At 40.9% G+C, this 72,089-nt stretch overlaps 2 protein-coding genes across 3 annotated transcripts; both read left to right on the forward strand.

The window, feature by feature from the left end:
- The first annotated feature begins 916 nt into the window (after positions 1 to 916).
- Positions 917 to 4,057, forward strand: LOC138209003 (beta-1,3-galactosyltransferase 5-like). Of its 2 annotated transcripts, none has more exons than XM_069167303.1 (2): positions 917 to 1,597; positions 2,468 to 4,057. In XM_069167303.1, exon 2 carries the CDS (start codon positions 2,473 to 2,475, stop codon positions 3,505 to 3,507), a length of 1,035 nt encoding a protein of 344 aa, XP_069023404.1. In that variant the 5' UTR covers positions 917 to 1,597; positions 2,468 to 2,472; the 3' UTR covers positions 3,508 to 4,057. The 2 variants fall into 2 exon arrangements, with proteins under 2 accessions (XP_069023404.1, XP_069023407.1); XM_069167306.1 differs by having other exon boundaries at positions 917 to 1,066.
- Positions 4,058 to 18,924: 14,867 nt separating this feature from the next.
- Positions 18,925 to 56,184, forward strand: LOC138209531 (vasorin-like). The gene is made up of 2 exons (XM_069168183.1): positions 18,925 to 19,163; positions 51,516 to 56,184. Exon 2 carries the CDS (start codon positions 51,537 to 51,539, stop codon positions 53,661 to 53,663), a length of 2,127 nt encoding a protein of 708 aa, XP_069024284.1. The 5' UTR covers positions 18,925 to 19,163; positions 51,516 to 51,536; the 3' UTR covers positions 53,664 to 56,184.
- Positions 56,185 to 72,089: the final 15,905 nt, after the last annotated feature.

Below are 72,089 nucleotides of genomic sequence, written 5' to 3' on the forward strand. Positions count from 1 at the left end.
TGCATTTTTCTTACAATGGAATGATTTATTTCAAATAATTTTAAATAATTGTTTTAAAAACGCACACAGACATTCTCAAAAAAAAAAAAAAAAATTCTGAAGGACCTAGTGAGGTCTTTGGGTCTTGGCATGATGATACCACACACTTCAATAGCAGAGAGGACAAATACGTTGAAAATAATCAACACTTTCCGTGATGGACTTACTTTTTCACATCATCGCAGATGCCTTTAAGTATTGGTAAATTATTAATAGTGTGTAAACTACAAACTATGCAAACAAACATTAATGAAAAGTAATTATTAATTACAAAGGTATTTCACTCAGAGCAGTACACGTGGAAAAAGGGGAAATTGCTACAGGAAGGAATACAAAATTACAATAAACTTTTAATAGGACTAACGTTCTTTGAAACAATAGGGATTGACAAAATTGAGCATTCCTGAATACTTAAATTAGTTCTATTTAGTGAAGTGCAGGATTTGTACATCAGCAAACAATATTTTTTAATTCCTCTGATGTCTATATTTACAGCCATTTATACAAATTTCTTGCATAACTGAGCTCTGTAGTTAAGGGTCTAACTTTGATTGATCAGCAGTTAAAATGTTTGGTAGCTGTATACAAAAGTTACTTTTAACAGATTTAATATTCAATATGAGTGGATGCACTGCAACTAATAGCTATTCCTCTTTCTTTCTATTTGTTGCGTGAAATTCAGAATTTTCGTTTTGTTTTGGCTCTTATTAAATTGATTGATTCATTTGTCAATCAAATGTGACTGTATTCGGGGTCGTGAGAGTTTCATGAAGGAAGTGTGGGCAGGTTTGTGTACCTGTGTTCGGGTGACGCTGTGACAGGCATGGCAACAAGGAAGTGGTTCTCGTGGGCGGTGCTTAGTCTCAGGTGAGCTGACGGTCTCAGCAGGGTACCTGCAGGGTCCGTTGTGGATCGGACTTGTTGTTAATAAGCTCACTGGTCTCCCGGAAGTTGATCAATAGGAGAGAAAAGACAACGGAGAAAAGAAACGTTTTTAAAAGATCGACGTGAACAAGCCGATTGTGGGGTGAGTGTCTGTTTCCCCGTGCGGAGGTCAGAGCTCCGTCCCACCGACGCTCCGTGAATCGCTCTTCATTTAGCAAACACCGGGGCGAAGAGACAAAACTTGATCACACAAGTTTGACTTTTTTTTTTTTTTTTTTTTTCACAACACAAGGTTGAATGCGAAGAAACAAACACTTGAATAACTTCCGTAGACTGGAAGAAGCTGTTCTTGTAAGCGGATCGCGTTTACTTTGGCTTGTTGATACAGACTTTCCTATTGGACTTACACGGAAGTTTCACGACAGAGTAACCTCGGCTGCTAGAAATTATGGAGATAATATGTGTTAGATATTTGAAAATCGACAACACCGTGGGCACGGATTCATCTTTTTTTTTTTTTTTTTAATGACAACGCCGAATTTTCTTCTTTTGGTGGCCGGTTCACTGTCTTTTTTGTCTTGTTATTATTTTTATTTTTTTTGATTCAGACGTTTATTCGCATGATTTTTGCTGGCTGGAGTAACATAAGCTACACTGTCATCCATATTTACAGGTATGTATTGCTTATGTATATATGCACAGTACGCAGTTTAACACACGTTTGTACCGGTACAAGTAATCAAAGGAAATGCCAATATGGAGCAGGGAAGCTTTTACTACAACTATAGGTGTCTGCTGCTGGCACGCACTGGAATGACGTCCCGCCTCCTTTTGATCTCCAAATGAGGAAATGACATGTTTACAGTACTCTTGATTCAGTTGAATTTGATATCATTTTTTTAAGTGCTTGCAAATCGAATCATCCCTATCAGGCAAAAGTGCCAATAAAACAAATGGAATGGTCAAAGAGATCATATTGACAGTTATGGTTTATTGATTGATTCACAACTCAATGCCCTGTTTTGATCCGCTGCCATCTACCCTCTTAACATGATGGCGTTACACGTAAATACAAACCCGGCACTTCCTGTATATTTTATCAAATTAAAAGCCCTATTTAGTTTCACGAGACAGAACCCCTTTATTTCTTCCTCTGCTTTTATTGTGAAACATTTACAGGAACCTGCTGTGAGTGAAATCAGACAATCACACTTCAGATGAGTAGTCCAGAACAACTGTTTAAAGAAGCAGGATTACACTTTTGATTTTAGGCTACTTTATTGACTGTTGTATGCAAGTTTTCCTCCACACTGGTTCCACATCCTTAGAAACAAGCCACAACTTAAGCCACCTACACACGCCTGCGTGTAGACTTGTGAGTGCGTCTCAGCCGCTCTCCGATACTTCAACAAATAGCGCTGCACCCCTGGTTACAATGTTTCTACAATTTTTGTTGAATTGTGAGTTGCTGTTTTTATAATAATTATATGGGCTGAGAATGTTCTCCTATTATGAGATGACATGAGTTTCTTTTTTTGTGCAGTTTTAATGGACACCAGGAGGAAACACCTGAAACACATCTTTATCTGCATCCTGGCAGCTGCGACAGTCGTACTCATCTACCTCGGTGTTGATGTAGATGTCTTCAACATCTACCTCGGTGTTGAAAGGGATGCTTTAGTTAACCCAAAATCCCAAACATCATCATTATCACCATTAGCAGAACCACATTGGGAGGATCCTGGACCGTACCATGTGGCCTACCCACGAAACTACAAATTCATCATGGATGACACGCCAACGTGTAAGAGCACGACTCCTTTCCTGATCCTGATGGTTCCTATTGCACCCAGTGACGCCGCAACTCGGGACGCCATCAGGAAGACGTGGGGAAATGAGAAACTGGTTCTGGGTAAACTGGTAGAGACCATCTTTATAGTGGGACTACCTGGAGGAGCTGATGCTGAGCAGCAGCAGGAGAAGCTCAAACGGGAGAATCAGCAGCACCACGACCTGATTCAGAGTAACTTTCAGGACAGCTACCACAATCTGACCATCAAGACCATGGTCATGCTGGAGTGGCTGGCAGAGCACTGTGTCAAGGCTTCCTTTGTCATGAAGATTGACTCGGATGTCTTGCTCCATGTCCAGAATTTGGTAAAACTATTAGTGGATCCGAGCACAGCAAAACAAAACTATATGACCGGTTTGGTTTGGTGGCACAGCCCGGTTCTAAGAAACCCTTTTATCAAGTTCTACATGCCGAGAAACGTGATCGCTGAGCCAGAGTACCCTCCATATCCTCTGGGCATGGCCTACGTCATGTCTCTGGACCTGCCTGGGAAGATCTTGGGAGTCTCGCCTCAGATCAAGCCCATCTACATCGAAGACGCCTACCTGGGCATGTGTCTGAAACGCCTGGGCATTTCTCCCACTGATCCTCCTGAGACAACCATGTTTATTGTCACCCCCGCACATCCTCTGAGCAGCTGCAGCCTTTCAAAAGGGATCGCCGTGATGACAACGGGCATCTCGCAGATGACGAGTTACTGGGAGACGATCAGACAGGGAGCTCAGTGCTGAACTACCAAGACGGCATTCAGACTTTTTGGTGTTGGGATGAACCTTTTATTTACATTTGGATCGTGGAAGCGAAACTGAATCTGACAAATTGTGAAAACAATGTAAATTTGAACATATTTTGTATTTGTTTGCCGGCAAAATGTAAGCACCTGGTTGGATAAAGAATGTTACAAGTTGTCAAAATAAGAGCAGGAAGTTGTACCACTTCCTGTCAACACCAGTCTGTATGCACCTGTTCTTCTGAAGGCCGCTAGTCTGCACCAACACATGTTGAACATAATCGTATTCTGCATGCTGGAATATTTAGGTTCAAATGTCAGTTTTGCATGAGAGTCCGAAACATATTTGGAAGTCAAAATGAATAATGTACATTTCAAACAAGTTTTCAAAAGACTGTTACACTTTTTATCACAGGTAAAACAATCCAGCGAATTTACTGTACACTTAATAGAACAAGGTAAAACAAGTTTGGACTGTTTATTGTACTGCTTTAATGAATAAAGGAATATGTGAATGTATTCTCACTAGCCACTGTATTAGGTACACTATTTCTCCCCCCTGGTTGAACCCCCTTTTTCCTTCAGAACTGCTTTAATTCTTCGTGGCAGAGATTCAACAAGGTGCTGGAAACATTCCTCTGAGATTTTGGTCCACACTGACACGATAGCATCACATAGTTGCTGCAGATTTGGAGGCAACTTCCTGTTCAACCACATTCTAAAGGTGCTCCATCGGATTGAGCTCTGGTGACTGTGGAAGTAGCTGAACTTTGGGACATGACATGTTATCCTGTTGAAAGTAGCCTTTAGAGGATGGGGGCACTGTGGACGTAGAGGAACGGACGTCGTCAGCAGCAATGTTCAGGTAGAATCAGGTGTTTAAATGATGGTACCAAGGGGCCCAAGTGTGCCAAGAAAGCATCCTCCATATTGTTACACCACCAGGAGCCTGTGTTGTTGATACAGGGCAGGATGGATCCACGATTTTGTCTTGTTTAGGCCAAACTCTGACCTTACCATCGAATGTCACAGCAGAAATCCAGACTCATCAGTCAAGGCAACATTGTTCCAATCTTCCATTGTAAAAGTTTCCTGTTCCCGAACCCGTCGCAGACTTACTTTCCTCCTCTTAGCTGACTAGAGTGTCACTTGGTGTAATCTTCTGCTGCTGTAGCCCGTCTGCTTTTAGGGTTGACGTGTTGTCCATTCAGAGATGCATCTTCTGCAGGGGGGGCACGGTGGTGCAGTGGTTAGCATTGTCGCCTCACAGCAAAAAGGTTCCGGGTTTGAATCCGGTCCTGGGCCTTTCTGTGCGGAGCTTGCATGTTCTCCCTGTGCTTGCGTGGGTTCTCTCCGGGTTCTCCGGCTTCCTCCCATCACCCAAAAACATGCACCTCAGGTCAGTTGGCACCGCGGTCGTGGCAGCCTGTTGCAGCAGCTCCCCCTCGGGATGCTGCTGTAGCAAAAGAATTTCCCCTCGGGGATTAATAGAGTACAATAAAATAAAAAAAATACCTTGGATGTAACCAGTCTATATTTGAGTTCCTGTCGCCTTTCGGTCAGCTTGAACCAGTTGGGCCATTCTTCTCTGACCTCCGCCATCATTTCTCTGAAATGAGGAAGACTGATCTCTGAAGCTATCCGCCTCACTGCTGAGATGATTGGCAGAACTACTTTAAAGGACTGTTGGAAGGTTGACACCCGGTTTTAAAGTTAGAACTGGGTTTACTTTGAGTCCGGTTATGTAATTATGATTGTAAATGTAAGCTGTGATGGACTGTAATATAACTAAATATATTTTCAAAATGTTCTATGGAGAGTACTGTAGCATCATTGACAGCATCAAGATATAAATTCATTGGCCGGGATCGCAAGTAAGTGCTTTTAATTTGTAAAATTAAGCTCTTTTATGCTGAAATCAAGTTTCTGTACAGTTGTAGTTTGCCGTGCTTCCAGAAGAGGGCAGGCTAACATAGAGAACATTTACAAGCTGCTGATGCAGCTCCCACCAGCAATGACTAATTTCAGCGAAATTAGGAAATAATAATTTTCTGTTTGCAGTATGGTAAAACACTTTTGAAGAGCATTTAGTCATGTTGTATGAATAACGTTCATCACACTGGCACAGATACTTTAACATATTTACTCTGTATTTCAGTTTTGACAATTTTAGCTGAGAAAACTTGCTTTGAAAAAAAAAAATCCTAAATGTAAATGTTTTCTTCTATTAACTGTACTTATTCAGTAGTTTTACAACCATCATAGTCAGATTTAGCACAGCTCAGTAGAGGCAGTAAAGGAAAACAGGGTTGTGAGGGGAAAAAAAAAAAAGAGCACCTTTTGCCCACACTGGCAAAATCCAGCATGAAATAATGTTATACAGAATGACTGAGGTGACGGTTCTTGACTGACTGTGAGTCCACACCTCCGAGTGCACACTGCATGAAATGTCAAAAAGAAGTAGAATTACCCACTTGTGTTTGTATGTCCCACCAACCAGTCAAGTTGCAGTTTACACCCATGTCTGTCTAGACTCTTATATTTCATGAAGACTGAAGCTGACCTTTGACCTTTGCTGGATATAAAAAGTCATCCCTCATTCACTTTATTCTATTAGAAATTTGTGGGAAATTTTGGGATAACCAGCATATGAATTCTTTAATTATGGCCACAAGTGTGTTTTGTGAGGTCACAGTGACCTTTGACCTTCAACTAAATTCAAATCAGTTATCCTTGAGTCAAAGTGAAAGTTTGTGCCAGGTTTGAAGCAGTCGACTATATCAGTCAGAGGGACCAAACTGGTACTTTTACTACATTACTTCCACAACCTTTTGCTGCTCACTTTTACTTAAAGGAGCAGTGTGTAGGATTTAGTGGCATAAGATGGGGTTTCAGATTACAACAACCTAAACACCTCCCCTTTCACCCTTCCTTTCCAAGCATGCGGAGAATCTACAGTAGCCACAAAAGTCACAAAAAAAAACAAAGTACCCTCTCTAAAGTCAGTTTCTGTTTCGTCAGTTTTGAGCAACTGTACAAACATTACGGTGCAACATGGCGCTCAGGAGAACAGGACCACTCTTCCACTCAGAAATTTCCCCTATAATGGAGTACAGGATCTGAATATTTCTTTCACCACTGCCACTCCTTGAACTTTTCTCTCTGTCAAGGCCCTGCTGGCCTTGATCTGCCAAAATCACAAGGCTGAAAACTCAAGCCCTGGGTACCATACAGATGATTTATTGGTTTCATCTAACGGCTAAATTCCAGCTCAGTGGTTGGCTTTGTGGCAAAATCACTGTTGGCTCGATCTATTGTACAAAAGAAACATTTTAAACCTGGTAAATAAATGTCTTGTATGAATGCCGTTAATGCAGTTCAGTGTGTATTTCATGGACAGTCTGGAGTTTAGCATGTTGCTTTTGTACCCTTTTATAGTGAAGCACTTCGGACTGTGTTGAGCCCACACTTCTAAAGAGTTGCCCCTTGCTCAACCAGCAGGTCGTTCTTTCTTTCTTTTTACAGACGTATATATTTCTTCATCTACTTCCTGTCTCTACCCACTAGACATTTTGTTTGGGTGTGCGTCTGCTGCAAGTGTGTTACCAGGCCCATTTATTGTCTCGCTGTTTCAGGTATAAACACAAACCCTCACGGAGACTACCCAGACTTTCCAATTTGTACACACACCCAGCAGAGGAAATTGCTTATCTTCTTCCCTTCCTTTGATGCTGTCACAGAGGATGGAGTTGATGGATTCCTGTATTATTTATTGTATGGAATATACGTGTATGTGTGTGCGCGCATGTCTGTGTCTGTGCAGCCAGTAAAGGAGGGCATGTTATGTTCCTTTCCCTGTCTTAAAAGAAAGACTTGTATGGTTTTTCATAAAGTGAAAACATTTCTTAGCAGATTTAAAGGTTTAGGTTGGTAGAAAGTCAAACTCAAAGATGACAATCGTGGCCCCGATGTACATTTTAATTTAAACTTCTGCCCCAGTCAGCGTTACACACAGGTTAATTGTCACACCAGCTCACAAACAATTTAAAGCGCAACATGTATACAAATACTCTCCAGTTTTGCTCACAGACCAGGTGCTGCTGTAATGTAACCCCTCCCCTCCGCTGCCCCCTGCAGACCGGCTGTCCTCTCTGTCACCCTGAACAAACAGGCTGCACTACAGGGTCGTAAACTTCAGCTGGTCCTGGTTTGTCCACACACACACACACACACACACACACACACACACACACACACACACACACACACACACACACACACACACACACACACACACACACACACACACAGCACCTCAAACATCCATCCCTATATGTACCCTGAAGGCGTGGACACCACCATTGCGTCGAGGCCCAAAAGGATGCAGGTTTCTATGAGAATTAAACACGAGAACAGCTTAACAACAAGTGCATCTTCATCATTGGTGAAATGCAGATTGACAATCTTAAAAGTGCTTCACGCTACTTCATGATCAAAAACAGTCGCAGTGGTCAAGCGAAGTAAAGCACATTTGTTTGGCTACACAACTTTAAAGCTGTTATGAGAGATAGTTTCAAAATAAAGATGTGAGATGACAATGTGAAAAAAATGTGACAGAATAAAAATCTGAATCTGCTGCTGACGTAGCTCACTGTTCACTCTCAACTCCATCATGGCATGGAGTCTTAAAACAGCAGCCTGACAAAAATGTAATACAGTCATTTGTCCACGAGGGGAGACCGCGTCAGTGTTACGATCTGCTTCGCTTAGGCATGAAAAGTAACATGTATGACCAGAGTTGAAGAAAAGGTCAAGTGATGAAGTACAAAGGGTGACACGTCCAAGTGGGGAATAGACTGGGGGGCATTAGATGGAACAAACACCGAGACCAGTGAATGAATCTGTGAAGAAATCAAAAGTAAAAGTGGATTTCTTTTACTTAAAGTGACATATTTAACTTCCTAAACGTACATTAAGTCACTTACATACATCATATGTAACGCTACTTACGTAAAATCCCGTATTCTAACTCAAATCATGATCGTTCTCCAAACGTAACCAGATGATTTTTGGTATCGAAACCTAAAGGCACATAACTTTTCAGGTGAAACACACAACACTGACACAGCACCCCCTAGTGGACTGATGGGTGTATTACATGCTTTGGCTTTTTGATACCAGGTTAAAAACAGAGTTAACAGTAGAGAGAATACTGGCCTTATCATTTGTCAGGAGGCCATAAACAAAACTCCTAACGAATGCTAATGTTGCTGCGTGTCCGCTGGATGTATAAATACTGTTGGTAAATGTTCACGTATCACTACAACAATTTTATCGGCTGACGTAATGTTGTGTTTACAGTTTATTCCAATGCCTCTAAGTGGCCCAAAAAAACGTAGTAGTATTTCTACTGATCTAAAAGTAATATATTTATTTGTATAAACATTTCAGGTAGTTTCAATCATAAAGTTTAGAATCAAGATAGCTACCAGGTACAGGTGTACCACTGACAAACCATCAGTGGGCAATGCCGGCAAACTTGATGACACAGGTCTTAAGTTCACATACATTCTTATAATGAAATATTATCAAGTTTAGTGTCTGAATTGGGTTACAATCTATCATTTGATGTAGCTACTTGTGCAGGTACTATAACACCAGCAAAGCACATCTGAAGTCGAAACATAAGAAATACACAATGCTTTGTTCTTTGTTCACTCCCTCAAACGCAAGCACACACACACAAATGCGCGCGCACACACACACACACACACACACACACACACACACACACACACACACACACACACACACACACACACACACACACACACACACACAAGTAAGCCAGACTTTGTAGTGATTTAGTGCTAGCAGACAGTGGGAGGGTAAAGGCCAAGCTCTGGGTCTCGTACTATCTCTCTCCATTCACCAGCCCATAAATAATCTCACAGACTGACATGAGGGACTTGCCAGTTTGAGATGAAGGACAGAGGGGACGAGACAGTGAGGAGTTAGTGTCTTTTGATGACCAGAGAGATACAAACAAGAGCAGCGAAGAGAAAGACGACAGGTGTGGGAACGTAGAGAAATTCAGCTGGTTCCAGTCGTGGGTCAAGAAGAGAGGAGGGACCCGGAGCAACAAGACGGTTCACATGTTGTTTAGAAAACTCAAGGAGAACGTAAATCTGTCCAGCAGTGATTAGCTGACTATGACTAAGTTTAGCATCACTATCAATCAATTTGTTGCCGTCTTTGATTGCAAATGAATTATGTCATCTCTAAAATATGAGATAATAAATGCACACCAAGAGCTCAAACAGCTCGTTTTATCAGACCAACAGCTCTACTCAATGATGCTCATATTGGAAAAATGATGCAACAGCAGCTCAAACTCACATTTCGGAAAAGTTCCTGCAAAAGTTGAACATTTTTGCTGGCAAAACAATGTAATGTATCTAAATGATGGAAAATTATTGTTGATTATTTATTGTCATTTTGTTGATTAGCTAATTTTGGGGCCGTCAAATCAAAGTGGATATTTGACATCTTCATTGCTGCAGTGAGAAGACTGATTTACACATGTACTTTATGTACGGAGAAATAATCCTGAAAAAAACTGAAGATGCCCAACTGGCGGTGAGTATGATAGGAAGGAGTCATAAAAATGTGTTCAGATTTGAGCTGCCTGGTCAAATGCCTCCCTCGCATTACATCATGCTGTCGACTTTGATGAACACTGCTGTTTTTCTGCTCTTTACATTTTGCCAAATCCCTCCTCACCACGAGGACCCCTGCCACTCAGGTTCTCACGATCCCTGTCAAAGAGTCACTCTGTGGGCTGTGAGAACCACCGGCTGCCGGAGGCCTCCCGCCGCGGCCCGCTCCCCTGACGCAACGCATGCAGACACAAACAAAAACACACACAGACATGTCACAAGTGGACGTATATGTTGTATGTACACCGAATCAAACAAGCTTGCATAACGGCACACATGGCCCGACGTCCTGATGTTTTCTCCAGCATTCTCTCGTTTTACAAACAGCAAACAGCTGTTCGGGCTGCTCCGCTGCAGATGTTGCGGGAGTGATAACCTCACAATGATAGTAGCTACTGCAATGACTGACAATTAGCACTCGCAATATAATGGTAGTGACTTTAGTAGCTGGAGCTTCGCAGCATGCACAGAGTCAGTTAGAGTCACGAGGCCCTTTCTGTCCCACACTTCATAATGGAGGCAGGGTTCATTCATTCATTGCATGCTCTGTGCTCACCACATTGCTCCTATACTCCTACATCTCCTCCACCTCCCCAACCTCCCCAACCTCCCCCTTCAATCGCAAAACCTGTTTTATTTGTTCCAGTTGTGTTCATTCATTCAAATGTTGTGAACCTGAGGCTTTGATTGTTCCAGGGCATCACTCGAGCAGACTGCCAAAAGCATATCTTTCTAAAATAATGGGTAAATATGCACCAGAAAAACAATAATTGTGATATTCTTTACAGCATCAACAGAGAAAAAGTTACATCAGAAGAGTTATTAGGAATAGCATTAGTTGCAGTGGTAGTACGAGCAGATAAAGGTGGATTTATGCTTGTGCGTTCCCACCATTAGTGCCTCCAGTTGATTCATAGCTGACTGTATTTTCACCATGGAAACATTTGCCTTGTCTGTTGTCAGGCAGTTATGAACAGGACATTGTGAGCAGAGCTGTAAAATGGTATCAAGGAAAAGGAGAGTAAAGTATTTCTCTAACTTTCTTATGTGTTTTTACTGTCAACAGTCTCCACCTGATGTCTTTATGCATGCCGTTTTCAGGGGGTCCTTAAAGCTTGAGCTTATGTGCAGCAGCTTCAGTATGTCCGGTGGCTCTGCTGCTCAGCCATAACACCGAACACAAGACTAAATGATGAATGATCTGCCTTTATAATGTGCCTTTTTACTTTAGCAGTCTACAATCTGCTTTACAATTTATTCCATCTATTCATGCACTCACACACCAATAGCAGCAGAGCGGCCATACTGGGTGCTCGTCCACCATTGGAAACAATTTGGGATTAGACTGATTTCTCACATAAACCAAAATCTGTGCTGTCAGAACAGACATGTCACCTATACATCATTGGATCTGACAAGTGATACCTTCATGTCTGCTCTTTAACTCCAAGCCAGATTTATTGTATTCACTTTTCATTAGTTCTTATCGTTAATAACGATATCGTTTTTTTTCCTGCTTGTGTTATTTTTTTTCTTTTGGTAACGATTTTGGTTTTATACAAAAGGGAAGAATTGGATAAAAAGAGAGGAAAATCATAATCACTTCACAGTCACAGATCTTATGTCACCTATGGGAAAACCTAGAGTGACATATTAGACTGTGCTCTCCACCTCCATCATCTAAACACCAAATAAAGGACCATCTTTAAGAAAGTGCTCCTGCCCTCCACTCTACAGCAGTGAACTTCCACATACTTGCAGAATAAAATGATAATCACAGCTCATTTCAACCTGTCATATTTCCCATGAATGTGGCACTACGGGTCACGGTAACTTTCCCCTTTAATATCAGGTCAGACTGAAAATACAACCATTAATAATAAACGCCAGGTTGAAATAAACCGGAATCATCCTTTAAGGGAATCAAAGCTAAGGAGCAGTGAAGCTGTCGTATCTCGTGGTGATAACCCAACACCTCACTGAGACAGATGTATCTGGCTTGTCTTTAATATTTCACCCATTTATTATTATAATGCACTAGACTATTTAAGAACTGTTGAATATTATGTTTTGTATGATGATTGTGACCATAAGCAGGATGAATGGAACTGAACTCCCCCTGTTACCAAACAGACTCTCAGCTCTGACTTTTATATGGGTGGTAGACTGGAACTGGTGTTCAGACGTAAATATTGACATACACGGGACTTCTATTCAATCTTTGCTGTAATACACACTGATTTATTTAATCTGTTGGTCAGTTTGAAAGTGAATCATCTGTGGATCATTTTTCCTGAATGTTTTTGTGTTTCAATTTTGTTTCTTCTACAATGGCGTCCGTCCTCACAAACCGTCCCACCACAGTCCATTACCAGCTGATTACTCTGAGTAGTAACGGCCGGGAGAAACGTCATTAACATCTGTTTGTGGTCCGAAGCAGCGAGGTTGAGGGCCATGTGAAAACAAAACAACAACACTGACAAGACTAACAACTGCAGAGTCTGGAGAGGCGACCAAAAACGGGTTCCCATGACTGTACCCCCCCCCGCCCCCCCATCCTCCCCCGTTGTATGTTCTCCTCCCTTCTACCCTCTCACTGTCCATCACTGAATCTCACTCTGTCTTCCTCTTTACCTTCTTCTCTTCCTCTGTTTTCTCGACCGTCACTTTTAGATCACTCTTGCCTCCATTTCTATCTCCTCTCTCTATCTCCTCTTCCTCACATTCTCCCTCCCTCTGCCTCTTTCTCCTCTCAAAGCAGCACTCCTGTTTTGATTAGAATAAAGTTACACCAGCAGCCGGGTGCTGCAATAAGGAAGAAGACTTCAGACCTTCCACATCAGAAAGCATGTCCTGCTAAAGTGCCCACAAGCACTAAATTCCTACCACCTGCACGACATGTGTTTCATCTGTAATTAAGTGTGAAACCTGGTCTCCCCGGAGAAAAGACAAAGAGGAATAGAGACCCTAGAGGCTCTCCAGTAATGACCACTGTCATGGAAATGGGTGCCAGCTTTAAAGCTGCAGCACTCTCAAATAGTGATACATCTTAATGGGTTTTTTTGAACTGAGTCTCTTTATTGACAATACGACTTGGACCTTGTTTTATATAATTTACGGTAAAAACAAAAACAAGAAAGATACTTTAAAATCTTAAAACAATACTGTGCAGACTTCTGTCTTGTCCTTTGAATGCTTTAAAAAAAGGTAACTCAAAGTACTTACACTATACTGAAAAACCTTAACAGTGTTTTGACAAACATATTATTACATTAACATCTAACTGAAACCAAGATCATTCCCTATTTGTAACTTCAGTGCTTTTAATTATGGTCCTTAAGATGTAAATTCCAGGTTTTGCTGTCAAAGTCCTGTGTTTTGTAGGCAGTGCACACTTCCCCATGAGATAGCCAGTTTAAGTCCTTCTGTGGACTTTACCTCTCTTTGTTCTTTGTCACACGACCTCCTCCTTCAACCCTGGTCCAACATGCGTGTAATAGACACTTTGATGTGATATCAGACTGCCACCCAGTCTGCATGTGGCATATTTTGAGTGCTACTAGCATTCATTAAGATACTAACTCACAATAATTTTGCATGCAAAAAAAACATTTCCTTACTGCCATTCTCTTTACTTCTATAGCTCAGCCAGTGACACGTCGAGTTGTCCAGACTGCACACAAGAAACAGGAATGCTGGACAGGAAGGGTTTCTGGATCCCTGTAAAAGTGACAATGAACACTGAACCCGAAGATGGATAAATTCCCTTTCATTTCAATTGTCAATCCTGAAATCTGAAAATACATGGACTAAAGATCAGTACAAAATGAGTACTTATAAAATATACCCATTGCTTTTAAATGTCTTGAAATACAGCTTAGGCAATATTACTGGAGAGCTGCCCTCCATACTGCGCACGCGTGCACGCACACACACGCACACGCACGCACACACACACACACACACACACACACACACACACACACACACACACACACACACACACACACACACACACACACAACCACCTCTCGGCCCCTCTCTGGCCTGGTACATGTGTTTCTGCACGTGTGTGTGTGTGTGTGTGTGTGTGTGTGTGTGTGTGTGTGTGTGTGTGTGTGTGTGTGTGTGTGTGTGTGTGTGTGTGTGATAGGGTACAGGTGGCAATTTCATCATCAGCAAAGAAAAGTTCTATTAATATACCCGAGTCTGGGCCAGAGCACACACACACACACACACACACACACACACACACACACACACACACACACACACACACACACACACACACACACACACACACACACACACACACACACACACACACACACACATACAGGAAAGGTGACACATTGATATGGAGAAAGAAAAAGCACAGTGAGGAAGAAAAAAAAACGAGTATCATGAAAATAAAAACCGTTGGAATTCCCACAAAATCAGGAAGAGGCAGTCTCAAAGAGCAGTTACAAGAAACGGGAATACAAAAAAAAAGTATGGACGCTGGTCTTTCTTTAGTGTTCCTGGCTCAGGACCAAACCCAGTCTCACTGCCTCCCATGGGGAGAGTAACTCCAGGCCTGAATTCCTTCGTGTTATTTCATGTTTTCCTCTTTGCCGCAACAATTGTTCCCTGAGACACAATCTGTGCACCAGCCCTCATTAAAGGAACTTTACCAATGTAGGCAATGTTGTAAAACACACTGTACGGGCAGCTATGTGTAGCACACAACCACGTGCAGACTGGCTCTTATGCACACACATCAACACACATACAGGCATGCTGCCTACTGTACAGTATGCAACACACACATTAACACTCCCTCTGCTTCATCTGCCTCGTCTTCCTGTCTTATTTACATTCCTCTAAAGCTACAAGTTGAGGAGTTTGGGAGTTGGGGAGGGACTGAAGGACAAAAGCGAGGGTCTTACATGGACAGAAGTCATTTCCGCTGTGTTGGGGAGGTCTGTGAAGGGTCAAGCCTTCCATAGCCCCAGCTGTGTGAATCACATAAACACTGAAACACTCCCACTTTGTACCCGACTACAGCCCTCCTCCGGTGCTCGCACAGCAGGAGCCACACTTAGCCTATTACACACCACTTTGTACTGCACTATTACACTGTTTGGGGATAGAAATGTTGTTGCGTGTCTTGTATGTCCATTAACAGTTCAGTTGGACCCTTTATGGATGTAGGAAACATCACAGCACAACCTCACCCAGCTACGAAATGTCTAACCAGCCGCGAAGAATATTACAAACACTTTAGATAACCATTCATGTTTCTGTGAATTTGATCCCGGAATACTTTTCTTACAACCTGTTTTACACAGCCAACGAGTGACAGAGAACTACAAATCCATATCTTTTGTGATTTATTTATTCCTTTTGCTTAAACGTTACAATAAGGGTGTTCGTTTTGGCGAATCAATTTCTTCCCATGAGAAAATCCCACTTTAGTGTTTTATTGTAAAACAGCAGATCAAACATAGCTGTGAAGGATCTGAGCTGCTGTGTTTGCTTTCTCGCACTCCTGTCAAAATCTGTTCCTCTTTCTCAGCCTTGCAAGTACACACACACACACACACACACACACACACACACACACACACACACACACACACACACACACACACACACACACACACCTAATACAAAGCAGCTCTTCAATGGGATTGATCCCGCTGTTGAGCTGACCTTGATGAGAGTTGAGGCCACGTTCAGTAGATGAAGGCTGAAACTGAGGTGATCAGATACAAACATGCCTGTTTTTTTTTGTTTTTTTTTTAAATGTATACTTCCTGGTTTTGTTAGTGTGCCACCAGATTTCCCTCAAAGTTCAATGTTAGTTATTGCAAACATGCTGTTCACCTCACTGTATCACGAGAATAAAAGTCAAAATCACAAAGATACTATTAGCATGTCTTTGGCAAACTGTGAGCACACTCGTTGGGTTTTTGTGGCGTGTGACTCATAGTTGGAAACAGGATTTCATCTGGACGGTGCTCATGCATGTCCTGGCTTGTCTGACTGACCGTCTCATTTTAGACTCCGGCAGATCACAGACAGCGTGTTTATGTGTGTATGCATCTGTGTTGTAGGATGGTGCTGCTGCACATATACTGTATGTACCATGTATGTATTTAAATGCTGTAATTAAACATGTGTTTGTTTGGTTTTTCATCTGATTTTTAACATCTGTCTAGCCGTGTTTTGTGTGTGAGTGACACTCGTAGATATCCTTCACAGTCAGTGATGCTGTTAAACTAATTTTGCCATGCAGGTGGAGGGCCTGTGAAAATGACAGGAGGTTTCAGGTTTCAGTGTGTTCCTGTACACGCAGCACAGCCCCACACTTGAATTTAGTGTCGCCGTCCACAGCTCATTTACAGCTGAGGTGACGGGCGGAAGTATTTGGTTAGTGGCGCACCTTGCAGCAACTTTCCCAAGACTTTGTATAAATACACATGCTTAAAATGGAAATGCAAACCTGGAGACTGAAGTGTAAATAAAAAGAAATGTGACAGGTGGGTGAACTTTGGTGAAATGGTCGGCGCTGAAACGTTCAAAAGAGAAAAGCACGTGAAAAACGAGAAGGATTTGTGTTGCACTTTCCTCCGTTATCATTACTGATGCTCATTATCTGTGGGATGTGTATTTTGTGGATTTGAATGATTTTAGAGCTGCTAACAATGAGTCAGCAGTTTCACTGTTTGAAGCTCCTGAGTTCACTTCAACAGGGAACATTGACTCTGCATGGAGATTGAACCCGTGGCCCTATAGGCCCCCGGCATTAACATCCATCCAGGGTGATCGGATCACAAGTGGTCAGCTAAAAGTACAGGTGTGAACTCACCCAGGACGCGTATAGAGCCTTAGATCACATTAGGAGGTGGTCAATGGTCACATTCTTCTAGCAGTGTGAATGCAAATGCATCCTGGGCCACACTGAAGGACCACCTACTCAACTGACGTCCTCCGAATAAGCAACAGACACCGATAGAAAAAAATATCCTGTGAAATTCTGCTATGGACAGCTGAACTGCACAGAAAGCACGAGAGATTCAGTTGCAAATTGGTGGTAATAAAACAGGTGTTTAGTGATTAAAAACTCAGGCTGCATGTGATGATTTTTTTCCTCAAAGCCTCCTCTAGGTCTAGTTTTTTTCTTTTAGTTTACCTTGTCTGTAATTTCTGACACATCAGACCCTCAGTGGTGGAAGAGTCACTTCCCCCTCACACAGTTCATATATCCACCGCAGTGCAGACCCCAACCCTCTCAAACCTGCTGTAACAATTAAGTAATCTGTCCCACGCATACATGATCGGGTCCCATCTGATGGTTCAGGTTGTGAATTACAAACTCACTGAACAGTGTTTGCACATTTACAAACGTGAGCTATGTCATAAATTTGTAATAGACTGCTCATTCAAATGACACAGCAAGCAAGCGAGGTCTCCTTTCATTAAATGCCTGTTGCTTCATCTCCTCTCTCCTCACGTTTCTGCACATGTTCACAGGTTTTTTTGCACGTCGAGAAAGAGAGAAAGTGAGATCAGATCACAAGTGGTCACTCATGATAATGCCAGATGTGAACTGACGTACTTAGAGCTGTTTACTTGTGATTGGATCACCCAGGTCGCATGTTAATGGCAGGTAGTAACAGGGCCGGCACTTTATTAGAACACTGAGGTGGTGATCAATTCAGATGAACAGTTATGGCAGCCTATTATTGTCTTTCCAACAGTTTACTTTGTTGCTGACAGGTGCAGGATTCATACCAATGTTCGTTTACCATAGAATCATTTAGGATCACACAGAACAAGTGAGCACATTTAACCAGTTGCAAAAAAAAAGCATGTATGGGTTCACTGTTAACAGTTAAGAGCTTGTGGACAGACAAATCACACTCGCTGCAGTGGAAACTAACCCAACAGTCTAAACATGACAACTATGTGTTATTTGTTGTAAATGTCCTTTTGTGTTCATTCTAGTTAAGAATGAAGTAAAATGAAGCCTAGTGCTGGCTCTCATATATCAACATCCGTCTCCTTGTATGAACTCTCGTGTTATAAGGTCATTTCCTGTGGTTGATTAGGAATTACACTCTCAGTCCGCCGTTTGCATGGAGGGGGAAAGAGATTTATCACTGGAGTTTGAATGGTAAGTGTTCTCACCCAATACAACTGCTCTGATCAATGCTTTCATATTACAAGAGATAGAGAGAAGAATAGAAAACCAGAAACCCAACTCCAAATACTGCCAGTTGGAAGGACCGGCAACTGAACGTTTGCCATATCATCGATCATAAAATAATATAGGCTAGATAATAATAATAATAATAATAATAATAATAATAATAATAATAATAATAATAATAACAATAACAATAACAATAACAATAATAATAATAATAATAATAATAATAATAATAATGATGCATCAGTGCAGCTTTAAGTTGATTAGCTGCTACTGGAGTTTTAGGGAACAGCTCCAAAAATGCAGATGTTTACACAGAAATGCTTCAGACATCTCTGAAGTGGACCATCTTTCCCGCTGTGGATATTTTTTGCAGGTGCAGCCTGTCTCGGGGACGCGTACGGCCGCGCGCTCCACTGTACCTCCCACTTCCCCCAGATCGTTTAAGTACTCGCCTCCTCCACTTCAATGAGCGCTATTGTTGAAGAAGTCTGTGCGCCCCTGAACGCCGGCGGACCTGTGTCTCCAAGCGGAGCGCTGCGGTGATACACCTTTCCGTTCAAACTCTGTGTGGACGGTAACTGCTGCCTTGCAGGGAAAAAGTTTTTTTTTTTGTTTTGTTTTTTTTGTAACTTTTTTGCAGAGGTTTTGCATCGAGAGACACGCCGAGAAAGTGGATACAAGTTTTGGGTAGAAGCTGCGCGAGTGCATTCCCGCGGACTTTGGATTAATTTTGCCAAGGTAAGCTTCTCGTGCGCTTTTATTTAAATGTCTAAACTTTCAGTGTGGGTTTTTGTGCACACTGAGCCGCACATTAACCCCTTCTATTCATCAGTTGAAATTTAGTTTGACAACCTTTTCCATTAGAGAAACCCTGCTCATGCATGAACTCTATTGGATGCCGTGATACCGATTAGAAGTCCGGAGTTAATCAGTTCTTATGTACATTTTGACGCTCTTTTAATCGATCCAGCCTCGGTGCCTTTACCCAGCCTGCCTAACATGTGAAAGCCTCCCCTGTGGCCACTGACTTTGTCAGCGTATCCTTACATTCCTCGCCCGGCGCAAGGGTCAGTATCTCGGGTCAGGATCTGCCGGCCAGACGCGCGCAGGGAGACGCACGAACAGGGGGAGACACTGAGAGGAGTGTTTCCCTGCGGAGATATGTGGAAACAGGATCAGCTGTTATCTTTGTCGTTGTTTCAGAGCGTGTCAGTGTCGAATGTGTCGGATTAGAGGTCGTTATCTGCCCCACCACGGTTTCTCTCTCACCTCCGGCTGTTTGTTTTTGCCTCAGATGGGAGACTTTAATCGGTGTGATTGGTCGCTGATCCCCGGGGACAAATCGAACTCTCCCCATCGGGACGTACAGCCGGTCTGCCAGTCTAGAGCGACGACCTTATGGTGTTCTGCTGTGATGCTACCTGGGAGAGTGTTTGTACTGTTAATGTAGTGCAATGTGTGAATATGTGCACGTTTTAGTAGCAGTATGCAGTTGTTTACCATACATTGGTTGTGGTTAGTCCATCTTGCTGATTTATAGTTGATTATTCTCATCATACTAGTAACACTAAGAACAACGCAGATTCCAGTGTCTCAGTTGTAAGATTGTGTTTTTTTTTTTTTTTGGGGGGGGGGGGGGGGGGGGGCTCATGTCACTGCATTTTAAATCCTTTTGGGTTTTGGATCGATTATCTGACAAAACAAGCAAGTTCAAGGAATTATTTTTGGTTGTGGCAACATGGATGGACCTTTCTCTCTATTCAGTGATGGAGTGTAACTAAGTACATTTGATCAAGTATTGTAGTTTAGTGCAGTTTTAAGGTTTTAATACTTTACCATATTATGTAACTTTAAACATGTACTACACTAAATCTGCACTTCATGGTAATAAGGTGGTTAAATATGTGAGGAAGGGTGTGTTCTTCAGCACAGAGCTGCTGGGATTGATCGATTAGTTTGTGGACAATTTGAATGAAGTCAAATGTCATAACACGTAGGTCATGAATCAAGAAAAATGGCCAAACAGTAGCTGCTTCCGGCTCTTCAGATGTGATATATTCTTGCTTTTGATTGTTGTATATTGTAAATTAACGACTTTTTATTTTGGATTGTTGGTAACACAAAACAAATCATTTTGAAGATGTCACTTTGGTTTTTAAAAATTCTCATATGCACTTTAACTATTTTGTAATATTTGCACAAATAAAGAGTTAATCTGAATGATTATCAAGAGAATGATAATTGATGACAATAATTATAGTTTGCACCTCTGGTTGGGATATTTGCACGTGCATGTGTTATCCTTATTAGGAAATAGAACCCTTAATAAAGACAGGACAGCAGTGAAATCCGGTTATAGTATTATAAGAAAACCAATTCATCTGTAACTCACCTAACTTTTGAAAAAGATGAAAAATCTTTGCCTGGACTCATTATAAATCTGCACTTCATGGTATACTGGTAAAACATTCATGTAACATGAATGTCTGTGATGCATGACTTGAGTTGTTCATCAAATAAATCTAGACAACGATATCCTCTCTTTACCTCATACTGCTGCTTGCAGCCTTCGCTGTCTGCTCTTTGAGGAGTCTGAGGCAGTAAAACAAACCCAGGGTGGAGTATGAGTATGGGAAAAGCAAAGAAAGGTGGAGACAGAGGGATGGACTGACGAGCATACAGGAGAGAGGGAGAGAAAAGCAAACATTCCTGACTCGGTGTCTCAGCAATTTAATTAAAGGTTTTTGCGAGATGCTGCAGCGAGCACCTCGAGGTGAAGGCTTAACCCCAACAACCAGCACCCCCCCCCCCCCCTCGCCCCCCCCCCCCCCCCCAACCCCGTTTCAAGCTTGGACTAATCCCAAGGGTCAGCTAATAAGTGTTTGGGTCATGCCACCATGACAACTAAATAGGGGGGAACCCGGAGGAAAGCTCCCCAATCAGGGAGTTAATAACCCCATGAAGGAAGTTAAAAGGTACAAGGTGAAGAGGATGGTCATGGATTGGATAATGTGTGTGTGTGTGTGTGTGTGTGTGTGTGTGTGTGTGTGTGTGTAGATCAGATTTCAGTTGTTATGAGCCACACCAACTAAAAGCCCCTCCTCTTATGGTGCTTAAGTGTGCCCTGTGGTGCTCTGATGTTACACACCCACCCACCCATACACACCCACCAGTACACACCCACCCACCCATACACACCCACCCACCCGTACACACACACCCATACGCACCCACACCCACCCACCCACACACCCACACACACCCACACCCACGCACACACACACACACGCACACACACACACACACACACACACACACACACACACACACACACACACACACACACACACACACACACACACACACCTCCCTCCAGGTCAGATTTCGGTCACTGTACCACTTGGGTAGATTTTTTTTTTTTTATAGGGGAATAACATCAGTGACACAACTGGCTGTTCTTATTTTCTAAAACTTGTAAGCCGACTTCCTCAAGCATGTTGCTGTATATATTTATTCTATTTTTGAGTCCTTACACACTGCTGCCTGCAAAGTTTTCCTTGGCTCTTGGGGACAAAAACGTGTCCTCCTGCTGTTGCCGTCTCGACCGTTTTTGCCGTTTCTGTCATTCCTTTACTGTTCTGTGCGTTCGATGTGTTTGACATGTGCAGAAGTGACATTTTTACCACTGCAGAGAGGATTGTTTTCAGCCTCACCCTTCTGCTCACTTGCTCTGGGTTCTCTTCGAGCTGTTTTCCATCTTGGTTTTATGCTGCTGGCCCAATATTTTCTCTAAATTTCTCTTTTCATGTGGAACAGAATGTCACACTTAGGGCCTGATTTACTAAACATTTGTGTGTAAAATCACGTGCAAACTCCACAACACCTGCAAAAAAATGTCCAAGCTGATCTACTAACGACGTGCAGTGAGGATTGCGTCTTCCAAATGTGCAATTTAACACATTTTGCGTGTTTGCCTGCATGCATATGTAATATTGGGCGTTTCTACTTGAACGTGCAAAAATACTGAGAGGGGAAATGCAAATAGAATAGAATATTTACTAAACCTCAAGGTAGAAATAGGAGAATTGATTGCGTGTTTATTTTAGTACGACTGAAAGGAACGTATTAATCAGGTGCGCAAATCTGGAGAGACAACTGCTCTTATTGTGGTGAGAAGGAGACGCAGAGAAACCAAAGAATACGTAGAGAACGAGGTTTTACACCCATTAAACATTTTGGAGATTACAGAGGGAAAAATTAGTCAGACATATCGTCTGACATGACATGATGACATGAGTTATTGAATGAACTGAATGGAACAACAAGGAGGAGCCATACAATACCAGCAATTAAAAAACTTCTAACGACTCAGCATTGTCCTGCCTCTGGATCGTTCCAGCGTATCGCTGCTTGGATATCCTGCCCAGTCCTGTTATTCAAGGTGAGCTGTCACAGGTCCTGAATGTGTCCCGCAGAATTGACAGGTAGCTTCATAAGGTTCACGAGCACTCGCGAGGCACTGAATGAAACTAATTCACCAGCTCATCACAGAAACATCTGGACCTGCTGATCGGTGTTTGTTAGAGGATCTCATCCACCGTCCCTCCTCTTTTATATGCCGATGTTTTATTATTAAGCCATTTTTTCACCTTTATGTTTTCCCACAATATTGACTTTCTTGCTAATAATCTTCTATATATCGTTTTGTTCTTGTTATATTAACATGTCTTAATTTCAGTGGGATCAGATTTCCTTTTCCTTTTGTGGTCGCTCTGTTTTCCATTGCTGGAATCACTTTAACACACATAAACCCCTCATTTAAATACAGCGATTTGCACCTGATTTCAATAACGCAATTACTGTTAGTAAATCACCCTCAAAACGGGTGCAAAACAAAATTGATAATTTTAGAAGGAGCACGTAGATTAGTACCCGTTATTTGAGATCTTAGTAATTCAGGCCCTTAGTCTCACTCGAATCCTTGTGATAACCAGCACCATAACCAGATAGAATATATTCTGCAAAGCTCTGGATTCATTTCAGTGGCAACATTTTTTCAATGTACAGTAACAACTTTTTAAAGTGACACGTGTCTTCTATATCTGCACGTATGCAAGTACGGTTAAGGTTGGTTTAGAAAATATTTTGGTTATGGTTTAAAAAAAAAAAACTCCTCCAGACACAACACTCCTGCTTGAAATTTAGCGAAGGTGCATTTCTTCCTGGATTGGCATTAGGTGGGGAAACTTTACCACTATAAGTATTCTCTTTCATTGACCTTCCTTCTTTTTTTTTTTTTTTTTTTTACCTTCCACGTATGTTTCCCTCCAAATATTGTCCAAATCTTTATTTAATTCCTCCCCAAAATAGCCCCCCACCCTGAAATCTTTTTTTTTTTTTTTTTTTTTTTTAATAGAAAGCATGTAACAGTGGATAGCAGCGATGTTTCAGTGTTGTTTTTAAACAATTGGAAATTACAAGAAGAATATGTAAAAGCAGGTCCAGTAATGACAATTTGATTGACATGCCCGTGGTCCAGTCACGTTTCTGCAGTAGTTGGGCGGCACGTGGTATCGTCGGGTTTCCAATCAAACCGATCTGAACTAGCAATATGACGATGGTCAAAATCCGAACTCGAGGCCTCATAACAACCGTTCACAAACCAACGGGTGACATCACTGTTGGTTGCCGCTTGATTGCAACCAACTAAACACTCCTCGCCTCACCCTCCCTTTCCAAGCGTGTCAGGGAACCTACTTTTTTCAACCTCAGCTAGGCATAAAAACACATGAAGTGAACATGAAAATAGGTAAAACAAATCACAATCGTTCCGTCTTGCTGACGTGCAGATGTATAGGGGGTGGGGGTAGAGGTGTGTGTGGGGGGGTGAGCTGCTTTTCTGCTCATTTGGGAACGTTTAAGGAAGCGGGGATTGTGCAGATGGAGCGAATGTCCAACATTGAGCCTTTGACTGCCGATAAATCATTCTGCTCTCGTTGGTCACGACGCTGCTCAGAGTTTCTCCCAGTTGATTTGACAAATGCATTTTTCCAAACTAATCAGTGCTGTGAATCAAAACCGTGGAAAGTGTCGAGAGGTGCAACTAAGATCACTTTGAATATTGAATCATTTATTAATGAATGCCTATCACAAAGTAGTATATTTGATTTGTTTGTTTACAGTCCACAACAAACAGACAGCACATGTGCAACTGTACAAAACAGAGAAAAGCTGAAAATACCCATATTGGACAATTCGTATTAGAGGTGGACGTGTCAGTTACATAGTATGGCCTGCTGATTACTCCCTGAGTTCAAAGATACTGATTGGCCCGGAAATGTATGAAACCCTGTAGTTTAAGTTACTTGCAGTAGGCTCTCCTCTTTATTGCCGTCTGACACGTTTACATCCAAATCTTGCTAAAAGCAAATTTTAACATGGACCTGCTGAATATACTCTTGTTTAAATGATGGCAGTTAAGATATGGCTAAATTTGGTTTCTGTTTTCAGCAACATAAAAAGGCTCACATTACATCTTTACAAGCTTCCTTGACACCAGAGGAATTCTAGACTCAAACAAACAAACAACAGGCTGAGACTTAACATTCACCAGAGGGGAACCTCTACTTTCCTGGAGCCCCAGCCCTGCCTGCTGCACCCCCTGGGGATGGTTTAGGGGTTGTTACTCCTTTACTAACCCATGAAGCGTGTGTCTAAGTACCATCCCCCCCCTCCTTGTCCTCACCGTGTGTTATATAAATACGGCGGTTCAGTGGGAAGGTAAAGAGCGTGACACATATAGACTCCTCATAACATTCCTCTGCGGTACCAGGAGACACCGGGAGAGAAGGATGCCTCCAACGGTAGATCTGTGGTCAGATTACCTGCGGAAAATGTGAAATCTGCCTCTCCCTCAGTTCATGTTACTTAAACAGTCCGTCCAGGAAATCTTGCGATCGTAAAAATGAACACAGATTCAAACAATCTCCGCAGTCATTTGCGGCAGCTTGCAATTTTTCTGAAATTCACACCATTTCTCCGCAAAAAATGTCGTCAACAGAATCTGTGCTGAAAGTATTACGGCAAAAAGGAACTCTTTTCAGACAAACTCGCTTTATTAACACAAATAACTCCTCATTTACAATCAGCACGGTTCTCCTCCTCTCCTCTCAGCACCAAAACAAACTCTCTGCAACGCAGGAAACCGGAACAAGCAGAAATAAAGTGATAAGGGTTTGTGGGAAATGTGGTTTGCAATGCTGCGTCACTTTTGGGATTTTTTTTTTTTTTTTAGCCCTGTGGTTCTCTTAAGTTAAAAAAAGATTAGACTAAACTAAACTAAAATATGTCTGTGATGTGCAGCATGATTAGTATCACAGGAACTGATGATATATTATTGTTTATCATAATGCTTAAAACATTTTTTTTTCTAATTCCCACAATTTGACCACACAAAACTCACTTAAAAATTCCAAACATTGCAATTTTTGAGAAAATCCGTCACAAAATCAAGCATTTTTTATCACAACAAACACAAAAAACTGCTTAATTAAGTGTTAAAGGACAAAAATCTAGATATTAAACAATTTCCCCTTGAAATTTGCCCTTTAATAAAACAGCAAATCTTGTGTTTCTAGAGACATGAAAAAATATTTTGCCCTACTTCTAATCAACTGGCCAAGTATGAAGCGTATTTTCGTTGCTGTGTGACAGCTAAGAGACTCTGCCGTATATAAAGGAAGGCTTTCATATTCAAACTGGGTACCTAATCTGTCTGATGTCTTTAAGATAACACCTCGCTTCCCCCATCCCTCAGCCACACCCCTACCTGAGGGCGAGTGTGTGTCGCTGTGTGTGTTTGCATGGGGGGGTAGTGTAGTGGTAGATGAGGGAGACCCCACCTTCCAGCCTCCCTTTTTCTGAGCCCCAATCCTTTTCTTCCCCCTGAGGGCACATAGTAGTCTGGCCGTACACACATCTACCCTTTCATCCCCATTCAACAGCCGTCAGTCCCTTGCACACACACACACGCACGCACGCACGCACGCACGCACGCACGCACACACACACACACACACACACACACACACACACACACACACACACACACACACACACACACACACTCAGGTTGCAAGTAGACAGTGGCCTGGGGCCAACAGGGCCTCACAAAGCACTTCAAAGGGCCGAGGTCTGGACCTGTGATATTCTGAACAACTCCGAGGCACAACAGGTGAGGAGAGATGGCGTTTGGCAAATGGGAGGGAACCGGCAGTGTTGGTTACCATGGACGCGTGCACAGAAGTAGATGCTTGCGTGTAACACGTTGTATGTGTCAGGACGTGTGAAAGATTATTGAGCCACGGTGGCCTCAGGCCTCAGGCGAAATGTGTTTTAGACCTCTGTGTGTCTGCACTCAGGTGCACATGTGGTTTCATGTGTCCTTTTAGTCTGATTATTGTGCAGCTCCAAGTCTGTTTGCCTGTTTGCACCATTAATGATTTTTCTTTACTTTACTTTTTCTTTACTTTTTAACTACCTTCGGCATTTACATTTTTTTTTTTTTAGTGAATATAATGCAGGTAAATGACCAATGAGGTCAAAGCTGTAATTATGAATTTAACATCCAGGTTAGACAAACTGCTAATTTAATTGCATTAAATGACAGTATGATGATACTTGAACATGCTGCTCCTGTAAGAACGGCTTCACATAGAAATGTAGTATTTAAAAGCTGTCAAAACAACAGTAATATGTCACTTAGACTATGAAAAGCAAATATATTCTACACCTAGACGTCTTAACATCTGTTGACCTTCAAATCAATCAGTACTTTGTTGCAGTATTAACTACAATATGATAGGAATATGTGATTTCATGTATTTTTGGCAGAGAAGGTATGATTGGTTTACCAATGACTTTGAGAAAAAAAAAACAGATTTAAAAGATGAAAGTAATTATAGAAAACTGGGGAATTAAGCACAGCTACTATAACCAGCATCCCGAGAATAATGTAATGCTGAGAAGATAATGGGTGTATTTGAAGAGTGTTGGTCAGAGATGGCTCTCCTGGTTCTACAGCCTCATTTGTCTTTCACAATTTGACTGATACTACACCGATGAGTAGATGTTATCATCACACATCTGTCCAACAAGTCCTCCAACCCATATTACCATATACGTCATTTGTTCCGACTCTCAATTCCGACCGACATGAGTGTTTCCTAAATCAGTGCCCTGGTTAGGTTTAGACACAAAAAACACTTTGTTTATGGTTAGACAACAGTGTTGGTTTAGGTTAATATGATGACCTGAACCATGTTGTGCGTTAAAGTTACTACTTCCTTAAAGTTATGCAATTTATGTCGTCATGGCATACTATACAGCCATGACTGCAGGTTTGACACAAAATTAAGGGGGTCAGCGTTTGTGCACAACAGGACCAGTCACCTCTCTATTGAACAACAGCCTCAAGTGGATTTGAAACAAGTTCCAAAGTTGTTTGTGTGTCTGCTCAGTCTTGTCATATACACCCAAATATGTCGTAACACTGTCTATATAACTGACATGGTCCTCAATACAGTCTATTGTGTACAGCTGTTTGGTAGATCAGTGTCATGCATACTAACCAAGCCACACTAATATACTCACAATTATTCAACTTCTAGACTACACAGATTTTAACCAGGAATACAGATATACAACAGGGATCAAAAAGTTCAGACGGTTTCTGTTGCACATTGATGGAGCGCTGCTTGATCAACATCAGCACCTGTGTTACACAGGTTTTTGTGACCAGTGGTCAGTGTGCGTTTGTGATTCCACCATGAGCAGAGAGTGCACATCAAATTTTGTGTCAAACACGGAAAATCGGCCACAGAAATTCTTGAAATGCTTCAGAAAATCTACAGCAAAGAAGCAGTGAGCCCAGCGAGGTGCGTCAGGTCAGGAGCTCTAACTGGCGGGTTTTCTTTGATATTGGTGCGGTTCTGCATCGTAAATTTGTCCCCCAGAGTCAGACTGTCAACACCGAGTTCTACTGTGACGTTCTGAGGAAAAACACTTGGTGCAAATAAACTAAACTGCGGCGCCATGGCACTTGGGTTCTCCAACACGACAAAGCGCCCGCTCACAGCGTGCGAGTTTCTCGCCTGCAGCAACACAAACTAATCACCGGATTTGTTCCTGTGCGACTACATTTTGCTCTCAAAAACTTGACACATAATTTGTTGTGCGCTCTGTGCTCAAGTTTCATGTCCATGGTGAAATTGCCAGTGGTCACAAAAACACAGGTAACTCAGGTACTGATGTCGATCAAGCGACATAACTTGGAGTACTTACTCACGAACGTTATTGCTTCCCCGCTGCTCCATGCACATCACTGTGCCACGTTCCACTGTACACGAGCACACATTCATGTCTTGCATAAGCAGTTTTTCCTCTCCAACTCTCACACACACATTCACACACGTATGCACACACAATCGTGTAGTCCTCCTTGGGGGCCTCGCTGCAGCTGGCAGGGGATTAAGAGGTCAGGAAGTCAAAGGGTGAACTAGTCAACCCGCAGATCGGGAAGAGAAACTGACAAAGCAGAAGAAAGAGAGCTGCACAGAGACTGTTGAATCAGCCTCAACATCACAATCCTGATGATCTTAAATAAGAAGAAATCGACCCTACTGGACAAGCACCACACGGTCGGTGTACAACATTCGAGTTCACCATGTTTCCATTTGGCCAGAAGCCCACCGTCTGATGATGCTCGGACCACCAAAGAAAGACAAACAGATTAAACCAGCAAGACAGGACTTGTGCAAGATTTTCAACTGTTGCTTGCTTATTTATTGTAATGAGAGCAGGTTCTGCTTTCAACAGACTCAAAATTACAGATCTGCCAAGGTCTGTGGCCTTTTGAAAGTAGAGGTGTCTTGAGATTAGCTTGAGATAACTAACCTTTTTTTATTTATTTTTATCAGATAATGATGAAAATGCAGCCCTGATGAACTTGTCATGGTGTCTGCTGGGATAAACAATGAGCAATAAATCATCAAAAGATCAAAGGGACAGAGTAAATTATCCATATAATACAAAAGTATCAAAATAAAACTATTGTAAATGTGAATGTTTCTGCAAATTAAACAGTTTGTCTCATGCTGTAATAAAAAGGAAAACAAAACATGGTGTATTTGATTGTGAGTGACACTGCAGTTTGTTTTGTTGTTAAACAGTAATTCAAATATGAAAATGGGCAGAAAGCTGAGAGTATTTATACCAAGCAAACATTGTTCCCCCCCAAAAAAACCTTCTTTCAGCTTTGACACAATAAAGTTGTTGCTTTGAGTCAACGAGGTGTTGATTGTTCCTCTTCATTCTCACATGGCGTGTTAGCAGTGTGAAGAATTCCAGTCAACAAAATCTGATATTTTTATGATTAAAACAAACAACTTTTTAGTGTGTTCCTGTCCCCAGCAGACGACTGAATTTTTGGGTTAAAAGTGCAAAAGATAGTTACTAACTGACAAATTGTGAAAGTTTTTCTGGTGAAAAATGGTCATCAAACTTTATTTGAAACGATTCCCTCCGGCTGTCTTAGTGTCTGAGTGCCGTCTCATCCGACCCAGATGAATCGTTGGCATTTGACTCGGCACTTTACACATCGTTGTCCCGCTGAACCCAGCGTAACAAACTGTGGCTGTGGGCGAGCCTGTGGTATTTTTAATTTGGACATCTTGTTCACATATGAGAACCAAATGCCACTTCAAAGAGATGGAAAGGGGATCAAAAGTTGGGCTGCAGCAGCTTTAATGCACCCTGGCAGAAAGAGGAGCGATTGTACAAGTGTGTGTGTGTGTGTGTGTATGTGTGTGTATGTGTGTGTGTGTGTGTGTGTGTGTGTGTGTGTGTGTGTGTGTGTGTGTGTGTGTGTGTGTGTGTGTGTGTGTGTGTAGAAAGGCAGCAAACACAGACAGCATGCATAAAAGTCAACAATCAAGCAACGGAAAATCAAGAAAGAAGGTTGGATTTATTAAGTTTCAGGTTTCACTAACTAAAAGTTGACCTAAGACACCTGCCAGGCTCTCTTTTAAAGTTCTAGAGAGAAGACAGCGTGTATTTATTTGTGTCTGTCATAATGTACCGGTACATTAGCTGTGGCTAAAGCAAGACACTCCATAAACACAGACAGACCGATGCAAGTCCAAAACAAGCAGTCAGCAGGTCAGCCGACTGCTGAAACGTTACTCCTACGTATCTCCGACGAGGCCAAGACACACCAGACCGCTCTCACTACAACACATGGGACGTATTAGACAAATTGATGTAGAATGGACTGATGGAGCGATTTCACAGGCAGAGTAAACTCACTATATCTGTGTTGAGTCTTGATTGGGTTGTTAGTCAGGTCAGAGACTTCTGGCCTTCACTATTGAACTATTTTCAATGGAAATCAGCCAATTCGATACAACGTGGTGTTAGATTGTATCAGTGGCAGGGACGCTCCGCCTGTTATTGATTGTTACATTGTAGGAGGGTTAAGGTTGTGGTTATGGAGAGCTGACCCGTCCAGCTGATCCAATCTGCCACCAACAGTTGCCAAAGCCTGTTCGACCAATGTTAGATCGCTTTAGATGCAAATTTGCATAGCCCTAATTTCACAACATAGCTACAATAAACATAAATACAATATATATTTTTTAAGACGTTTATGATTATGAAAAAGTCAAGCTAAAATTGCTAGTCTCAAACTAGCTTTATGATTAGCAAAAAATGTTTGCTCTCTCTGCAGTACGGACCTGCCTGAAAGTTTCACTGAGAAATATTTGTGACTCGATAAGACAGATGAGTTCTGTGCAAAAAAAACACAAAGTCGTTTTTCTTTTAGTTCTTAAAGGGATTTAAGTTACCAGCTCTTGTGAGATCGCTGTTAAGTTTGCAGCACTGCAGAAGGCTGGGATTCAAATGTTAAAGTGATTGAAGTGATCGGTGTATGAAAGTACGTGACTTCATGTTTTTCCTACTGAACTCCTCCCACCTCAAATCAGTGGCTCTTCTCACTGATACAGAGACAAAGCTATTTTTTTTTTTTCAATACAAAAATTGTCATGTAAAACAACTGAAACTATTCTAACATTGACCAAAAATGTTCATATCGGACGCCTTCACTCCTTTAAATTGAGTTTAGTCTGTCAGCTGGAAATGATAACACATCAGGATTGGCATGCTGGCCAGCTGAGTAAGCAAACAACAGTGCGCATGAAGTAAAAACTGCAAGTTGACTCAGACATATTGAAACAAACACAGTATTTTTATCATTGGCAGCTTGAAGAACAGCTGAATCTATAGAGGCTAGTTCTTTGTTCCAACCGCACGCACACACACTGTAGTTTTAGTAACTCCATGTTCTTATTAAACCCTCAGAAAAGCAACATTTCCATATGCAGAGCTGAGTGGAAACCACATGAACTCAGGCCACAACAACTTGAGCCGACACTGAGATTTACTTTGGATGTTATCTCCGGGTCTAAAAACCAATACCAGTGCAATATCACTTAGAGCCACTAGGGGCTGGCTTAAGAAAACCTGGTTCCCTCAGACTACAATTCAAAAAGAGTCAAGTTCTGATTAAACACAAAGTCCATACATTTTTTCCACAAGTCATTCTGGTGTCATTATTTTAATTCACTCTCTCTGATCATTGTTCTGGCGGTTGTTCGGAAAATAATCCCATCATTAATTAGATATTAGTCCATAAAGAGAGATATGTTCGGGGGTGTTTTCAATCACATCCACTCCTCATTCCTACCCAGCTTGTGCAAATATGTCACTTTTGGCTCCAAAAAACTAAGATGGCGATGTCCAAAATGCCAGAATAAAACTAGTCCAAAGAGGATCGAGAGGACGGCTAAGGGGTACAACAGAAAGCATTGTTTACCATTCGGTTTCATTTTAAAACAGTATGTGTTGATTTGAAAACAGCTGCCTTGATTTCTCATCTGGGTTAATGGACATTCTACAACATTGTGCAAGTGTTTTGTTGTTATTCTTTTTTCTTTTTTTTGCTGGTATTTTATGAATGGTAAACAATAGTTGGTCCAGTGCACAAACAAGTCGTTGGGTTTCAGTCTGGTTGCAGCCAAAAAATACATAAAATTAGCTTGTACTACAACAAATATGAGCTCTTTTGCATTATAAAATGAAGTGTAACATTAGCCAAACTAAAAATGAACAGTTTCATTAATCTCGTTTACACAGCAGGGATATTAACCCAAATTTTGTAACTAAAATTAGCCAACGTAAGCTGGCGACAGACGATGTGTCAGACTCAAGTCTTCAGAAACACAAACCAACGGGTGACGTCACGGTGGGTTGTCACTACAATTGAATTTATGTAATCTTGATTTAAAATAAGACAAGTTGGACCAAACATTTGCTAAATGTATCCAGTGAACTTGAACTCATTTTGGAATCGCAGCAGTGAGATGAAAGGATTTCTAGGAAGACAGTTCAGGTGTGAAGCGATGGGGTTGGGCTCCTTTTGCTCAAATGAGATACAGTATCTTTACTCATTACTGTGTTATAAAACAAAATTCAGGTTTTGAGGTATGATTGAAGTTCTCTTCTGAGGTCGGGCTTTGACTAATCTATGACAAAAACAAGTTTGTGCCTCAAGGAAAGCGTGTTTAATTAATACACACATCTTCATTTCTCCACATGCAGGTATGCATACGGTTATGGGTGTTAACTCACAGCTGCCCAAGCTAATGTGAGGAAAATCAGCCAAACTTGCGCATGCACAGAAACTCACCCCGTGTTTGGTTGTCCTGTTTGTTGTTGAGCGGAGCCTCAGTTCGTCCCTCGACTAGTTACAACACTCACATATCTTCCCATGAAAATTTAAAAGACAGATACTATCTACAAAGGAATCTAAAACAAGCATGCATCGCTTTCACTGCCCCATTTCAACTTCTATGAAACTGATTTCAGATACTTCAAAGGTTCAAACTGTTTACGTAAGGTTTATAAAACTATTTGGTAACATTTTGGTGGCTATTATAAATGTCTGACCCCCGCTGCAATCCGTTTCTTTGTAGTTTAATGAACATTCATAAGTAAAAATAACCAGCATATAATAAGCAACCAAGTCATTTTATATTCTGAACAGGGAAGTGTTATTTATGCTATAAGTGGCAAATCAAATCAGTTCACTTGTGGCTTCTGTGGGAGTGTGTGTGTGTTGGAATGCATGTCTGTATTCACATTTTTCTCCCCATTCCCTCTCCAAACATCCCCACAAGCCTCGAGGCGTTTTTCTTTTCTTTTCAGAGTCGTGTGTCAGCGCCTGGTCTGCAGTGGAGCGTGTCGTCGCCCCTTCCTTCACATTTCCCCTCCTCGGATTCCAGTTCCACCACACAGTTTGCAGCGAGACTCGCGATTTAACTGCCAACATGTGGACTGACATGTTTGTGATCTAAAAGAAGCATTCGATCAGGCTTTTAAAACTTAAGTTCTGAAGTGCATGGAAGTTTTGACATCTTGTTCGGCATCCTCCAATAGCTCCAATGTTGCCTGCTATTTCACAGCAATGTCATGTGACTGGCTGCAGTGTTCATAGTTTTAGCTTGGACAAACGACTTTACAGTATATTGACTGTTTCTTTACTTGAACTTTTGGATTTTGTGATCCAAACGTCCAGTTAAATCCTACCAAGTCTGTTTCTGTCCTGTTGGTGTTCCACGCACAAAACACTCCAGTCTTGGTTTGGCTAAACTATGTGACTACAAGAAATGCTCTTTGAACAGTTGCTTTATCAGAAATACAAACTGCAACCAAAACATTTTTTCATAAATAAGGAGGAATGTCCGATTCAAGTTTTGTGCCGCCGACCTCTGAGTCATTTAATATTTTTTATTTGCCAATAGCGAGTCCGATTCCAATACTTGAGTTTTCCTCCATAATCCAGGTGCACAGTGCACACTTCAAGTTCATAAAAACTATGAAATTCAAACCAATACATGCTTGAAAACTGAATACATCTATAATGCATTAAGCAAAAAAAAAAAAAATCCTCTGAGCCTTCCTTTTTTTTTTTTAAACTAAATACGTAAACAACAACATTTTTTTAATTTTTTTTTATCACAATTCCATGTAGTGCAGCGCTGGTTTAAAGTTTTTGTATTTTTTTTTTTTTTACTAATTAACCATGTATGTACTTTTTAAGTAGCTCTTATCATTTCCACTTATTACTACATCTCGTCAGAACATACAGATGATGAACGTTATTTTCACAATTCTACTTCGAGGTGGTTAAATAGCGTAACTTTAACATTCACAACAAATACAAATCTCAATTCCATTTTATCACAGTTACCTTTGTGAACTGAGTGTATTTCATTGTGTTTACTTCTTAGGTGCTTTAGCACATTAGTAGTATTTAACGCAGCTCTGTTACTAACGCCTTGCAAACTGCTTGCATTGTAGACATTACAAGTGGCAGCTCACGGTAGCAGCCCAACCCGCATGTGGAGAAATGGGTGATGTGTGCATCAATGAAACACTCTTTCCTTCAGGCGCAAACTTATTTTTCTCATATATCAGTTCACAGACATGTCAGAGCACACTTCTGCCTCCTGCCACAAACTGTACTCTCTGTTTATGACAGTTGATGTAAAAACAAAGGATTGGGGCTGAACATAGCTTAGGATAGCCGATACTATCTGGTTAAAAATGCTTTGATCAGCCCAGATCCAGATCTTTGAGATCGTCTCTGGACATCAAATAATTCAGCCAAACAAACTCTTAATGTTTAACAAGAATAGTTTTCCACACAGCGGTTGCTCCTTCGTACTGCCTTCCAAAAATGACATGCTCATAAAAAGTGACTGTCTTGTTTTGCGCGTCTGCTTCACACTAACAGCCTCTTTGCACTTTGTATCGTTCGCAGCTGAAAATTCATCCCATTCCATCTAAAAAAGAAAACAAACAGAAGGAGCAAGAAATAGTGCTAACATGACCTTTGACCTCGGAGGGCAACTTGAGTAGTTTTTCCTGCCATGTGACAGTTACAGAGTAACAGTGAATTATGGCGATTGGGAGTTTGAAGATGGCTTCTTTTTTTCAAGTAGAGGATTTGTGAGTTTAATATCAGTCACTGCTGATAGTGGAGAGAGTGCAAACAGAGTGAGAGAGCCTGGTCTCTGGTGTGATTAATGGTCTGTTGGGGAGATAAGCACTGATGTATGTATGTGTGTTTCTGTGTGATGTCATCAGTGGTCTGAAATCAGTATTCGGTTAAACATCAGCTGTGGTCTCGGAACGAATTCGGAGCTTTAGGAATTCTTTGTCAGTAACGGTTTGCTATTGTGAAAGAGTTTTCTTCACCAAAGTAGAAAGTGCTGCACAAACTTTTCATGACTGCGGTGTGAAACCTTTTTTCTTTCTTTTTTGCTCTGGCAACACGCTGAGCTGATACAGGACAAACTTTGTCCAAAGTAAAATTAGTTCCATGTCTCCCCTCTTGAAGACACAAAGGGTTTCTCAGCAGCGTCGCCCTCCCAGGACACATTTTACGTGTCTGTAGCTGCTTTCCCACTGTGAAAATAATGACAGGGAATAGGTCTGGTCTTTTAAATTTGACGGAGCAGACGGCCCGACGTGGCTCTGAACGGCACCACAGAGAGTTCAAAATCCGCTTTTTTTTTTTCTTCTTGTTCCTGCTTAAAATGCAGCCTTTGTTTCTGGGTCATGAACCAGACAAGGTCAGTGGCTTTAACCAAGCCAAACAAACACACAGTACACACAGTTCAGTTTGCACTAATTGATTCCCCTTTCAGCAGTGACAAGAATGAGTGTGTGTGCATGTGTGTGTGTGTGTGTATGTGTGTGTGTGTGTGTGTGTTTACTTTAAAGGATCTGTCAGGGCTTAAAGTAAATAGATAAGTGACAAAGTAAACACCCATCCCACGCACATGCCAAAACAACATCCTTCTTCAGGGATTCAGTTGGACACAAACATTTACTATTTGTGCCTCATTTCAGGGAATTGTTCTGTTTTCCCTGTTTTCAGAGGCTGAACTCATTTCCCAATTATAACTCAATTACAATTGTGTGTGTGTGTGTGTGTGTGTGTGTGTGTGTGTGTGTGTGTGTGTGTGTATGTGTGTGTGTGTGTGTGTGTGTGTGTGTCCCTACTGGCAGGTCCTATAGAAGTCTCTCAGCAGTAAATCCGTCCACACTCCCTGACCTAACACTGGGTTAATGAGGTGATCCAGCTGCAGGGGACGGTTGGCAGAGGTCTTTGGGCCTGCTCAGTTTGTGTGTGTGTGTGTGTGTGCGTGTGTGTGTGCGTGTGTGTGTGTGTGTGTGTGTGTGTGCGTGTGTGTGTGTGTGCGTGTGTGTGTGTGTGTGTGTGCGTGTGTGCGTGTGTGTGTGCGTGTGTGTGTGTGCGTGTGTGCGTGTGCGTGTGCGTGTGCGGCATTAAGTCGGTGTAGGAAATGCAGCCTTCATTAAAGTGTAAAGTCATGTTTGCACGGGACAGATTTGATCTGGAGATGTGTGATTGTGAATAACAACGCTGCTTGTTGCTGATTTTTCCGGTGCGAGTCTGCCGTGCTCACAAATGTCCAGCGCAAATTACTTAGTAGGTTTTGGTGAAGGCTGAAGTCACATGATAATACCAGGCTCTGCTAACAGCACTGCAGCATGCAGTTTGTAGCTGTGGTGAAGTCTGAAATAACTTCAGAGCACATTTATAGACACACATTTAATGTTCTGCTTTGCTCTGCAGGAAAATTATAAACTGTGATACAAATTCACAGTGAACACATTTGTATTGAGGTGAGCTAAAAACATCCACAAAGCATGCATATTATCATAACCTTTAACTGCAGATACACGTATTTATCCAAAGTGTGACAACAACAACAACAACAAAAGGCAGCCACAGCAGCTGAGTATGACAGTTAAGGAAGTCATTCAGTAAATGAAATCTGGTACCTGATCTGATATGTACTGTATGTGTATTGTCACATCAAAATGTGGAATAGATACGTTGTTCCGTAGCACAAAATGTGTTAGTTTCACAATAGCAGCTCAGACATCGTAAGATGCCTACATTTTTCTTGGTGTACTATTTTCTATTGACCCACGTCCAGGTCACGTGACTGTCCAACAAAGCCTGATGGCGTCTCAGACAAATGCACAAGCTGCATTAGGTTTAGGAACCGAACCTAATGGTTTGGGTTCAAATAAGTGCGTTAATCATGTAAGTAACATAACGTACGCAAGTTACGTTACATTACGTACGTTATTGAAATTAAGAGCATTAGATAAGTTTACTCATTGCTTTCTACCATTAGCAATAAATCAGAGGGGTTGGGGGATCAAAGAGAGAATAAATGATCCATATAATACAAAGTATCCAAATAAAACTACTGTGGAAGTGAGTGTGGAGTGAAAGAAGGCAGATAAAGTGTGTATTTTATTGTGAGTAGCATTACAGTTTGGATTGTTAAACAGGAATTCAGATATTAAACTGAGCGGAAAGCTGAGAGTAATTACAACAAGTAAACATTGTAAATTTCTGTCAGCTTTAAAGCTGATTATTCAATGTTCCCTCGGCTTTTTTTGTAAAGGGAAGACATCTGGTCCAAAAAAATTGACCTCACTTAAATTCTTGTTGCTTATTGAGTTCAGATTTCCTCCCTGTTACATGACTTCCCTCTTTGACAACCAAATCTCAAACATAGATGTCTCACAATTTTCATTTTGAAACTAATAACAAAAAGAAAAAAGAATCGCTCAGAACCGGGCCTGCTGTTTGTTAAAGAACAGATAAGCTGTGATAGTGCTGTATCTGTCTAGACTTGTACAAACCTGGAGGGGAAGCGTGTACCACCGCCACTCATCCCCCACAGTCCAGCCCAACCTGTACCCTGCCACAGGCCAGAGTCTGGTGACTGACAGCTGGGCTTAACAAGCACGAAGAGGCCCCTGTTGGGTAAGAGTCCCACAGGTGATCATCAGTCACTAATCAGGCCTGGGGGAGGAGGAATGGATGGTGGCAGGAAATTAAAGGATAAAGAACAGTGACGAGGGAAGTGTATCTGACATTAAATCTGAGAATGATGGAAAGCTGTGGCTAGAAAAGAAAGTGCAGGGAAGGTTATTGCATTGAAAACAGTGCCAATTAAAACCTCAGTGAACCGTCGCTGCTGCATTTATTGCTGCTGTGGCTTCTGTCAGTATCTCAGCTCGAGAGGAGATGCCGTTCCCAGATGTGAACAGTTCATTAAGATAAGCGACAAGTGATGGCAGGCCAAGAACTGACAGATCTGAGGCGGTTGAATGAGAGACTAATAATAGGCTTCACTGCTTCCGGGTGACAAGCCAGTGTATCAAAAAAAATCAACCCAAGCTAACGCGGAGGAGTAGTTTAATATATACTTAGAATTTGAGAATAACAATTAAGAAATGGGTACAACTTGTAGGGCGAAGTAGCCTTAGGTTATATGCCTGACTCTGTGTACTAACTGCAACAATTTCAGAAAATAAATGGATCTGTATTTTGCTGTGAGGACTTTGAAATGTACACACCACCTTAAAGCATATGGAGGATTTGTAACTTCCCTGGGAGAGTTTAACAAATTTGTACAATCAATAAGGAGAATACGAAGCGAAAAAAAAAAAAAAGACATTCGATGTGTTTGACAGGGTTGTGTCTGTTGCCGGTTGCGTGCTGGCACACCTGTGTGAGGCCGACTGCAGGTGACATGCTAATTCACAACTGTTGACAGACAGGACGGGCTGGGAGCCACTGAAGCGTGAAGACGCATACGCACAAACGCCGACACGCAGCCTTCACATTCGTGACTGTGTTGCTGCTGTAGTTGTGGAGCCTTAACGCTGGCATTTGTACTTGTATTACCTCGGTGGAAAAACCAGTGTCACCGAAAGTCATCCTGAATGGAGGGGTGTGGCCAACTGTACCACAAAAAAACACCAGCAGTTGGTTAATTCCTCTTGTTGGGGAAACAGAAGTTTGTCTGTGGTTCAATTCTCTGTGTTTACATACTTTGATCTATCTGTTAAATATTGACTGAATTTCATTTGGACAAAATCATTTCCTGGTTTGAGTGTGTGCTGACATGATCCTTTAATATACATTCATAGTACAAAACATGAAAAGCAATGTGCCACCACCACATTTTGTTATGCTTCAAAAAACTGTCCTTTGGATTTTAATTTTGCAGATATATAGTCTCTTTAAAAATACCTTACAGAAAGTCTTCTTCCTTCTCGGAAGAAGGTCGATTAAACATTAATGTGCATGAAGCAGAGTGAAGCCATAAACTAACTGCAAGTATTCCAAATCACAATGTTACAAAAAAAGCACATGAAATGCGATCTTTGCAATGTGGATCCAAACCACATTTGGAGTTTTGAAATGCGATTCCAATCGGATTTCTAAAAATGCGTCTCAGTCCAGGCGCTCTGCTGGTTCAGACGGACTTCTTGCGTCACTCGCTACGTGACACGCAGTGACGTTATTTTAAGAAAGACAGAGTAAGCAGAATCTATGCTACCACTAGCAGAACAAGAACAACAGTCTGTGGACAGAAGCTAAAATAAACTGTCCGCCGTCACTTCTGTTCCTGCAGCTTCTGTGTTGGAAAGCCGCCTCGCCGGCGTATAGCTGCGAGTACATCGTTACCACAGCAACACATGCAGATGGGTCTGGAGACACCAAATCAGATCTACTTACTTGCAAATAATTGTGTGTACAGTCTGTCCTTAAGATCTGATTTGAGATTCAAAATCCAACTTGCCTGCAGTCTGAACATTGCCTTTGACATTTGCAGGGTTCAACATTCATTCTATATGAATCTGTTCTCGTTCTGTCTGTTCTGAATCTCGAGAAATTAAGGATTTGACCATTTGCAGCTGTTGGTTAAACAGTTTGAGGAGCGGTCAAAGTGTCCAAACCACAATAAGGATTCAGCTTTGAGAACAAATTCCCCCTTAACAAACCAACAACTAACACCAGCACCAAAAGTTGACAGTTGTATACATTTGTATAACTATGATTGAACGGTATGAGTCAGCTGGAAGGCAAACAGCTGAGGAGTGAACCCCTGAAGGTGTAGCATGAATGAAGCAGCTCATTGAAGCTGGACTCTGCCTGTGCTTCATTTGTGTACAACAAAAACTACATCTTATAGGTACTGTGATTAGGTCTGTCGAAGGTATTACATAATCACCTGTTTGCAATTATTTAAGCTGACCACAATAATTTTGTGTAACTGTAAGAATTGTTTTCTATCATTTGTAAAAAAAGAAAAAAACAATACTGGATAAAACTAAAAGATTATAGTTCCTTTACTATTCCCATGATGTTTTCCACTGTTCAATGTTTGACTGGTGCTCTTATAATGACTTCATCTATTTGCGTTTCCTTCAGCAGCTCTGATTTAGTGGCAAATGAGTAGAAAATTAGCGCCACCAAATGTTTATCTCAAGGCGTTTATTTTCTAATATTTGAGCAACTGCATTTCAATGAGCATCTATTGACATAATGGCTTTAACAACAAAGACAAACAACCCTGTACTGCAGTGAGCACATTTTAATTTAAAAGATAAAAAAAAGAAGAACCCAATAACTTGAAAGAAGCAATTCATTGGATGTGCACCAAAACGTAGCAGTCAAAGGTGCAATTTATATGTTCCAAGGTTCAATACCAATAAATGTCTCTCCTTCTTCATGAGGTGCATATTAAACTATGACGAGGCTTATAAGTATCCTTTACCTTACCTTTCTGTAATGGAACTGAGACTATGTAGTAATTTAACACAACAAACACCATGTTTGCTTGAACTTTCAGCTTCACTTCGTAAACACAATCTTCCCGTACAACATTGCCGAGGGCCGTGTCTCATTTCGGTGTGCCAGACAGCCAGCAGGCACAACACCAGCGCCCAAACAGCAAAATGGAATGCAGCAATTATCAGTGATGGTAGTTACATAAATCAAATGGCTTAGAGTTTAATCAAAATATTTCAGCTTTAAAAATGCAAAAACGTCTGATTGTTAACAACAAATCGCCCAAAGAGTTTAATACCTTGACCCTAAAACTAGGCCTCATAACAATCAAACAGTACTTTAAAGAAGCGAAGACAAGCCAAAATATCTTCACTTTCTGTATGCAAGAGTGTACAAATACAAATACACAATTAGCACACCTAGATGCCACTGTGCATTTTCATCATAGCAGCAGAAGCATAGCAGGCATCTCTGCCATACCTGAGTGCGACATGAACGCACCGAGGCATTGCTGGCGCCGATACAGAGGCCAAAACACTAAGCTGGAGAGGTCACCGTCAGATGAAGATGGATTAGAATCCAGTTTGTTTGACGACATGACATATAATTATCTCTGCACCAACACCAAAGCCAATGGGGAGTAGCCAGGTTCATTGTCATTGTGTTCTAGCATGCTAACAGTCATACTGCTTTTATCAGTAGAGTCTTTTTTTTTTTTTTTACAGCATACCATGAGTCACCTGTTGTAACCTTGAAGCAGACACTGGATCCCTGTCCTTACCCTGACCTTTGACCTCTGACCTCCACATGGAGGTTAAAGATCTAAAATACTTCTGCTGTAGACAAAGGGTTGTCCGTTCATAACTCTCAGCGGGTTTACAGCTATTCCAGTTGACGCACCAAAAGCAGAGAGAGAGCGGGATAGAGTAACAGAAGTCGACTGAAACAGTTGAAAAAGAGGCAGAGGGTAAGGAGGGCTGGTGGAAAGGAAAAAAACAGCGGGTAAGAAAATACCTGATGCAGATCAGATCAGTATCAGACAGCTGATGAAAGCTTGAAGAAGAAGGAGGGTTACTGAAGTCTCAAATAAGAGGAGGAGACAGGCTGTCACACATGGTGTTATTAATTTGTTCCAGATTTGACTAGTCATGGTCCACTTATGTGTTTGGGTGTGTGAGTGCACAGTTGTGAGAATATATTTTGGCAAAATCAATTTCAATATTAAAAACATATTAAGGCACAGAGATGAGAAAGAGATGAGGTCAAGCATGCAGCTGGAGTGAGACAGAGACAGAAGGGGAAACTGTCATTTTTAGTCTCATACTTAGCATGTGTTTGCTATTTCATTTCACACAGTCCATTGTTTTTAGCGTGACATATTTATACTCTGCTTTTGCGAGTCAGGAGGCGACTGGGCTTTGTCCGCTTCACTGCAGACATGCGGTTGGCTCACCGTCATGCAGAGTGAAGACCACTACAGGCCCCGAGCTTCTCGTATCTTTATGTTGTTTTATTACGAGAATTTCACGTGATTTTTGTTTTAGTTTTAGCTGTTTTTAATTTTCGAGGACAGTATCTTTGACTGTCTGAGTCACATTATGTTATGTCATTTGTAGGTAGGCACTGCGTAAATTTAGTCACATGACTTAATCCTCAACGATTAATCCACCACAACAAAAGTACTTTGTAAAACAAATGTGATTCACTCAGTTATTTAACTGAGATCATCCTCCGATCACTTGCATGTAAACACATATTCCAATGGTGTTTTGTAATGTACATTGTCAAATTCTAAACAATAATAAAGCTGGGAGGTAAAATTTTTGTTGGCATTGTTTGAACTCAGTCGGTTGTGTCACCACTTTGGTCTGGTCTGAAATACCGTTAACAACTATCAAATAGATTCCAGTGAATTTTTTTACACATGGAAATATTGAATACTTGTCTCTTCAGTGGTCAACTGATTTTTGATAATGGAGTCACAAATAGGACAAGTTCTCACTTGTCCTATTTCACAAGTTGTAATCCGTCAACATTTACGTGACGGATCAACAGATGTTCAGAGTTCCCAGACGATGCACCCAAATGATTTTGGAGAACTTTTTCTTCATTACCACGATAAGTAGGACTAGATATTGTTCGCAAATTTTCAATACCGGTACAGATACTGTGACTTTGATATTAGTTTCGGAACAATACTTTTTTCAAAACCAATTTTACATCTATTTTGAGAAAAAGAAAATGACGCGCGACATATTGCCGTGAAAATCTTTAGTTTTCATGCAGTTTAGTGGGGGAGAGTTTAACCCAGGTTGTTTTTTGTAGCTACAATTAGCAGTTGTCCCCTAAACACCCCACATGCAACTTATCACTACATGCAACAATTTACCAATGTTGCCTAAACGCCTCACAGGCTAGTAGATGCTAGTTTGCCGGCATCACACAGAGAAGCTCAAACTTAAAGCAGCACATGCAGGGGTGTGTCCAAAACTCTGTTTGAAAAGAATGAAATAAGGCACTCTAATGTGAAGTTTGAACATACTTTGTTTATATGGGAGGGCTGGCCAAGAAGATGGCACAGTAAATACTTTCCCTCTGATACTGAGGAGATTTACTCGTTACTAGTGAACAGAGCAAAAGTTATGCGCTTAAAAACAAAAATGTGTTTGTGCGGATGGAGTGTAAACTAAAAAAAAGAATTGGTACTGAATGAAAAGGTTTTTCTTTATACTAAATAGTGGCAAAACAATTCAGTCAGCGCCAAAAAAGTAGTGTGAGGTTGACATTTGTTGTTCAAACTGAATTATCTGAACAACTATTGGATGGATGGACATGAAATTTGTCAGAGATTTCATCCTTTCATCGCCTTTCATCGAGCACTCCATCAGGTCAACATTTCTACCTTTTTTTGAGAGTGCTCAGGGTTTAAGCGTCATTATATCCTTACACATTCTTGTCTGTGCATGTGCGTATGCATTCCTGTGCAACACCAGAACAGCACACATACGTAAAGGGTTTACTTTATCTGCTTACACAATAGTTTGGGGGACTAAGAGTTTACAAAGATTGAAACAGATTTTACTGCTAAGCCTTTCAGGCATTAGGTAACAGGATATTTTACGTTGGGGAGTTGGTACCACTAACTCATGTCCCCCTTGATTTCAAAATGAAAATGAAGTAATCTCCCAGCAGACCAACACTAACACAATTTATGATGCCCACTCTGCTTCTTTGTACCTTCCTCCCTGACTCCCCCTCTTTCACCTTTGCCACAGCCCCTCCAACTCCTCCCTCACTCTTTTCCTTTAAAGTGGTCATCCTGAAAAGATTTGTTTCATAAATTTTGGAGGCAATTCACGCTATTGCTTTTGGTGAATTGACTAAACACATATCCTTTTTTAAAACGTATTTAATTTTCTATTGACATCAGTGTCTGCTATATTGCTGCTCATACTTACTAGAGTTTTGCACTTTTATTTTAACCCAGAAAAGAAAAGCACACCACTATCTGCCCATGTAAGCATACGTAGCAGACATCAAATGTGGGACAAAAATGAAGGAAGAAACACTGTTAATTCAGTCTGTAAAGAGAATTGACACTTTTTTTTTTTTCTTTCTTTCTTTTTTTTTTTTTTTAATTTTTTTTTTTTACTATTTTACATCTGTAACCTGGTGAACATTTTTGTCCACAGTACCATGAGTATAAACAGTTTTAGTTGGAGCTTCAGGGGAAAAGTTGCTTTGTGTCTGTATCTTTACAACTGATCCAAAAACTCACAAATTTCCATTGCTTTTGTCGCTCCTTTAATGCGCCCCGAGGGTGTGATTTTGTCCTCAATATTTTCAGCTTCCCTCAGACATTTTTCTGCTCTTCATAAAGCATCTCCACTGGCGTGGCGTGTAAATAAATGAGGAATAGAAGGACTTTGCCATGGCAATATTAGCTGTGCTGCTTTGCAGGATTAAAGAGACAAAACTATACAAGTATATGACAGTTGACGACATTTTTATGCTGTGGTTTATGGAGTGCCGTTCTGAAGCCTCGAGTTCGTCATCTTGCTATTTTGGAGCCAGAAGTGACCATATTTATACGAGCTGGAGAGGAGCGAGTGGTGAATCTGACTTGATCTGATTGGGAACTCAAGGACACTACGCCCCGCCCACCTATAGTAGAAACCTGACTGCCTGTCAATCAAACAAACACCCTCAAAAATACAGCCTTTTGGGGCCTAATATCTAATTAATGATGGAATTATTTTCAGATTGACCACCAGGGAACTAAAAAGGAGGAACTTTAGCAGACGACACCATTATGACTTGTAAAGAGACATGTATTGACTTTGTATGTTGTGAGAGATGTTGAATGGGAGTCTGTTGGCCTCAAATAGATTCTCATGCATACATAGGCTAGCATACAATACGTGATACATGGTTTCACATGGCATCCTCCACCTGAACTTGAGAGGAAATCCAACACTGTCACATCTGGGTTTTGTCATGCACTTTAGGTTTAGGGGAGTCAGCTTTTTGTTTACAGCAGATTGTAGATTAATGGAGGCAGTCGTCAGCAATCAGCTATTAAAGTACCAAATTTCTGTCTCTCTGTCTTTCTCTAGTGTCCTCTCCTGTATCGCCCCTCATTAGTCTCCCTCTCTCTTCTCGCTCACTACCTTCCTCTTATCACAGGGGAGGACAAAGGTTTACGTGGGCCTCTCCTTCTGTTTCACTGTCAGAGATGGCTGCACTGTATTGTGGGTAACAGAATCCAGCTGTGTTGTAGACTCTGGTTTTGTGTGTGTGTGTGTTTGTGTGTGTGTCTGAACATGTGCAGGATTGTGTGTGTGAGCATACGATTATCCGTGTGTGTGTGTGTGTTCATGGCTGTGTGTTGTGTTGCTGTGCATTTTAACGGTGTGTGTTGACCTGTTTCATGTCATTTTGACAGTGACGTTATGTCTTTCATCATTCGGCCTTATCACCTACAAATAGCTGAGTATACAATGTGTGCTGTGAAGTCTGACTGTGACGGCAAGAAAACTCACGTTTAATTATGAATCCATGAAAGAGCAAAGAGAACTAGTTTTGCAATTCCAAGTCATGTGATTGCACACAAAGTAAATACAGTTAATGCTCCCTGAGTTTTGACTGCTGTGGTTAATATGGTACCTGACAGATTCTTGGCTTAATGATGTGGGTACCCGGTCAACATGAAAACAACAGAAGAGGGCCAAGGTGCCAAAAAAAGAGGGAGATGTACTTAAAATGGGCATGCACAAACCGAGCTGTTGGTGTTCCTCATTTCCCTCCCACTTATGCTGTCGCTCCTTTGAAAAGCAGAGCCAGTTTCAGAATAGAAGAGGAGGAGAAGCAGGCTGATTGAAGTTAAGAATAAATGTGCTGTCCTGCAAGTTCTTTGGAAATATTGTGTTTAAACCATTTCAGGTCTGTTATTGTTTTTTTTTTTTACACCAAAGCGCTTTAGACTTTCAACTTTTTGTACATGGCTGAACTGAATGGCAGGCAAAACTAAAACATGAATGTCACAAGCACATCATAAAAAATGTATTAATTCTGCTACATACGCCAGGACTACTGGTAGTATTTATACCAATAATGGTTATTATCAGTTATTGTAATGTAAAAGGTCTTTGTTAAGATGATGACAAGACAAGCCAAGAGCTATAATCCACTGCTGTGATATTAATAAGTTTTAATAGGTGACTTAAAAATACAACAAAAGTCATGCAACACCAAATCAGGAAAAAAGATGAGAGAAATTGACAACAGTCTCAAGTTCACAGCATAAATTTGCATCAGCCCCTTGATATTTATGTTGAAGCACCCGAGGGCAGCTGTACATTCTCAACCCACTTCTGTTGCAAGTAACTCTCTCTCTTTATTCTGTTTTAAGGCAGTAAAAAATGATATTCACCTTCTCATCTAATTGCTCTGGTGTGGAGGTTTTCAGGACGCTGCAGACTGACGACTTGTGAGTCGTTGCAAATGTCAAATCATCTCGTTGTGAATCTTTGGTCTGAACTAGCCTTGATAGAACAAAAAAAACCTGCTATTTTTGCTACCATGTGTTTAAAAAGCCATTCATGCAGTACGTATTCAGTTAGTTTGGAATCGTTTACAATGTGGCAAAAAAATGTGTTTGGCTTTAATACATGTCATTTAAAAACAGGCAATTGACAAAGACAGTAAATTAAAACAGAATTTAAAAAGACAGTTTGTGAATTCTGCAAAAAGATGCTATTGATTTAATATTTGAATTCATCTGAGTTTATAATAAGGTCAACGGGAACAGCTCAAATTGTAGAAAAATGTGAACAAAAAAAAAGCTACGGTGAAACCCCATAAACAACAGCCAGAGTTAGATACTTTCTGACTTTGGAAGGGTAATTCCCTGTGGAAAGGTGTGATATGAAAACACAGTTATTCTGTTTCTTAAACAGGGATGCTTCAGCAGGGCAGATGATTGATTTCACATTGGCTTAGATTCTTATCCTCTTTGATAGAACGGGTTTCTTACCATCCCACCCAGCAGTGGGTTCACCTGAATTAAACTTGCATAGAGGTGGTAAATGACACATCCTGTCAGAGGGGTTTACTTACAGTGCATGTCCTGACACTGATCTTTTGGCAACTGCAAAGCCACAAGACTAGATGCACAGTTTGCTTGGGATTTAAAGTTACAGACATATTTTATGAAAGAATATATCTTAAAGAGTGTGATAAATACAGTGGAGCCTGTTATGTTAATCTTAATATGGACAACTGTAAGATTTGTCAATGTAAAAGCCTACAGTATCTGCATGGTTTGTTTCTTTCTCTTTCTTTCTTGAATTTTAAACACTATTATTCTTCCATTTATGTCCTAGTCATTCCTCTCCTTTGCTGTCATCAAACTATTCTTTTCGCCGGTGTGCCTGTAGTATCACCTTGAAAGGGCCGACAAGCAGCTTTACTGTAGTGACTGTAGACAAAGAAAGATCTGGATTCAGACGCAGAGCGTGTCTTTAAACCAAGACATGTCCCTGAAACAAAGGCGGTCACATGTCCTGTCATACCAATAATACCTTGTCATCAGTAGAGCATGCTGTCACATTGTAGACATTTTCATTGTGTGCATACTGTATGTGTGTGTGTGTGTGCATTGTTGTTTGAGTTTGTACTTTTATGTGTTGGAATAATGCAGATAATCACAGGTCCTTTTGTCCTTCTGATGTGACAGAGTAGTTTGGTGACTTTAGCAACGTGATGCCACACATTTTTTACGTTAGCTGCTTTGCTGTCTCCACTGATGTCTTCACACAGAACAAAAGTCACCAAGTTTCACTGACATTAGCACATAATTGAAATAGAACATGCAGGAGGAACTTTTCCTGTTCCCACCTCCACTTGTAGATAATGATGATTGGTCGTAAACCAAATTCTTGAGCGCACTCACAAAACTGCAATTAGAGATCAAAACTAACTGTATCAAATGTTTACGACGTAACAAGAACATGAACTGGACTTTCAGTTGTGAGAACACCCTTTATCTCTTATTACTTTTTCCACATGCAGTTACTAGTGACACTATGCCCCACTTATAACACACTCTTTGTTTTGGCTCACAACTGTATAGCAGTTGAAGAATTAAAAGAAAATTTCAGTGGCTATTGATCAAGAATATGTCTGTATTTGACACGTTTTGGCCCAAGCACATAGACATTGCACCAACATGACTCAAACGGAAACAAAATTGATTTATAAGTCAAATTTTTTGTCAAAAACTCACCCTGTCTGATTTACAACAAGACAAGACTGATGGAGAGGTGTGCTCTGCACACACACAACTCTTTGTATTTCATGTCACCTATTTATACCAGTGTGTTGTGGTCACCTTCTATAAAACACAGGAAAAACCTTAGAAACATGCTGTGACAGGTCTCTGGCTGAATGTTGGAGAGACTAGCAGGTTGGACATTTGAGGTTTCTCCAGTGTGCCACTGAAACCCAACTACTACTGCTTTTTTTAGCAGCTAAATTTTGGTTCTTAAGACCAACAACATTTTTTTTATTTTTTTATCTTGTATTGGTCGAAAAAAAATCAGTGCTCTCTCTTCCCTTACTTTTCGTCTTGTTTCTTCATAAAGACAGATTTTGAGGGAATATTTCTAATGCTTGTCACACTGACAGGCTCTGACCTTACGTTGGATTGTGGGGGTAGGGAGGGGAAATAAATGGAGGCGACAGAAAAAAGATAAAAAAATCTTAGGCTTCCCCTCAACTTCCACCTCAGGAGTCCTGGGAAGGACAGGAGTGCAAGAGTTTACTAACACAAACCAGGTCAAGAGCAGAGATGAGAGGAGAGGGAAGAAGGGTAGTGGAGACTAATACACATGATGACAAAGGATATACTGCTACACTATGTATTCACTTAAAATAACAACTGAATCATCTCAACAATTCATTAGGAATTTGTTAATTTGTTATTCCACAAAGAAATCACAGCTTCCAAGTATTTTTGAATGCTGCCATTTTGTATTTTTATTGCTCTAAATTGAATTTCAGAGTCTCCTTAGTTTCCTTTGGTTTAATCTTTCCACCTTCAGTTTAACTCCCCTTGACTGCTGCCAGGTTCAAACTCGTGTCTCAGTGTTTTTGCCTCTAAGACACCCTTACACAACACAAACCCATCCAATGTCAGTCCGATGATATAATTATTTTTGGGCTCCAATTGGTCTGGAGTCTTCAGTCACAGTTTCCATACTTAATCCAGGCGCACCACTGAATATTCTGTGCTGACTACACAGCCTTGTTTGTACTAATGTCTGTGAAATTTGCATGAACTCAACCCATTCCTGAATGGCTGAATAATAGTAATAGAATAATAGTAAAGTAATAGCTTATCCAGAACAAAGCGATTTCCATAGTGGCTATGCAGGCAATGGAACCTTCACTCTCCATGTGAATAGGAGTTTGCAGAAAGAGATATGTTCCTTCTTCAGACTCCAGTCAAATTTCAGTCACATATGTGATACTTATACTGATAATTACCCTGTGTTTCTGCGCATAATTTTAGGAGGTATAGATATATGGGGCTTATGAAGAGAGAAAACAATCAAGTAGAGTGAAGTGAATCCCAACATTATAACATTATGGAGGACTTGCTCCTGATGTCGCCCAAGGCAGTAAATCTAACAACTTTTTTTTTTTTACCCTATTTTTTGGGGGTAGCTGCATGAATAGAACATATCTTTCTTCTTTCCAAAAGGGAAGAAGCTAAAAAAGGAGGAGAGGTAGGGAAAGTTTATATCTTTGATCCACTTATTCTTTAACAGAGCTGTGTTTGGACAATGTAGCTTCTATTCGTTGTGCTGCATCATGGTGGCAATTCAGAAGAAGGCAGATTTTACATTTCATTTTGTTTTAGCCCTCACATTCACATTTATGGTTTGCATGAGTGTTAGAAACTGGATTTTAAAGTTGCACCCTACTACTTTCTCCTGCCATGTCTAACACATGCATTTTCTATATATAGAACATATATACATATAAGCACTCCGTCAAATGTCCCTCCCCCACCCCCCTCCCATTTTCCTGCAGTCCTGTATGTGGCATCCATATTTTTAAGTGAATGTGTGTCTGTGTCTTCGCACCCCATTTGCCTTGGATATGTTTGTGTGTAGTAGTCTTGTGGTTGAGGGTGTCCTCCTGCATTACTGCAGACTGGGTTTCATGAGCTAAGGACCGTGTCATAAACACAGGGAAGCGGCTGAATGGACTTCTTACTTACCCAGGAAGGGTCACCCTGGGTGGGCTGTATTAACTTCTCGCTTGGCCTATGGGCTCTGATCCCTGGGGTGTCTGCTCATTAAGGATATGAGCGAAAATCCACTATGAGTAGTCAGTGTTATAGTTTGTACATGTATGCCTTTCTGTGTATTGAAGGAAGGGTTTGTTGATTTAGCAAAGGTTTACGTGTATTGTAGGCTCCTGTAAATCTGTGTCCCTGTGCTTGTGTGCTTGAATGTGATTATATAGACATGTTTAAAGAAAAGATAAAGAAAACATCCTCTGGCATTTGTATTTGAGCAAACAGAATTAAGGTTGTGGAGGTATAAGGTTGAGAAAAAAATAAACTTTCATTTACAGTATTTTATAGAGTAATTATTTCTATCAATAGTTGATAGTCTATTTTATGTTTGAATTTGTATTTTATGATAAACTCAACCAGCAAATGGTGATTAACAACAACCATTTTCTCTTTCTTTTTTGTCTTTCAGAGCTGCAAGACTGTCATCACCATGTTACATTACTTGCTGCTCTTCTTCCTCTCTACTGGTCTGGCGTTATCGTCTGACTGCCCAGCCGACTGTTCCTGCCAGGTGCAGGAGTCGATATTCTGCATTCATCGGCACTCCAGCACTGTGCCCCGCGTCCCCACCACCACCCAGAATCTCTACATCTTCCAGAATGGCATTGTCACTCTCACCCAAGATGACTTCAAAGGCCTAGTGGAGTTGGAGTTGCTAGATCTAAGCCAGAATGAGCTGACAGAGATTCCAGATGATGTATTTGGGATGCTGTCAAAACTAAAGAACTTGGACCTCTCTTCTAACCGCATCACCCACATTTCCAAACACAGCTTTTCTGGATTGGTCCAGCTGGAGAGGCTGTATCTCCATGCAAACCACATTAAGAGCATTCATTTGGAAGCTTTTGAAGGTTTGGAGATGCTACTGGAACTCAAGCTGCAAGAAAACCAGCTCACGTCTCTGCCATCCCTTCATTTCCCCAACCTTCTCCTTCTAGACCTTAGCTACAACAACATCCCAACCCTTAGAGCCTCAGACCTCGAGACTCCCCACCTAGAGGCCCTTAAAGTGGCCTCTTTAGGGCTTATCTCTGTGGATGAGGATCTCATAGCCTCCCTCAAGAACCTTCATGAACTGGACATCTCGATAAACCAGTTAGATGAGGTTCCCCTGGCCCTAAAGCAGGACTCCTTAAAGGGGCTGATCAAGTTGAGCCTGGCTGCCAACCCATTGGGTGAGCTGAGGGTGGAGGACTTCCAGAAACTGTCTGGACTTCAGGAACTGGATCTCAGTGGACTTTATCTGCAGGGATTTCCCCAGAGCTTTTTCCAAAACTTCCCCAGGTTGATTCACCTGACTGCAGCTGAGAATCCATTCAACTGCTTATGTCCGTTAGTGTGGTTCCCTGTCTGGCTAAAAGAGAAGGGGGTAATTCTTGGGAGGCCTGAGGAAACCAGATGTCACTTTCCTCTTGTTAACGCTGGGAAGATGCTTTCAGCGCTGGAGCATAACGATTTTGGATGTCCACAAACCACAACAGTGATGACTAGCTCCCCTATTGGAAGTACTCCCGTTCCCCAGATGCCAACCACATCTCCAGAAACCACCCATACCAATGCTATTCCTCCTCCTCCACCACCCAGTGATGAAACCATCCCTTCCAAAACAGATAGTTACCCCCTTCCACCAGAACCTCCAGTCTCCCCTAGCTCCACCAGTGGGGAATACGAGCAGCACATCTGCCCACCAAACATCTGTCTCAATGGGGGTACTTGTAATTTTGATCCACTCAGCCAACTCAGCTGTATGTGTCCCTCTGGAACATCTGGCCTCTACTGTGAAAATGTGGACGAGGTTCCTGAGCCACCAAAGCCTTCAGTTACAGAGGTTTCTGTCGTTGCCCCCCCGATGCCCGACAAACTTGATGCCATCAGCTCACGGCAGGTGACATCTACGTCAATCCTTCTTGACCTGCATCGCTTCATCGAGACACGGCCAAATATCCGTGGCATCAGGTTGACCTACCGTAACCTCTCAGGGCCTGACCGCCGCCCAATGATACTTAGTGTACCAGCATCCTACCCTGAGTACACTTTGCGCGGTTTGAGACCCAACTGTACCTACTCAGTCTGTGCCAGTCCCTTGGGTGAGAGAATCAACTCGAGGGTCAATAGCTCCGTGGAAATAGGGTCATGTACCGAGGCTCGCACGGAAGGGGTTCCATTGACGTCCATAGACCCCTGGGAGGAGCCTGAAATATCGATGACTTACACTCTCATCTCTGCTTTGTCTGCCCTGGCACTGGTGCTGGGGTTGGCTGTGGTGGCTGGGACGATCATCTGTCTGCGGAAGAGGAGGCAGGCCAATGCAGGAATGGAGGTGGAGCTGGGCCCGGCTGATCCTGATCCCATGGAACTGGAGGGAATAAAGGCCTGCCTGGAGAATGGGGGAAATGGGACGCTACCCCTCAAGCAGCCTGAGATTGAGCGTTGTAACACTCCCCAGCCGCCTCCATTCTTGCAACAAAATGGGGGTTTTGACTATGAAGCGCCTTTAATGCAAGGACGCTGCCCATCAAATAACAATTTAGCATCCCTAAAGCCGTCTTATTTCTAACATTCGGGAAGATCTTGGAAAGAGTGCCCATTGCACTTGGACGGTCCTGCTATTGCTCACTTCGTGGTTAAAATAAAAGTTTCATTCCAATTTCAGATATCCACAACATGAGAAGTGGCACTTACTATGCTTTGTTGTTCAGAAGATGACACTACAGAATGGATTTCAGAGACACTGAATGGTGGATTTAAGATAATAGCACATTGGAAATGTGCTAAACTACTGTGGGACAATGAACAGGATGTGGTTTAAAGTCATTGAGCCGAGTTTGATGTGGTGAAACCTAACCCAAGTGATTAAATGAAGTGCAATCGACTAGAGAGGTCCTAGTAACAGACTAAAAACGGAAGTGCCTTTTCGCATTGACACAACTGTAACTGACAGCTCATTTAAAAATAATTCTTTGTTTATATAAAAGAAACAGTATGAATGAGCTGAAATCCTGTTGCTGGATTTGGGAGATATGGAATGGAGAAAGTGCCTCAGCGTTTGGGCTACAGAACTGGAGGACATGACAGTGGTTTTAATGGACACAGCGATGCAGATGTAGACTTGCCTGAACCACACATCCTGGTACAAAACGAGTTTCAACTAACTCCAACGACTCCACGAGGATTATATAAAAGAACTTGCACTGAAAAGAAATATACATTTTCCTTTCCAATGTCCCTCTCAGACTGCCACAAGACTGATGGCCATAAGGAAAAGCAATAAGAAAAAATACCTTGCAAAAATTAGTAAAAAGTTGATGACCATTAAAGCGGTCGAAACATAGTTTTATTGTTAACATTAGCTACTCTTAAACAAAACTTCCAAGTTTCTTCACATGGGGATTTGGATTCTTCACTCAACAGATCTTCCAGAACAATCTCACATCCCAAAGCTTTTGGCTTTGAGGGGGATACATTTGCTGTGAAAGATAGATGAGAATGGACTTTGCCTGCATTGTTCTGTTTTGTCGACAGGCTGTTTTGTCAAGTTGATGTCATGATATTCTGTTTTTGTCATGTGTTTTTGTATTTTTATCATGTTTTTGCTGTTCATGTTTATTCAGTATTGCCATTGTTGTGAGTGGGAAAATGAGTAGTCCCTGCTTGAAAAAGCCTTCATTCATCATCATAGATTTGGTTAATTTGCTATTTGCATCTTAGGTTACATGTAGCTTTCCTGAGTAAATATTAGCGCTAGTTCTTGGAAAAGCAAATCGAAGACACTACAGTAGTCAGATATTTACTAAACTCTATTAATGAAAAGATTTAAACTCATGTTTACATCAAGTACAGAATAATTTGTTTGCCACCATATTCCTGAGGAACTCACCAAGTGAATGTAACCGTTAAGTGTCAGACAATATACTCTCTCCCAGCTCTGCTGAAACTCCATAAAGACCTGGTCAAGACAAGCCTCAGACTGTTTTTGAACACTAAAGCTCCCAAAACTATGTTCAAAGGCCTTTTGCCTCAGAGCCCACTCCTACAAAGCAGCACACGCATGCCAAGAAATGAAAGTAAGTTCCAAAAGATTTAAGGCAATTCAGTGAGTTTAAGCCACGAGTTTCGTGCTTCTGACCATATCGCCTCAGAGATATCGTCTAGACAGTGTCCCCCTGTAGCGTTTTGTTCTCTCATAACCTCTTGTTGGTAGTCTGCCTCTCCACTTTAACCATCCAGTGTGTTTTTGGTCAACAAAGATGATGGGTTTGTGTGCTTAGAGACTATTTGGCTTGTTTACTGCCAAACAGACTGAAATGTTTAGGCTAAATGCAATGTTCGGATCTCTTGTTCTTTATTTGTGACAGGTTTTAGTGTTTGTTTTTAAGCCTTTTCCCTGAAAAAAATACCATGAAAAAGAAATTCATATCACTCAGTATAATCGGTTTACAGAGACATGCCTCAGCAACATTGGTACAGAGCCATACTGACATCTTGTAGTGTCATATTACATGCTGATGTGTATTTCAAGAACAAAAGGGCCTTTATTTAGTCTCACAGCGCATCGTATCATATTACATTATGAACTAAAAATGAAGAAACAGGAAATTGCATTTAGTTTAGTTAAGACCTGACTCCATTTTTGGCTATCCAACGACCGAAAGTGCATATACCTGCATATCTCTGCCAGAATTTTGTTTTTGCTTTTTGCTTTCATTTCTACACCTCATTGAGTCCATGCACTATACTCCAGCACTGTCCAAAATCCACTTAACACTCTCTGGCCTCAATACTTTCTGTCAATATTCCAGTATAAACACAGACACAGATGCTCATATATCTTCTTTCCCCTTAACATATCAACTGGAAGACTCTTTATATTACTCTGGACAGTGAGAGGGGCAGGACATGTTTGAAATATTTTCAACATGCTTGTTACAGTACCTTCCCTGTTTCTTTAGGGAAATGTATATTTTTTTCTTATTGTTGTATGTTTTTGTCAGCTAGTGTGTCAATAGTGTTTCTGTGTACATTTTTGCCAAAAAAGCAATGCTGAGAGAAAGAACAGTATTAAAATGTCCTGATGATAATACGGCTGTGGTTTTCTGTTTTATCAAAATGGCTGAAGCTTCAAGTCACTTTTATATGCTTTTCTTTAATGGTGCAGTAATGTTCATGTTAATGTGCTCAATAGCGAGAACTTCAACAGTTTGTGGATTTGAGGAATTTATTTGAGACTGTAAGTTGGTTTGAGGGTGTTGTCATAGAGAAGTGTTAAACAACTGAGGAAGGATTTCCATTAACAACAGAAGCTTAATACACACAGCGTGTAGCTCCTCATTACCTCATTACACTCACAGACACACATTTGCACTAACCTCAACCACAACACGATCACTGTGTGACGTTATGTTGGTTTGTGGATGGAGGTCATATTCAGTGTTTTCCGCTAATAGCCAAGAACAGATGCCAGTGGAAAAAATTACACAGTAACACACACGTTTCAAATCACAGACATTACATGGCTCTGCTGCTTTTTGCTAATGGCTGTTTCTTTTCCACGCAGAATTTAAATTTGTATTATCTTACCAACAGCCCAATAAAAACAGTAAACAAAAAGTCCAAACTTACTGGAATAACGCAGGGGCAGAAAAGTATGATTTATTTTCTTTAATAACCAAGTGAATGTTTATATTCAGGTAAAATGGTAAAATGATAACCCTGGTTCACGGTTGTGTCACTAATCAGAATCCATCCAAGCAAACCGAGACAACATTGATTTCACTGTTCAGGTATGTCTGCTCTGATATGAAAACAGAGTCATGAACATTTCTAATGGACCCGCCTTGAAAGAATATCTTAAATCTTAAATTTAATGGGCCTTTTTACAGCAAGTGTTTTGAAACACACATGAATTATCATTTACGTGTATCATCAAGCCATGATAGTGATCCAGCATGTAAAATCACCAGGGGCCTGGAGTGACTCAGCTGATTGGTGTTTGAGCTTTACAAATTAGTGAGAGGAACCTTTTTCTACTCTGTATTATTTCCAATCCTTGTGAGCTTATTTGCAAGTTTGTATTTGGACACAATTTAAAAAGAGAAGAACTTATTCTAAGAAGCCACACATATGACTTCATTTGAGTAGTCATCTTGAAATGCTTGCTTTGCGTCATCAATGAAACACATCTCCCTACCGAAGTCTGCATTTATCAAAGTTTTCCAGTTGAACACATTTAAGAACAGTAGGAAGTCTGAAATACAAATACTTAATTGTATATTCATGGGAAGGATTATACCCTTTCAGTATATCAAAATTAAAGGCATTTAAATTAGGGGTATTTATTCAAAGACCTGGAGAAGTGACAGAAGCCACTGTGGCTCAGAGGGCCGGTTTCTCAGATTATCATCCTGAATTCCACAGAAAAAACATTAAGGGGGTAAACATTTGTGTTTGGCTGTTGCGTGTTGGCTAAAACAAGAGCCACTGTTGAAGGGTGCGGCATCACTTGGCATATTATAACTATGTCAGTAAGGAAAGACAGATTTCTGTGTACATAACATTCAATACAAACCTAATACATGTCATAAGAGTACAGAATGATTTAAGAGGGAACTAATGAGCCATGTGAAGCATGTTTAGGAATGTCTGGGATATTTTTTGTTGATTGGTTGGATCAGCAAATGTCTGTGAATTTCCCCTCCATTTCCTGGCAACGTTAAAATGAAAGATGGATCAATCTCTCATGAAAGCTTCAAAGAGACACACAGTAACTTTGCAAAGCAAGGATGACATTCAGTTTTATGCCGTCTGAACCTGTCAAAAACATGGATGCAGGCAAGGTGTTGTGGTAAACTGGGAAAGCATACGAGGGTGGATCAATAAGTTCTGAGACTGTGTTTGTTGTGTGAACGATGCGTAGCACCGTGATGTCCACGGAGGAGGACGAAGGTATAACCTTAATGAGTAAGTGTTACAAATTTCAGTCGCCTGATCAAAATTGCGTGCCTGGCTCCTTTTCCGATTTTGGACTGTGACGTTTTGCCCTTTGGAAATACGAATGTCACTCAAAACACCTCGCTTGGCTCACTGCTTCCTTGCTGTAGGCACCCTGAAGCATTTTAAGGGTATCCTTTGCCGTTTTCCAGAGATTAACATTACATTTGACGCGCACCCTGTGGTCATATCCACAGACAAATCACAGACGTGCTTGACCAGCGCTTCCAAAAATGTGTGTAATTCAGATACTGATGTTGATCAAGCCATGAAATCTGTAGCACTTACTCATGAGGTTTACGCCTTCTTCCTGCTTGGTGCACGTTGCTGCTGCGCGTCGTTCACGCACAACAGGAGCAGTCTCGGAACCTTTCGATCTAATCTGCTTTCCAGTAACAGACCCAACATATTAGATTAGTAGTAGCTGCAGCAGCTGCACACTGGGAGATAAACCTTCTGACTGGCTGGCAGTTTGCTTCTTTCCACTACCCGGTAAGCAGGAACCATGGTAAAGATGGGAAACTTATCCTGACTTCAAATGGAACTCTCGAGCTTCCGGTTGTGACATTGGAAGCGTGAACAGCGGCGTATGCTTGGCGTTCAAGTGGTTAAGTTGTGAAAACACTGCTGCTCGGCAACAGCAATATGGAAAGTTGCAGACGCCAACAATTGAGCAAGCTAGCAGGCAGGTAACGTAATGCAAGAGAAGAAAAGGCATCGTGACAGAGGGAGAAGATGAGGCTCCGCAACGTAAACGTAACGTCAACATTTTCCTCAGACTTGATATTCAATTGCAAAGACAAACTGTACTCCTAAAATTAGAATATTTTATCCTGCCATACATTGAAAAATGAAAAAAAAATGAATGAACCGCAACTCGTGAACTCAAAACTTTCAGAAATTCCATGATGCAAGAGGGCAGCATTCATGTGGACTTTTTGCGTCATAAACACAATCGCCGCTGTAAAGGCCTAAATTAAAACAAACCCCAATTTCACAGTCCATCACCCTCATTAGCCCTGAAATGTGCTTCTTGTTAAGAGACCTATGTCCACATGGACTGCTGCAGAGTGCTAAGTGAAAAGAGAAAGACGCAGAGAGAAAACGCTGGCAGGGGAGGGGGAAGAGGCTTGATTCATTTGAACAATCTGTTTGTCATGAAAGCAGTCAAGACTTGCTGGGGGTGGATGGATGGAGTGAGCGGAGAAAAGGGCGAATGGGGTGAAATCCAACTGCAGACAGATTTTTGGACTTGATAATGGTTTAAACGGACCCAAGCCTCATATTTCCCTAACTCAGTGTGTGTGTGTGTGTGTGTGTGTGTGTGTGTGTGTGTGTGTGTGTGTGTGTGTGTGCATAAACACTATACTGGACCTAACTTAACCCATTACAGCCATCAAGTCCGTTGCTACGGATTTGTGCTGGAATATATATTTCAGTAAATGCTGACGTACATGTGGGATATATAAGTGTCAGCGAGAGAGAGAGAGAGAGAGAGAGAGAGAGAGAGAGAGAGAGAGAGAGAGAGAGAGAGAGAGAGAGAGAGAGAATATTTCCGGATATTTGCTCCGGCACACTAAAAGCATGGTTTATGTCTCTTGGACCAAGATCTATTATGAAGAGAAAATGTTGGCACACAACAGCTTGAATGACTCACTTAAAAGGCATTCATATATATACTTCATACTATTTATTGCATTAGCCCTTTTGGCGCTAATTCATAATGCTTGTCCTGTCCTTTTCTGGAATGCATTATTAATCTTTAAAGGGAAATATTTAACTGAAGTTTTAAGTCCCTGGGCTTAAAGCTTGTATCCAGGCCTCCAAGACGAATGCCAACAGTTTGCTGAGTGTATTCTCTACACTACCAATGTAATTGTATTTCTTTCCGTTTAGATTTTTTCTTGCTTGGACTAATTTATAATTGACCAATCTGTACGGGCAGCCGGGAAACAAAAAGACACAAATAGTACCCATCATCAATTTCCATTCTGTTGTGTGAGGCAGCAAACAACTGAAAACTGATATTTCCTTGATTTGAGCTGCATTGACCATGTGTTTGATAAAAGAGGCATCTATGAATTAAAAACTGCAGTTTGATGTCTTTGAGTTTGAGACTAAACCTTTAGATTCAAAATTTTGACTTAAATATAACTCACAAATTTGAAGTTGTGAAACTTGACTAAAACTGCCAAGATGTGTCATTGTCCTACTGTTCAAAATATCCATCAGCTCACCAAATCATAGATGAAAAAGGTCCCCAACGAGTGCATTGAATACTCCTGTTCAAGTGACATTTAATAAGACTGCAGTGCTATTTAGGGAATTAGTGAGCCTTTATAAATAAGAGTTTCTGTCAGACTGTATTTGCTAACATTGCTCTCAACTGCTAATTACAGCTTAAGTTGGAGTGTTGTTAATGTTGTAGTATTTTTTCAGGAATCTAAATATTGGACAAGAGGGAATTTCGACCCGGCAGATGAAAAGTTTTGGGTTTGCTAAAGGTGTTAGAATATTCATTTTTTTCTACGAGGAACATTAATACAAAATGTCATGGCAATCCATAAAATGGTTGTTGAGATATTTAACAAATATAAGCAAACGTAAGCATTGTGGTCGTATCAGAGAAAAAGTCAGTGGTTTGCCAAAGTCATCCCAGTTCTCAACCCTGTTCTCATTTCAGACCGTCAAATCCTGCTGATTTGTCACTGACCGCTGGTGTCTCCAACAAACGCACAACGTACCTTAGGTCTAGGCACCAAAAACCATGTGGTTAAGTTTAGATCATGGTTTTGGTTGAAATAAGTAACGTTACGTAGGTAACATTACCTATGTCACATATGTTACTTTACATATCTTACTTAAGTATTTTAATCACGTTGAAATCTGCCTTTACCTCTGTTTTCTCATGGGCTTAAACACCAGTCTCTCGGTTAAAGTCTTGTGTTTGTTTCATTCACCTGCCCCAAATTTCCACCCTATGACGACCTCTCTCTTCGACCCAGGTTGTCACGATAGTTTTATGCTGCTGTAGCGAAAAAATTTCCCCTCGGGGATTAATAAAGTAAATACCTACCTACCTACCTACCTAGTGACACCAAAGGACACATAGTGTGTATCACTCTGACACCCACAGCTTTGACATAACAATAGTATTTGATAACCTTGCATGTATTGGAATTCATCCTCTTGGGACGATGAACATCTGAACAAAAATAAGAACTATTCATCTACTAGATAATGAAATATATTTATCTGAATATCAGTTTTGCAGGTATAACGTTAAATATGGTCTGATATAATGCTCAGCAATTAGACTTTATAGCCTGGGAACTTGGCTTATTTTTTTTGCTCATTTGTCTTAACACGCAGACGTCATTAAAACACACAAGGTAAAGGGCTGCCTTGAAAAACATTTGAAACAACCTGTTGTCTTATTTCCAATTGAATGAAACGTACTCTTCAACATTAAAGAGGAGCAGACTTACGGTCACATCAGTGTTTACATCAGCACTTTTAGACTAAATTCATCGCTTAAAGAGACACAACACAGGCTAAGTGTGCAGTCCTTGCCAAAATGGGTTCCCACACTATGTTGGTTGAGAGCTCATGTTCGTTCCTCTCGAGAAAAATTTAGTGGATAATGCTGTGGATGTCTCTTTCCCTCACTGAAATGCAATACAAGGTTTAATTGAATTAGCTTTAATTGCCATTCATCTGCTCGTAGAACCCAAAGGTCTCCTCTTACCCAGGGCCCTTAATGATTTCCATGTTCTCTGAGGCAGAAGTTAACATTTAAGTCTTTAACACAGCATTTGCACTGGATCACCCGAGGTTTGGCAACTATTTGGAGATGTTAGTTAAGAACAAGTATGCGGGATGGAGGTCTTGCTGTAATTAATGGATGAAATGAAATTGCTTGAAGAAGCGAGCAGGAATGAGAAGAGAGGAGGAAGGAAACTGGATGTTTTTGTGGTTAAATCTTACATTTCTAGTCAAATCAAACTATTAGAACTTGTTTGTTGTCAAAGTGCATCAGTTTCCAAAAGCTTGCTTGAAGAACAAGAAGAAGAAGAAGATGAAGAGCAGCAAAAGAACACATGAAACCAGAAACGGAGACGACCAAACTGAAAGCCGGTGCAGTCAGCAGACGTAACTCGCAGGTATATGAGGGGAGCAGTTGTGTTCATGGGGCCTTGGAGCAGCAGCTCAGGGTTTTACTGGGTTCTAGTATTTTTGTGGCACAACAATAGTCCCTCTGGGCCAGGCAGGGTCATGTTGTGATAGGAGATGACATGACTGCACAGAGCAGGGATTACCAGGGGCTTGCACTTTTTTAGGCCTTCACTGCAAAGCATAACAAGCAAGACTAATACTACACCGTGGTGAGGGATACGTGCCTCTAAACCATATGCTCGCAAACATGCATATAATGTGCAAAGAGGCATAAATCATGCATGAGCATGGGAAAGGCCCATTCATGCATGCAGGCATCTGAAACACATGCAAAGAGCAATTACAGTGCTGATAGAGCCTGTAAACACGTAGGATGTTAAATGTAGGATTTCTTTCTCACAACACATTCATTTTGTCATGGGAAAACCATGTAACTAAATTTTGGGTTGATTTGAATGTATGATAATTACATTTGTCATGGGACTTTATTTGACCACAAAAATGTGGTCAAACAAAGTCCTTTCAAGCAATTGAAGGGAAACTGGAGCTGGACCCTATCGTTTTGGGTCGAAGTGACTAATGAGGAAACCAATTTTTGACACAGAAATTGACAGTATTGAGTGAGAGTGCATCAGCTGGTAGCCGCAAAACGTGCTGTAATATAATACTTTGGGGCAACTGTCAATGTACATCCACTAAAAGTGCTTGTTTTTGCCACAGACAATCTCAATTTCTTGAAAGAATTGTTGGACATTATGAAAGGATCCCTAACCTGAAACAGAAGTCTTGCCCTTGAAGCTTGCAAGAGGTTGCAGGAAATAGCAGGATGAAAAGAAGTGGAAAAATTAGTGAAAGTTGAAGAGAGGAGTGATGGGAGGAGTTTGTTGTGTTGGAGTACTGGATAACTCCTTGAGTCATCACTTCAAAAATCAGTCTCAGATGTCACAGATGTGAAATGAGTTTGCTCTCCAGCCATTGCTACCAAAACCTTAATTTCAACAGACTCAACTGCATCGACTCTGATGACAACAAAGAGGAAGACAAAGAAGAAGAGGATGGGAGACAGTATCAGCCAAAGAGGGGAAGAAATCCTTTACCAAATCACTTTTTCTCCTGCAGAAGAAACTGGATGTAGCTAAAGTTACTGTTTTGAGAGAGAGTTGAGCGAGACTTCTGTGTCGGATTCGGGATCCTTTCCATAATGTTGTCAGGCAATTACATTAAGAATCTGAGCCTGTCAGTAATAAACAAGCACGTTAAGTGGACAAACATTGAGGGGATGCAGTTAATCAAAGTATTACATTGCACCCCATTTGGCATCTGGCGGCTGAAGCACTCTCACTCAGTACTGGACACATTTCAGAAATGGTTGTCCTCATGAGTCACTTAGATCCAAAATGATGGGGAAAAAAAGGTCCAGGTTGAACAAAGGCAACGTTTCCCTTTAAAATGAACTAAAATTGAGATGAAGTCCAACAACACTTTCATGAATTAAAAAGTCACAATCACAGGTTATCTCACACAACTGACACAGACAGATGAAGGTGAACTAAAGAGCATGACTCAATATCTCCTTCATGTTGTGTCACATTTGGTATATTGGTGTTATTGGTAAATGTTAATATTAGAAAATTCCACCAAACACTGGATTACATTCACTGGCAATATTTTTCACGTCTGCAGAATCGTACCTACAGTTTGGTTAAGATTAGGGAATAATCATCGTTATGTTATATAAAGTATATTTAAGATGTGGTTATGTTTAGAAAACAAATAACACTTCACAAAAAATTGTGGTTGAGATTGTGGTGACAGTTAACAAAAAGATATGAGCTGGAGGTACATGGCAGGATACATTTTTACTCTCTGCCTTGGTACCATATGTAAAGGGAATACTTTACAGTGTATTGCATATCTGTGGTTGTCCTGGACGTTAGCAATGAAATTAATCATCAAGCACATAATTTGTAGGATACTGGGCTGCTTCCTAGCTCCCAAACTCTGAGCATTTTCTATTGCAAGTTTTTTTTTCTTGAAATCTGAGTCCAAGCTAATTACACGTTCTCCCAAGATAGCAAGCTACAAATTTATAGAGCCACCTTTTGACAAGTGTTCGTCAATGACTGTTTGTTTGATTTGTTCATTTCTGTAACTCACGAAGCAGTATCCAAGCTGTTGCAATCAAATCTACTGTCTAAACCTCCCTGCACAAAGCTCCTCCCTAAACACTTCCCTGCTGCAGGGCTTGTTCCCCTCGACCTTTCACCTCTTAACAGGTGACCTCTGACCCTTTGGCAGGAATAGGCCATAAACAGCGTGTTTATGCCCACTTAATGAAGTAATGGTGTGTTTGGAGTCTGCGGCTATTTTCAGGAACACATCTCATCTTCTTGTCAACTTGAATTACTTGTTTTCTCTCTCTCTCCCTCCCCTTGTTTCTCTCTTTGAGTTCATCTGCCACTCGTTATTCCACTCTGTTCCTTTTGAATTTATGACTTTCTTTATATCTTTCTCATCCTCTATCTTCCAGACTCCAAACTACATATGTTTCATCCATGTTCTAGTTGCTTTTTTTCTCATTGATGTCTGTCTCCCCCCCCTTCCTCATTTTATCTCCTCCACCCTGTTCCTAAGAAATAACAGGCGTTGATGAACTGATACGAACTGAGTCACTGAATTGTCCCCCGTGTAACAAAGAGCCTGTTTTATTGGTGTTTGTGAGGCCAGACGTGAAGCAGGTTTTAACACGACCTAACAGGAAAGAAAATGGGAAGAGGAGGAGAGGGAGGAGGAGGAGGAGGTGATGTATTTGGGCAACTTTAGACATGTTGATTTCTCATATGTCTTGTTATTTGTTAGTTTTCAGGAGTACACTACTCTAATTGTGGGACCACGATGTTCTCTAACAATATACAAGTGATTCTTGTGTTTTTTTCTTCAGACTTTAAAGTTGGATGCACCAACAAGAATGAACCTTTACACTGGACTGAGCCATTCTGTTTTAACAAAATTACGATTCTAATTAATGGTAGAACTTCTTTACATTTTAAACCCTTATTGGCATTTTTTTTCCCCTGAAATCTCGAACTTTAGTTTCAACTTCATTCAGGCTTTTTTTGTTGTTGTAAATGTAGGAAAAGAGAGAGGGGGAAAATGTATTAATTCCATTCAAAAAGCCAGTAATTATTTCATATTTCCCTCTTGGTTTCACGATTCCCGCTGATCCACACAAATCTTCTGCCAGCTGAAGCCACGTGACCCTTTTGTCTTCTTTTAGCTTAGCATTTGTTTTCCTGTCATTCAAAACCGAGGGAAACAAAACATTAACCGACAAAAGAAAAGATTGCCTCCTAAATTTCCAGCTTTGGGATCTAAGACCTGGGACAAAGTTTATCTCAATAAACACGTGATTCAGATTTACATGTAACTGTTTAAAGTCTTTAAAAAAAAAGGGGTTATTTTTTGTTTTAGCCTGCAAATTATCCACAACAATTAGTTCAACACTGGGAAATATGCTTCTGCTTTTGGGGGCAGTTGGCCACAATTTGGCCAATCAAAGTGAGAGCACCTCTCCATTTAAGAGGCTCATGGAGCAGATGTGTTAGTTTTAATTACTTGTCTCCTTGGTAAATTAAACACATTCTTTGTGGTTCAATTTGGATTACTGGATTGTGAGGTAGGAGCACAATTGCGCCCTGATGTATTGGATTTAATTAATTTGTTTTTTACTACAGAATAATTGAGTTATAAAATGATGGGCTATTATTTGTTGCTTTTGTGAAGGGTCTGAACAGTCCAGGACTCGTGACAGGGAAGGTATAATGATCTCTCTTTTCTCTTACATTGTGTTTACTTGACTGAGTTTAACATGTGCCGTGTTCAGTTCCCAGTCCAAGTGGTAGGTCTTCATTTCAAATCCTTTATTTTATATTCTTTTACCTGTGTTTTCATGGATCGAGATCGAGTGCAGTGGCATTATACATTTTTATCTTTTTTAAGCCTCTAGTCATGCAAGTGGCGGGTGCAGTAGTCTTATCATTTAAGGTTAGCTGGGGCACTGGTAACAGTCTGGTTGTTTTTTCTGTTGAAGGGGAAAAGGGGTGTATGTTGTGTGTAGTTTTGGTTTTTCACCTGTGCAATCAGCTGATTGGTGTGCTTAACCAATGCTGCAATATGCTTTAACTTTTTATGAAATGAATGTTAGCGATGCTGATAAATAATGTAATAAATCAGACTGTTATGGCTTTTTGATGCACACTTACTAAATGGCAGAGTTAGATGAAAAGGTTAGTTATATATTAGGCTATAGACAGCAGCCAGTTAACTTGACTGAGACAAGGTGGAAATTGTTAGTCTGTCCAAAATCCACCTACCAGCACCATAAAAGCTCCCCTATTACCTGTGTTACTGTTCACAAGAAGGAGAAGGAGGAGGAACACAAAGGTTAAAGTAAAGTTAGCTTTATGTTTAGAAAGGCTGGTTTACAAGAAAGGCAACCCAACAAAAACATAGGATGCACCATGGAGCAGAATCCAAAAAGCCAATGACAAAAAGTGCAGATAAAAAAAACTGAACTCGGGTCGAATCCAAAATGTTCGACCACTATCCAACACGACCATCTGGCAACTGGGCAGCGAGCTGGAATTGGCGGACAAGAGAATTCCATGAACTGGTGTCAGGTTGTTTTGCGTACTTCAAACTTTCCAGTGGCTTTTCAGACACGCTCTCACCATAATCCTTATTTGTTTTTACCTCAGAGGACTGGTTTTTTTGAGTGTGGTTTTATGCGACCAAACTCTGGGCTTGTCTTCTGTGTTCACTGTTTCCTACAGAAAGGCTGTGTTTTAGTGGCCAATGGTTGGTGGAGGTATGGAGGGAAAAGGGAGCTGAATGAATGACATTTTGCACGTCAGTGGAATACAGGATTAGTATATGAATCACTACTCAGTGTGCCATACTGTCTGCAGACTGTTTTGAACTTTACTTTTAGAAAGAGAAGGAAATGTCAGGTTTTGTATCGGGTGGAGTCTGTCGTGTCTGTATTGGAAAGCACAATTCGCTTTTTATCCCCGTTTTTACATTTTACATCTGCATGTCAGTCATCAGTCACTGGCTACTTTAACTTAATTTACTCTCACGTAGATGGATCCGCCAGAGCCTCCAAACAAAGGAGTGACCTCCACTCCAAGATATTACATTTTCCTCCTCAAACAAAAGATATTGTGTCCCTCCCTACTGCAGCGACTGAGCGTGATGAAATGTTTACTCTTGTTCCACTCTGTGCAGAAGAGATTCGGTTAGCAGGTGCAGTCCGACGAGGGCACAGTGATTTCACCGCGGAGACCAGACAGACGAGGTCAGCTATGCTCCCATTGTGAGAGAGACGCACACAAAGGCCGACTGCACACATGGTGAACTTTGCTTCCTCTATCCTTTACTGTACGGCCCCATATGAGCATCAAGCAACACCCATGAAATGACTTGATGTATTACAGATACAGATGTGTTTCCGTCTGCTGCATGGGTTCAAATGTTATTAAGTGTTGATTTTATTCACTGCTGGGTGTGAATATTATTCTGCCACATAGAGCGCTGGGACGGCCAGCTGATCAAATAGGAAATCATAAAAGAAGTAGAGCAGTTGGAAGAACGCTCATAGAAACATTGTTGTAGTGTTTGTTTTTACAATATAAGAATTCATGGATATTATCTGTTTATTTTAACTTAAATGCTGAAAACTGAGCTGCAATGTCACAATTTGAGAAAGCAAAAAAGGTTTTTGAAACTTTAACCAGACACTGGTCAAGAAATCTTTAAATGTATCTGCTTGGTTTTTGATTAATAAAGACAAATAAAGACATCAATCACCAATCACATTTACTTCTAATGACATCCTGAGTTTCCACTGGGGTAAGTATTCATTCAGAGGCTGCACTTGAATCACTCATGTATAAGGATTTCTAGACCACCGTCACATGTTGTCGGAGCAGACAGAGCTTCGTCCGTGTTGGTCTGCGCATCGGTATCATCAGATATGAACCCAAAATATTCCCAAACAAAACGTTTTCCACCTACAGCCATATACCTTAATACCTTAATACCTTAACACCTTAACACAACTGGCAATGACTTTAAAAAGATGTGAATACACAGGTTTTTTTTCAGAATAATCAGCTGACACATCGATTTAAACATTTATTGAATAACTTTGACAAATATTAATCACTGCCAGTATGAATAGTTTTGATGTGAAATATTGTTTAATTTATTCATCAGACCCCCGCTGTGTAAAGGGCTTTAAAATGTAGGCCTACTCTTATTGATTTTGTTACAATGCTAAATGGACCTCTGACCCCCAAAAAACAGAATAAATATATTAACCTTCAATGGAAAGATAAAAGGACTGAATATGTGAGGAGCTCACCAGACATCAGGAGCAACTCAGGGTTCAGTTTATTGCCCAACGACACTTCGGCAGGACTGGAGGAGGCAGGGATTAAACCAACTATTCAATATGATCTGGCCACATCAGCCAAATAAGTTCAATGACCTTTCACTGTGATTTGCAGCAGCTCCAAAATATAAAAAAAAGCAAATCCACAAAGTCAACAATCCATTGAGCTATGAATGCCAAACTTATATTAATTATATGTCAAAGAATAACAACTATTTGAACTCTGAATGCTTTCAGCCAAACCAAACACACGCACGCACACACACACACACACACACACACACACACACACACACACACACACACACACACACACACACACACACACTTCATGGACAACTGACAAACTAATCAGTTTCCCTCTCTAACACACCGGGAGATTATGATTGTGCTTGTGTGGGATCAGCAGTGAACTGCTGTGTGAAGACTAAAAAGCTTGCAGGTGGGAGATTGAATATTAAAACTCAGCAGCAGGTCGTGTGCAGCCAGCTGAGAGGGGATATGAGAGAGTATCACACTGAGAAAAAAACACTACGATGTGTTGGGAGGTTGTCTGGGAGAAACCAGCAAAACAATGTTGAAACAGGACACAAAACAGCATAACAGATGTATGTTTGAGAGGAGAGCAGTGTGAGTACATCATGGATAGATAAACGTAGAATGTATTTGTACAAATATTCAGACATGCATCTATTTAAATTGTATTTTTGCTTTATAAGATAAACTTCCTTCCTTTGCAACTTTCTGTGAAACTCCACAGTAGTTGAAATATTTCCGCATTCAGTTTTGCCTCATCTAAGGTCATGTGGGGTTTTGTATTTGTTTGACTTTGCACAAATTTCCTGTCATCTTCCTGTCACTCTCATATAAACACAGTTAAATGCCAACAAGAAAAACTTCCACTTGTCATGAGTCATTTCAATAAACTAAACCTGCATAATTCACCTCTGACAGACAGTGGAAGAAACCAAAGCAGTCAAACGGGAAAGACAAAAGTGTGCTCCAACAAACAAAGATGCTAAAACTAGAACTGTGATGACAAACTAATCTTGACGCCCCTGGCAAAAGCTCTGTGGAGATCTCTTGCTTCTGCTGTGGGAGTCAACATGTTGGGCAAAGGCTTTATCACAAGCGATCAAGAAGACACGCAACACACTATACACATCTGTGATGCTTTTCAATCCAAAACAGCATCAGTGTAAACAGTTCCTTCCCACATTTTGGTGCCACAGAGTCTCCAAGCTTCGTTGCAGTTCACAAGTACTATACATTCAGCATTCAGCATTATCTTCTTTTTCAAATCAACAGATTTGTGTTCCATAATGTTAAAAAATATAAATCAAATTCATGAATCATTTTGATCAAATTTAGTTTACTGTGTATTTGTTGAGTCTTGAATTTGATGGATTGATTCTCACATGAACACCACTCTAAATGTATGATTTTAGCAGGAAGATATTAGTAGCATCATCTGTTTGGCTTATTGGATTATTATTTAAGTAGTTTATAAAACACAGTTTATGTCCCTTAATGAGTTTTTATATCTCAAACCAGTACACCAGCAGACCTTTGAGCCACATTAGCAAACTGAAATTGTTAAAAGGAAAGAAGATTTCAAATACAAACAGTAAATAACAGCCTATATGAATTATTTTTGGACTAATTTATATAATTAAGAAATTGTATTGCTCAAGAGATTTCTTTTTAAATCAGATGCTAGGATGTCTTGACTTTTTGTAACTGGAGCCTACATTTCCCATAATTCTACTCACCTAACAAACACAGGAACTTGTGTTTGCGGTGCAGGATTGCAGTATAAAGGGGAGAGTCTCAAACCCAATTTAAGATAACCCAAGTTATTTTTCAAGCTGTTAATTGCTCCCCCAGACAAGTAGACTGAACTTCATGTGTAAACTGGAGTGCCCCTTTAAGCTAGAAAATTAGATTTCCAACAGTGTGTTGTGTCTGTCAGCACTCTCCTGGGTGTCTTCACCATCAACCGTCCAGTTCTCAAAAAAACAAGTTCCACCAGTGTCCATTGTTCACGGTAGCTCGCTATGTTTTAATCATCTACTGTTGCATAATAGTTAAAAGGTGTTTTATGTAAATTGTTTTGCTTATGTTTGGAAATTAAATGAATAGATGGATTACAGATTTAGAGGAACATGAGCCACTATTGCACAAGGCGAGCAAATCAAAACTGCCGCTTCAACTGCAATTCCCCATGAAGCAATCTCCTGCTGCTGAGTGCTCTGTTGAATGTTGGTAAATATGAATCATAAAACCAGCTCACTCACTTCTATTCTAGTCATACTACCGGATGCCGTCTTGCTGTGTGTCTTGGATCCATTACTCTTTCTTTTGTAATGCCTCCCTGGCAACTATTTCTGCTGACTGCTACAAAGAATATTACTTTCTTCAGAGGAGGTAAAAGAGAATCCCAAAACCATAACTAACTATTAAACTATACCACATTACTGTCCAGGAAAAGCAGACTTTGACTGGTAAATGTATTTCAATGGGATGTAAAAACAAAAAAACAAAACAACCACAGGTCAGTGATGGTGTGGAATTATTCCGACTCAAGCACTCAGAAAAACTGACATAAACAATCAGCAATAGACCAGTGAGCATGAAAATCACATTATTGTAGTATGGCCCAGTTTCATATCAAATGTGTGATAGCAAGTGACGTAATTTATGGAATGCAACTTAACTCACACGAGTAACATTACTTAAGGAACAAACTTATTTTGAACCAAACCATGATCATTCCCATTGCAGTATGGGTAATACTGCATGTGTAACATACCCAATCCATTATCTTCTCCTAAACAGAACCACATAGTTTTGGTACCTTAACCTAAAGCACCTTGTTCATATGTCTGACTTTGTTGGACAGTCACATGGACACAGGCCAAAGGAAAAAAATGGGCCAAGAATGAGTTATTCTGAAACTAATATGTTACTGTGGACCAATGTTATATTGGACCGGAGTGAGTAGGAATATATGATATGTATCCAGATATGTTATCTGAATAACAGCAACAGTCAGACAGTCTACTAAACATGATCATAGTTTGTGGGTCTGAAACGAGAAGCCAATGTGGAAGAGTCTGTAAAGTGCAATACCCCTTAAGGACACTAAAGGCAGGTTCCAAAAAATCTCAGGCTCGAATACACTAAAAAGCATAATCTTCTCCAATGAAAATCAGTCATTAAGGTGTCATTAGTTAAATGTATTCCCTCTGATCAGTGTTCTGGTGGTCCTTCTGAAAAGAATTCCATAATTAATTAGATATTAAGCCTCAAAGAGACGTTTACTTGGGGGCTTGTGTAACTGACATACCTGTGGTGCAGTCAGCT

The sequence above is a fragment of the Embiotoca jacksoni genome, unplaced genomic scaffold, assembly GCF_022577435.1.
Source record: "Embiotoca jacksoni isolate LCO1_2020_lvr unplaced genomic scaffold, fEmbJac1.0.p SCAF_4, whole genome shotgun sequence".
NCBI lineage: Eukaryota > Metazoa > Chordata > Actinopteri > Embiotocidae > Embiotoca > Embiotoca jacksoni.

Coding starts and splice junctions, on each gene's coding strand:
- LOC138209531 (XM_069168183.1), top strand. CDS start 51,537: ATGTTACATTACTTGCTGCTCTTCTTCCTCTCTACTGGTCTGGCGTTA.
- LOC138209003 (XM_069167303.1), top strand. CDS start 2,473: ATGGACACCAGGAGGAAACACCTGAAACACATCTTTATCTGCATCCTG.